The sequence below is a fragment of the Vicugna pacos genome, unplaced genomic scaffold, assembly GCF_048564905.1.
Source record: "Vicugna pacos unplaced genomic scaffold, VicPac4 scaffold_21, whole genome shotgun sequence".
In the NCBI taxonomy this organism is placed as follows: Eukaryota; Metazoa; Chordata; class Mammalia; order Artiodactyla; family Camelidae; genus Vicugna; species Vicugna pacos.
The window spans coordinates 8,714,555-8,786,643 of NW_027328742.1; the positions used below are offsets into that span (position 1 = coordinate 8,714,555).

Below are 72,089 nucleotides of genomic sequence, written 5' to 3' on the forward strand. Positions count from 1 at the left end.
TAAGCAGTGAGTCATATGGAGTTTGTACATGGAGTGAATTGCCAACCCTCCACCAACAAGTGGGCTTCCCATTAGAGACATCTCTCCTTGGTGAGCTGTGGTATTTAATTGAACCATTCTGCTTTCAGAGATAATGCCTCTAACATCCCAGTTGCGTTTCTTACTTTCATACCCTCTCCTTTTCAGTTCTTTGCAAAGGATATCTGGTTGTACTTAAAATAGTACATCAATCTTCAAATTTCTCCCTCCCTTCACTCTGTCTTTCTCTCTCTCTCTCGTTTACACACACAGACACAGACACAGACACAGACACAGACACAGACACATTAAATGACTTTTTACTGAGTTAACCAATTAGAAGTACCCTCCCTTCTGCAGTGGCACCCACAGAAGAGAACACTTCCTCTTCTAGGTGGATGGATTAGAAATGAGTGTAAGTGAGATTTCCTGTGTAAAGTTTTCTCATGGGAATGAGTGGCCAAGAATGGCTGTATACTTAAGTGTAGATAACAGTGCTTTCTAAGTCCATTTTTGGTCTTTGGAAACACCAAACATAAGGTAAAAAGTTCCTTCTTAAGTAAAATCTTTGTCAAGACCGTATGCTTACTCTTATTTTTAATGTAAAATAGAACTTGGTATTTCATTTCTCTAATATTGCTTCTCAGAATAGGTTTTTGGCCTCAAATTGCACTCTAAAAAATAAGACTCAAACCAGTGCATCCCAGCCTTTTCCCATGCCATGTCATGTTATTTGCATGTGTTTTGGGATACATGGAGGGAGCATCTGATGGTTGAAGAAGTCACCAGGGCTGCACATCTGCAGTGCACTGGTGGTAAACAATGCCTCTGTGGGCTGGGTGGTAAGCTCTGGTACAGAGATCAAGCTCCATGTAGCTGTAGAATGAAGGATGCTTGGCTTGGAATAGCTGCTGTAGACCCTGATAGAACACCAGGCAGGACATGGTATCACTAGGTAGTAAGCAAATTAGGAAATTTCTTGATTAATAGAGCAAAGAATAAGAAAGAGGAAGTTTCTCAATGACCTTCTTTTTCTGTCTTATAGTTAAACACTATTTGTGCAAACCATTTCTGTGCAAAAGTAATTTATTTTTACTACTGAAACTATTTCTTTGGTTATTTTACCTTATTTCTTATTTTACTTCTTTAAAATTCAGATAAACTCACACACATACACACACTGATTGGAATTTTATTCTTGTAACCATAAGTTACTATAGATTCTATGTATTATAATAGTAAAATAGTTCTGTTTGCATTAAAATTAAAGTTATTTTAGAATAAACTGATTAAAATTGCCTATAAACTTCCAATTTTGATGATTAATCATTAAACATAAATTTAACTTTTGTTTGAAATTTGTCTTATTAATTAGATGGGAGTGTTTTCCTAAATTGTTTAGAACTCTGAATAGTTTTATACCTTGGAGCAAGGAATCATATAAGATTTCAGATGAGTGAGAAATATTTTCATTTGTAAACTGGGAGAAGTCTGGGCTTTGAAAAGGCAAGATACAAAAGGACCAAAACCATAGGTGCTCTCAGGCAAATCATTTTCACAAAGAGACAGGCATGGGAAGCGGAGGCACTGAAAATTAATCTTCTTTTTTTTAACTTTTTTATTGATTTATAATCATTTTACAATGTTGTGTCAAATTCCAGTACAGCACAATTTTTCAGTCATACATGGACATATACACACTCATTGTCACATTTTTTTTCTCTGTGAGCTATCGTAATATTTTGGTGTATATTTCCCTGTGCTATACAGTATAACCTTGTTTATCTAGAAGGGATAGACTGGGATTTGAAATTTAATCTTCTTAAAACTGCTCTTGTCCTAATCCTTGGTGAGTCTTTTCATATGAAAAAAATAGGTATATTCTAAGTTGAATTTGACTGTCATGATGAACTCATTCAATCATAGGTTGGGCAAACAAAACTAAGAGAAACAAGTAACTTTGGAAGTATGTGTGAGTTATGCCTGCCATTCAAACTGTGGACTGAAATAAATGCACAACCTAAAAGTTGAGAGTTATGTTTTATTTGGCGGACAATTCTGAGGATGCAGCCCTGAGGGACCGCTCTGAAGAGGTAGGGGAGGGGCTAGGCTATATAGGAGCTTTACAACAAAGACCAGGGAGTTGGAACCTTAAAAGATTGGCTGTTAACTAAAGAAAACCAGGCATCTCAGGTTAAAGAATTTAGTGCTTTTCTATGTATGGGAGGAAGCAAACATTTGGGCTCACTGAATTCATTCCTTTGACAAGCACCTAGCTATCTAGGGCCAGTATCCTCTCCTTTCTTATTCTGAGTCTGCTCAGAGGGCACCATTGTGAGTGGCTACAGAGGCTGGGCTGCAGGCCTATCCCCACTGGGGGGTGGTGGCAGTCACTGATGACTCGATGGCTTCAGCATTCTCTGTTTACTGACATGGTTTGCAGTATTTTTTGTTCACACAGCTGCTGAGTTTGTTCTTTTGACTACTGATTCTCAAACATGGCTATCATTAGAACTGACCAGGTAGCTTTAAATACACTGAAACCTGAATGTTACCCAGATGTTTTGATTAAATTGGCAGAGGGGTGCCTGGATATTAGGATCTTGACAACTTTATAGGTGGTTTCAGTGTGCCATAAAATTTGAGGCAAAACTCATTTATGGAAAGATACAATGAGCAAGAAACATCATGCTCATTAAAAATACTTTGACATCAAAGGTGTCAATACTTTAAGGATGTCCCTCAAAATCGACAGAGTGTGGAAATGACTGAATAAATGGTGAGGCTTTGGGGTGGTAACTGCTCCAGAGCAATCTGCAGAAACTAACTGGAGGCTATGAAGAAACATTACTTTTAAAAATAGAGGAATTAATAAAATAATCTAAAAAGTCATCGAGTAGGTGCAAAATCATAAATGCTGCAGTCTATAAGCCTTTTAAAGGTTTTCATAGGTAACTGTTTCTATGTAACTTTTAAGTATTTTAAATTTAGAATACAAACTCCAGCTTAACATGCAACTCCATTATATATAAACTTCATTTTTGTTTGCTTCATTTGCTGCTTAAATATCCCCCTTAATAGTAAGTGCCTACCATAGCTAATGTTCTCGTTGGTGCATTTATTTTCTCACTCAGCTGATTTGACATGTATGTTGCAACCACGAAAAATCCTGAAATTACATAAATCAGAAAACAAAAGAAACTAATGCACAGGTGGCCTTTGTTATTTTAAGTAAAATATTATGATAAATATAAATCAACCTCTTCCTCTGACCCCATTTTTCAGCAAGGGTGGTCTGCTTAAATTTTCCATTGTGTGGTAGCCTTTTCATTATTCTCAACTAGCAGTCAAACCATGTCTTCACAGCTGGAATTGATATAAAAGACTTTGTGAGAACACATTGAGTATGTGCAAGCCCTGTAAGAGAACCCTTAATTCAGAGTACTCGTGAGAGAAACAGTTATTTAGCAGGAGGGACAGAATGACATAATAACTTTTTAGACGCTCAGGCTTCTGCAGTTTTACCTTGGCAAAGTACATGGAAAGCTTAGCAATCTTTAAGAAATTACAGGTGTTATGTCTTCTCTAAGCTTGAAACGTTAGGTTCATACTATAGACAAATGGATATATCTGCCAGGATGGTTGCACACTGGGCAGCATAGTTTGATGTTTAGGAATATGGGCTTTGCAGTCAGACAAATCTGATCACCCCCATACTATACCATGTGATCTCTGGGACCATAGCTTTAAGCCTGGTTTTTTCAATTGTTAATCAGGGATGATGGGATAGAATTTCATCATACTCTCAGTAAAAGACAATCGTAAGTTAATTCATGTATTGCACAAATTAGAGTATCTGATAAGGGCAGTCCTCAGCAGCAACAGATAAATACTTATAGTAGCAATAAATAAAATTAAAATATGAAGGAGTTCGACGTGATGATGTTTCAAGGCTCCTTTCTTTGTTAATATATTATGGTTCCACGTGATGGGAAAATAAAGCTGGGGCAAAAATAAATTTCAAATAGACTAACATTGGGCTTAATGGGATTAGTCCTTTTTTTTTTCTGAGTTGGCATAAATAAAAATAATTGCAATTTTTCAGAAGTGTTCATCAAGAACTCTACCCACCTGTATATGTTTCCATAGAAGTTTGATTACAACTGGCTGTTCTTTAGGATATGTTGCTAAAAATGAAATCTACTAGAACAAGTCTTTGGGTATCACAAGCCCTTGAAATATATTGACACATATTTATGGGGAAAGGGGTTTATCTACATGAAGTTTAGAATAAGTTATCTAATAAAAAACTTAACGTTAACTCTTTGGGCAACAAACTTCAAAGTGTGGTTAATTTTGAATTGGAAAGCAAAACATGTCTCCTTAATTTTTATGCAGATAAATTTGCATGTTTTCCCAGACTTCTTGTTAATTTCCTTTTAGCTTCTACATCATCCAGTCCTTACTCTGTAAGGGAAGGGATGCAAGAAAGTGAGTCAGTCACAGATCACTCTGAAAATTTTTAAAACTGTTGGAACGTGCACAAAAATGAAAAACTGGGCAATATAAATTTGCTTTTATTTATAAATTATGTATTTTTATGCTGTGCTGCCGTATTTATATGTGCATAGAAAACTTAGGGGCACCAAAACCACTGAAATATTACTGGTAGCTGTCTCAAGTGCTTTCTTTCAGATAATATTTAAGTTTAACCAACATTCTTCTGTAGTTTCTAAAATCACAAAACAAAATAATGCTTAAGAGTTGTATTCTGAGAGTGAAGATCTCTTTCCCTGGGGCAAGAATGGCATGTCGTTGGAGAGCTAAGGTGTACTTTTTGCCCACAAGGTAACAAAATTCAAGGCTAGAAGATGCTAGTGATCACCTCCCCCAACACTGGCACAGGCCATAAAAAATACCATTCTTGCTCTTCACCTTATAGCAAAATCTGAAGCCTTCATCAAACTCAATGGCTGAAGATAATGCCACCCATGTCACTGAATTCATTCTCAGTGGAATTACAGACTGGCTGGAGCTTCAGGCCCCATGCTTTGTGGGTTTTCAGTCATTTACCTGGTCACAGTGCTGGGCAACCTTGGCTTGATATCCTTGATCAGGATGGATGCTTGGCTCCAGACAACGATGTACTACTTCCTCAGTCACTTGGCCTTTGTTGACCTTTGTTACTCCTCTGCTATCACTCCCAAGATGATGGTGAATTTTATTGTGGAACACAATATGATTTCTTTCCATGCTTGTGCAATACAACTGTGCTTTTTTCTCACCTTCATGATCACGGAGTGTTTCCTTTTAGCCTCCGTGGCCTATGATCGCCATGTGGCCATCTGTAGACCTCTGCATTACTCCACACTGATGTCAGAGGGTCTGCATTCAACTAGTGGTGGTTCCATACATATACAGCTTTCTGGTCACCCTCTTCCATACCATTATCACCTTCCACCTAACTTACTATGGCCCCAATGCTATTAATCATTTCTACTGTGATGACCTCCCTCTCTTGGCTCTGTTCTGCTCAGACACACACATGAGGGAAGTTCTGATCTTTGCCTTTGCTGGCTTTGATATGATCTGCTCCTCTTCCATTGTCCTCACCTCCTACATCTTTATCACTGCTGCCATCCTGAAGATTCACTCTACCCAGGGGTGACACAAGGCCATTTCTACCTGTGGCTCCCACGTGGTGGCTGTCATTGACTTTTATGGCACGCTGATATTCATGTACCTACAGCCCAGATCCAGCCACTCCCTGGACACAGACAACATGGTATTCTACATGGTGGTGATCCCCATGTTGAACCCCTTAATCTACAGCCTAAGAAACAAAGAAGTGAGAGACACCTTTCAAGAAAGCCTTGGAGAAAGGCTGTGAAACTGTAAAGATGTTAAAATCAAGAAAATAATAGTAATAATAGCTTATTAAATACAAGAAGGTAAATGAATCAAGTTTTCTCTTTCTGACATTTCTTGTAATTCTTTCCCAATCAACTGGAAATGTGGCTTTGATATTATCTACCAGGTCCCTGGCCAATTCTGGAAAGTCAGTTTGATTCCAAGTCCTGTTCAGGCCACCATAGCCTTTAGAGAGCAGTGAAATTATGTTTGAATAGAAACACAAACATGGTCTCAAATATACATACATGTATCCCAAGCAAGGGCATCACTGTGTCTTTGTTAGAACTGAGGACTCTGGAACGAAGACTGCCTAAATTTGAATTGTGTCTTCTTCCTTTTTTGACTGTGCAGCTTTGGGCAATGAATCTGAACTCTGTGACTCTCTTTCCATTTTTGGAAAATAAATAAGACCCAACTCATTGTTTGGTTTTAAAGACTAAACAGATTAATATTTATAAAACACTTATAGCAATATCCTGTGATAATAAATGCTATGTAATTGTTTGCTATATAAGTGTTTGTTATGTATAACTAAAAAATAATTCATTGAGCTCTCAAAAATTTACTTCTTTAAGTAAGAAGGAAAAGCCTGATTAGGTTTCTATTACCTGCTGGGCACTGAATCAAGTAGTGTTACTTATTACAATAAAACAAATCTCAGAGTTGGGTAAGATTTCACCTCTGGGTTTCATAAATTCTGTAAGGTTACATAATTAGTAATATGAAAATTCTAAATGCAAATGCAAGCCTTTCTGAATTTTGTTTTCTTAACCACTATGAGTATTATAGATTATCTGGACTTAAAAATGTCATTATTGGATTTTTTAAAATATAAGTGGAAGAACATGGTTTATAAGAAACTGTGTTTTAAAATAAATAATTGATGCATTTGCATATTGTTCAAATAGAAATAACCTTTGTTTATAATATCATTTATTCAATCACCCTTATAGGATCATGATATGAAAATATTAGTGATTTGACATGCTTTAATTATTTTGACACTTCATACAAATAGTTAAATTAGTCACTTAGTATTATCTTATTATTTTACCATTTTAGAAGGAGATGCTTACAGTTACAGTCACTATATAAAATGCTGTTTGAAGTCTGCAGTACAAGGAGATTACTTCTTCTTCTGAGACTAATTTGTCAATAACTCATTTATGCTGCCATGAGGTGCTTTTCAAATCTTGTCACTTGAATGAATTCTCAACGTTTTAAAACAGTTTTGACAGAGAAACATGGTACTTCTATTTACCATACTGTGTCTTGTGAGTGTATATGTATATAGACAGCTATCCACACATATCCTATCACATATCACATACAAGGCCCACAGGCGCAGCAAAGCCAGACTCTCTTAGAGGTAAAGAAGTTCAGACCTACAGAATCTTAATGCCTCACTGAGGAACACCAGTTTTCTGGAATTTCATTTTATCTTTTTCCTTCATAATATTTATAACAGCAATGTTTAAACACTAATTGAATCGATGTTTCCACATCTTTACACAATTTTAAAAACTAAGAAAAAATGGGCGATTCACAAGATGTCATCCAAAAACTAGGTTTAAGTTAATCTTTCAATTAGAAATAAGTTGAAAGGTATGTGAGCCTGAATCTGGCACTACAAATGGGCCCTTCATGTTGTACTGGACTCTGGAGAAGAAAGTAAAGGGAAAAGGTGACCATGGATGTGGCAGAGGCTCTCCACCTGCATCATCTCTTCACTTATTTTGTGAAAACTGAGATTTAACAAAATTAAACACAAATCTTGTGTTTTTTCCCTAGTTTTTAGCTACATGTTCACTAATAAATTACATAAATTGTTTTGGATCTCTTTATTTTTAAAATATCTATCTCAGTAGGTTGTTATAAATAATTAACTGAGACTGTCCATTTAAAGCATTTCATTCAGCACCAGACACACAGAAAGACATTCAGTAGATGGTAGCTTTATTTTTACTTTGAAAAGTTTGAAACTAAATAAATGCATAATTTATTAAGGCAATTTTACTAAATGTAACAAAAGCAGCTTAATATTTTTTCAAGAAAAAAATACGCTTATTTTAATAGCAGAAATGAAGGACTCAAAAATTCAGTTTAAAATATGTTCATAAATAGATAAACAACAAGTTTATACTGTATAACACAGGGAACTACATACAATATCTTGTAGTAACTTATGGTGAAATAGAATATGAAAACAAATATGTGTATGTTCATATATGACTGAAGTGTAGTGTTGTACACCAGAAATTGACACATTGTAAGCTGACTGTACTTCAATAAAAATACATTAAAAATATGTTTATAAACACACACAAAAAGAAATTAAAAATAATTAAATTGCTTTAAAGATTACAATAAAATAACTTGTTAGCTTTTATATTTTCATTTTGTTGATTCTAAAATAAAGCATATAATATTGTCAACTGTTTCTGAAAAAAAAAAAAGACTACTACCTGAAACCAAATAAAAGAGATCATTGACACAATAACAATGCTTTAAATAATTAATATTGCTCTTTTGGTGTGAGTCAACATATGTGAAGTGCTTGCTCTTTGCTAGGAGCTGTGTGATGCCTTTTATATTTGTAGGCTTATTTAACCTTCACAATTAGTCCAAGACAAAGGGAATTATTACCTCCTTTTGCTGATGAAGAAACTAAGAAACAGAACTGTGAAATAATTTACCCAAGATAACAGCTATTACTTGGAAAAGCTAAAATTGTTAGCCAAACTGTGTGAATGAAGATAAACGTTCCTAATCACACACTTATATAGAACAGGTTATGATTTAAAATGGTGTGAAATGGCTCCAATGAACTAAACTGACACAGCATAAGTGTCACCAAGTGTTCAATGTCAGGCTACCCTTGTAGCTGAGTTGCAGGAAGTGGAATGCTAGGAAGGGTGTCTAGAATGTTAAAACCAAATATCCCTGCTCTTAAGCATCAACATGCTTTCAAGATTACCTGCACAGCACGCTTGAAACATAAGATACCAGATGTTGATTTACCATTTCAGTACAATGCAGATTTCTCAATATATGACACAGAATTCAGATAAAGCCTCTCTTTTCCAATACTGCTTCTTTAATGAGGAAGAGGATTTTGTGGTCAAACAGGATTAAGATCTCTCTCTGTCTCTCTCTTTTTTTTCTCTTCCCTTTTATAATTCAGTAACTCAAAATTTACAAAATGTGTTTCACGTGGAAATCACTAAGAATGAAGCAGTGGGTGAGACATATTCTGAGTGGATCTGAGCACTGGAAGTGACAAAGTTGGTTCATTTATCAGCATGGTGACTCTAAATAAGCCACAATTCCTTGTCTTCTGATGCCTCCCTGTCCAATGATTTTTCTGTTACTTGACAGCCAAACAACTTCTCTGTAATTCTTTTCAGTGCACTTTTTACTTCCTGATTCCTCAAGCTATAGATCAATGGGTTCAACGTGGGAACCACCACCACATAAAACACCGAAGCAAACTTATCTGTGTTCAGAGAATGGCTTGACTTGGGCAGTAGGTACATTAAAATGATTGTCCCATAAAATATGGTGATGGAGGTCAGGTGGGAAGCACAGGTGGAAAAGGCTTTCTGTCTTCCTTCAGCAGAATGGATCCTCAGGATGGCAAGGAGGATGAAGACATAGGAAATGATCATGACCAGTAGAGAGCAGAGCGTATTGAACCCAGCGATGACTAACAACATCAGCTCTTTGACCTGAGTGTCAGAACAGGCCAGAGCAACCAGGAGCACATCATCACAGTAGAAGTGATTGACCATATTGGAGCCACAAAAAGACAACTGGAATGTTGCCACTGTCTGTACAAGACCCACACTGAACCCATAAACATACGTGCTAGTGATGATTCCGTTACAGAGTTTTTTAGGCATGAGAATGACATAGAGTAAAGGGCTGCAAATGGCCACATACCTATCATATGCCACGATTGAGAGCAAATACTGCTCACAAACTACAAATGTGATGAAACAGCACACCTGAAGGGTGCATGAATAAAATGTTATGCTTTTAAAATCACATAGGAAATTCACCAAGGTGTTGGGGTTGACAGAGGATGTAAAAGAAAAATCAACAAAATCCAGATGGCTGAGAAAAAAATACATGGGTATGTGAAGCTGAGGACTGACTTGTATTAGCACAATCAAACCAAGATTACCCACAACACTAGCTAAATAGATTACTAGGAATACACCAAAGAAAATGGCTTGAAGCTCTGGATTATCTGTAAGTCCCAAGGGGATAAAGTCAGACACTGTTGAATAATTGCTTTTTGGCATGGTACAGATTTTTAAATATTTTTACAATAAAACCCCCCAGAGTACATATTCTGTTTATTCCTGTCTCCCTTGGCAATAATCAAGCAGATATTAGAAGCTGGTTCTGACCCAACATGATCTTATGATGGATGTGTTCCGAGGAGAATCTTCACATTAGCTCTGGCAATGGAAATAAAAGCAAAAATCAACAAGTGGGACCTAATTAAACTTATAAGCTTTTTCACAGAAAAAGAAACCTCAAACACAAAGAAAAGACAATATTTGCAAAGAATGTGACTGACAAGGGCTTAACTTCCAGAATGTAAAAACAGCTCATGCAACAACAATAAAAGAAACAACCCAATCAAAAAATGGGCAGAAGACCTAAACAGACATTTCTGCAATGTAGACATACAGATGGCTAATAGGCCTGTGAAAAAATGCTCAATATCTTTAATCATCAGAGAAATGCAAAAGAAAACTCTAATAAGGTATTACCTCACATCTGTCAGAATGGCCATCATTACAGTGTCCACAAATGATAAATGTTGGAGAGACTGTGGACACTGTTGGTGGGAATGTAGATTGGTGAAGCCACTATGGAAAACAGTATACAGATTTCTTAAAAAACTAAAAATAGGCTTACCATATGATCGAACAATACCACCCCTGGGCATATATGCGAAGAAAACTCAAGTTCAAAGGTATGCATGCACCCCAGTGTTCAAAGCAGCATTATTTACAAGGGCCAAGTCAAGACATGGAAGCAAACTAAACGTCCATTGACAGATGACTGGATAAAGAAAATGTGGTATACGTATATACAATGGAATACTACTCAGCCATTAAAAAGAATGAAATAATGTCATTCAAAACAACATGGATGGACCTAGAGATTATCACATTAAATGAAGCAAGTCAGAGAAAGACAAATAGCATATGATACGACTTATATGTGGAATCTTAAAAAATGAGGCAAATGAACTTATTTGCAAAACAGAGACAGACTCATAGACATAGAAAACAAACGTGGTTATGGGGATGGGAAGGAGAGTGGAGAGATAAATTAGGAGTTTGGAGTTAGAAGATACTAACTACTATGTATAAAACAGATAAAACAAGGTCCTACTGTATAGCACAGGGAAATATTCAAAATCTTGTAATAAACTATGATGGAAAAGAATCTGAAAAATAATATGTATATATATATACACACACACATATATATATATGACTGAATCACTATGCTGCACAACAGAAATTAACACAGTGTTTTAAATCAACTACACTTCAATTAAAAAAAATAACAATATATCTTCTTAGATTCTTGACCTTGGGATCAGGGACACTGCCATCATTCCACTTGCAAGTCTCACTCCCATGGCTCTATTTGAAAAAATGATTTAAATGGCAATAGATCAAACGCTAAATACCTAAAATTAATTTTTTTAATGACCATAATTTTCTGCCCTTTCTTTCACCTCATTTATAACACTTCAAATTTTTACTCACTGCACTGGTATAGTTAAATGAAAGTCAGTGGTATTATAAGTAAAATAATACAAAATAATTTTGGTAGAGGATACATATACATGTGATTATACTGTATGCTAGACCAGCACTTTAAATTAATGATGTCTCTCCCTACACTATATTAATATATATATATATATAATGAGTGTCTTTTCCCAACATACTTACTAGTTACAAAGGAGAAAATTTAATTAAACATGAAATGACTAGCCAATAATAAGGTTTCCATCAGACTGATCAAATTAAATGATAGATGATACCCACTGTTGGTAAAGGCATGGGAACGTGGCATGGGCTTACACATCCAATAGAGGCGTAATTGCTTTCATCTTTCTGGAGGGCAGTGTAAGAGTAAGCATCAAAACTGTTTAAAATAGCCCTGCCACTTGCTATAATGACTTTAACTCTAGGAACTTAGGAAAGTCATGAAAGTATGCAAGTGCCTGAATTGTTCTGTTTACTTACTCCAAAAAAGGAAATTGTCTAGATATATTCTAATAGTTGTTTAGATCTTACATGGCTCTTCAGTAAAATAGTAAATGGTAACTTTAAAAGCTGAAATAGGTCTACATTTATTGATATTGAAAAGCGTTCATGATATAATCAAGTTTTAAAAGCAGCATGCTAAACAGGTTATACAGTGATAAATAATTCCTGCATATCACATCACATGTAATGACCTAGGGATATGTATGCAAACAGAAAAATGCTCATATTGTATGTGTCAAATGTTACCTGTTGTTCTATCTGTGAGGTGATACTGTGGTCCTTCCTTCCTTCCTATTCCTCTTAATCAGTCTTCATGGTCTGTGCTGTGCTCTCTGTCCACACACTTGATGTCAGTGTCTTATGTATATTTCCATCTTGCATTCCATGTGTATGAATAGTGACAACTTAAGTTTTCATATTGTTATTGCTATAACTTGTACTTATCTAGTGCCCATATGAATGTTTGAAGTATTCTGAATTATTTACCACTAAAATGAACTTCATAATCTCATCTCTTGGGGGGAAATGTCTCATTGTGATATGTTTCTTAGGTAGATTCATAGGTTAAGAAATTTGAACTACTTGGCTAATTGAAAGCAGTCTTTCTCAAAAAGGACAAAATCAATTAACAAAATCATCATATTTCAGGGAAAAATCATGACAAATTTTTTCTTTTATATTAATAGTTTTGTAGCATATCTTCAGTGTTAACCTGAAATTCTTAAATTTTACTGTAGATAGATTTCTAAATGTTTATCATATTCAAATAAGTAGTAGGAAATCTGAAAACTATTAATTCAAAAATCTTTTACTCTTAAATGTTTTTATCCAATGTCTTTTTTGATCTTATGACAATAAAATTAGCAGTTGATATTATTTTCACCTTCTTACTGATGAAGAAACTAAGGTATACAGAACTGAAAAAAATTGCCAGAGATCTTTTTTTGACCCAGGAAATGTCAGACCCAGCAGGCTTTTAGATGCCAAGCAATCTAGGCCCTTTCCTAGAGGAGCTGTGATGCAGTGGTTGCTCCAGCCTGCCAAGACAGGAGGTCAAGGACAGTAATGGCAGGCGGCCAGTATCTAGAAGACAGATTCAAAACCTGCTGCAGGTGCTTTGTGAGAAAACTGGGAGCAAATGAAATGGTCCAATAGTAGGCAAATGTGTTTAAATAAACAATGAAAAAATTAATGTTTGAGAACTATGGATTAAGCTAGCCCTGTGTTCTATGAGCAATGAGTATATGTATTAAATTTCCCCCTCTAGCTGTTAGTAGCAGCTTTCTAGTTTTTGTCATTAAGCATTCAAATGGCATATATATATTAATACACATATGTATTAAAATGGTATGCATGAGTTGCAAACTCAAAATCTTTTTCTGTGTAACTGAAAATTATGAAATTATTACACTTATTTGAAATGCATACATGCTCATCTCTATCTCTGCCTCTCCATCTGTGTATCTACCTGTCCATATCACAGTTACCAGTTATGTAGGATAACCCCCATTTATAAATTGCTCCCTCAAGTTTATTAGTAGAGTTGGGACAAGAACTGAGGTCTTCAGACTCAGAGAAGGAAGGGAAAAGATAGGCATGCACCTGCCATTTATTATTACCTTTTGCATGTTGTTTAAGAGTTTAAAAGTCTCCAAATTCTGTAGCATTGTCCTTATTTAATTGGTAACTAACCTCGTGAGAACCCACACCTTGTACATCGCCATCCTTGGACTACAAGGTGCATGTTCTTCTCATGAGGATGCATTGCCTAATGGGTTCATTGTGTTCTAAGGAGCTATTCCTTTCCCAGCAATGACCAACTTACCCAAGGTCTGCCCAGTATAACTGCATATAATCCTTGCTGCTGGCAAGATGATCTATAATGTTTCAATTATTCTGAGTGTGTTTATTTAGAATGCATGATACCTCTGGGATTCTATCTTGAATTACATTATTATTATTATTAAATTTTAAACAGTTGGAAAAAATATAATGAGGTCTCATAGGCTTTAAAAAAAAGAGCAATTCACTTGAGAATCAGTCTTTAGAGACCAAACCAGACTTTAGGTCATGTTAAATCAGTGAAATTGAAAAGGTTAGGATATAATATTGTTCTCTTGAATAAAGAGAATTTGTTAAATATATCAAATGGAACAAATTTATAATGTTGTATTTTTTGTAGAAACTAGCACATCAGGAAAAAATATTTGTGCTATGCATCTTTGGTTTTCACATGGGGTATTGTTAATACAGCTGAAGAATTCTGAACTGGGAATGTTGGACGGGTGGAGAGGCTGAACTTTTGTCCTATACTAGTTATATAAACATATAATAGCTTTTCATGCAATTCTTCATTTGAGAAACAGGAAAATTGGCATAAATTCCTATAGACCAGATAATTAATTATTTTAAATGCATTTTCATTTGAAAAGTAAGAGAATGGGCATAACTTCTTATGGTTACTCTTATGTCTGAAATCTCATTCTAAGTAAAAAATCTATAGAAAATTTTATTGTACAGTGAATAGATTCATAGAAATCTCATATTAGGAGGAGGCATTCTAATTTTTTTAAGAGAAAAAAGTGAAGGAAATTCCCTTTTTATTTATTCAAGTCACTTTCTTAACTTCATGAACATAAAAGCCTGGTTTCTACCGATGATCACTTTTTTTCAAGGCATCCTTCACCTCCTTGTTCCTAAGGCTGTAGATTAAAGGGTTCAGCATGGGAATGATCACCATGTAGAAGACAGAGGCCATCTTGTCTGTGTCCAGGGAATGGTGAGAGCTTGGCTGTAAGTATATGAAGATGAGAGACCCGTAGAATATGGTGACTGCCAGCATGTGGGAGCTACACATGGAGAAAGCCTTGCATCTCCCCTCAGCTGAGCACATCCTCAGGATGGCAGAGATGATGTACAAGTAGGAGACAAAGACAACCAGAAGGGAGGAAATGAACTTGATACCAGCACAAACAAAGATCCACAGCTGCTTGGTGTGAGAGTCTGAGTACGTCAGCCTGAGGAGAGGCATGTCATCACAGTAGAAATGGTTATGGATGTTGGAGTGGCAATAGGAGAGGCGAAAGGTGAGGATGGTATGGAACAGGGTGATCAGGAAGCTGTAGCTGTAGGGGGCAGCCACAAGCTGGATGCAGATTCTTGGAGACATCACAACTGTTTAGAGGAGAGTGTTACAAATGGCCACGTAGAGGTCATAGGCCATGGAAGCCAGGAGCAAACACTCAGCTGTCATGCAAGCCAGGAAACAGCCTAATTGAGCAGCACATGCATTGAAGGAGATCATGTTCTGTTGGTACAAGAAGTTCCCAAGCATCTTGGGTGTGATGACAGAAGCATAACAGAAATCAACAAAAGTCAGGTTGCTAAGAAAGAAGTACATTGGTGTGTTGAGTCTTGCATCCATTCTAATGACCAGGATCAGACCCAGGTTGCCTACTACTGTGAAGAGGTAGATGGATAAGAACAGCACAAAGAGGTGCATCTTCACCTCCTGACAATCCGTGAGGCACACGAGAATGAACTCTGTCACCTGTGTGCGGTTGATCTGGGTCATGCATCTTCAGTATGTCTGGATGAAGAGAGGAGAAAATAAATCTAGCTTAATCAAATAAAATTTAAATTGTAATACCCTTTAAAGCCATTTAATTGTTAGCAGGAAAATGCTAATATTAAAATTATTAGCATCCTTGAAGCCTGGGGGTGGGACAAAGATCAAAAAGAAATCTTTAGTAGCAAAGGCACATTTCTTTCCCAAAGTCAATTGTATTTAAAGTTAAGAGCCGTGGGATATGATTCAGTCCACACTGGCTCTCTTTTCAAAGCTCTTGACTTTATATTATTTGAATTTTACCATCAATTTTTCAAAATTTTGAACTATTGTTTTTTTCAAAAAAGAATCCTAACATTGAGAACATAAAGGAAATTGAATCTTCTGCAGTGATATTACCCAGACAGACTTGCCCGTGTGATACAAACTCAACATTGCTTCAATGCTATATTCATCTGTTGTATACCATTACTTATTGCAAAGAAGTCACCATACATTACTACAGATTCTTCATAATTGTGTTAATGCAAATGCTGGAAATACATAACTTTATGAAAGATGCTATAGCATGCTTTGCAGGCTGTTTATTTACTTTGTTTCTTTTATGCCCATTCTACAGATGGAGAAAGAACTCTGAAAGATTATGCACCAGGAGTATGCTCAGACAGCCAGTCTCTAGCACAGCTGGGATTCAAACTTGTATTTTTCTGAAGCAGCAACCCACCCACTATTAAATTCTCAATACTCTGGATTTATTCTGTTGGTGCATTGCCTAGATTTCGCCAAGCGTTTGTTAATACAATGTTTCACAGACATCTTTCTATGTAAAACATCAACTGAACTATTCAAATTCAATGAAAACCTTCAAATTTTGAAAACATTTTGCTTAGTTAAAATAAAAGTGATATTTACTTTCTAATAAAATTATATCAATGTACATGGCTCCAAACTGAAAACATACAGATTTGGATTGTTTTTATATTAAGTTTCATGTTTTTACTGTACTATTTTTGTGAAAGAATTTCAATCTAAAATGAAACTGGAGGATAGAAAGTGGAAAATCTCACACATATGCCCAAGGGCAAACAGAAGGTAAGGACTGGTGGGGAGTGACAGGCTGATATCTTGTAAATGCCTGATGTACCGAACACCAAAATTTATCCAAGAATCTCTCCACATCCTTGAGCCCATAAACTTGCTGCTTGGACTTGTGAAAAACTCAGAAACAGCCAGAGCAAAGTGAGTGAATAGTAACTGGTAGAAGTTTTCCATGAACATATCAAGGATGGTCTCTGTTTTGTTTTTTTTTAATTTAAGATTTTGTAGAATGCACCCAGATATGCTTGTTTTAACTGACTCTGATTGAACGCCCCCTTGTTTATACCCACTCCATAAATACAGCTTACCCTAAACCCTCAATGGATTTGTTTGTAGCTTGCTAGAGTTTTATGTTTCCCAAATTACAGCTCAAACTATTCCCAAACCAACCCATTTTGTATGAATTATGCTTACCTCAGTTTCTCTCTCTTTTTTAAGTTGACATTTGAAATGAATTATCTTCATTAATTTTACCTATCCTTTTTGTCTGTTGTTCATAATTGAAATATAAAAATCAATATAAGCTTCAATTTAAGACAGAATAAGATAATTATAAATGAGTTTTGTTTATTGCAATACATTTTCTTGTAAGTATATCCCATAATGTCTCATATCATATTTATCTCTCTTTCTCCACAAAAAATTTAAAAACAGTTTTAAGAAAACATATATTGCTCTGCACATGTTAGAAATTAGACTTGCAGAATCATCAGCCAATGCATTCTGATTCTTTCTACTCATGCTACATTAGAAGCATTTATTTTATCATGTTGATAATGATCTTTTATATCAAACAGCAGAAGGGCATACCATTAAAAAATATGAGACTAGAGTTTGAATCATTGTGATGTTATGTACTAGTGAGTGTGTTTCTTAGTGAAATTACTCAGGCTTCTTGGTTTGTTTACTGAAAGAAACAACAGAGGCACACTCCTTCTTGGAAAATAAATGTAAAATTTCCATTTAAACTCACTTATACTGTTGTATTTATGAGAAGGAAATACTATGGAATTTCTGTAATGAACACTTGCTTTTCAAATGACAGGTAACTATTGAAAAGTATCATTTCATTGATATGTGTACCAAGTGGGATACAGTGGAAAGAACCAAGAATAAAACTGGGAGACCTATATTTAAATGGCTCCATCACCCTCTAGTCACAGTAATTTTAGCATGTCAAAAATTCCTTTGTCCCTCAGTTTCTCAATCTGTAAATGGTGCTATTTTATATCTAAAAAATACAAACATTAAGATAAAATAATGTGTCTGCACATTGCCTACATGAATAGATTTTAAAATAGAAAATATTATGTTAAAATTGTTGCCCTGATCTAGTAAAATGTAGATGTAGGGTGAAGTCAGAGTAATCACTTTTAAAATTCACTAGTAGCGAGGTAGGCAGTACTTATTGTTCAGTGTAAGATACTAGAACATGAAAATTACACAACAAGACCCAGACAGTCCTTATCTGTTGGATGCAGACATCTGTATTTAAAGATTTATATGCAATATATATGTTAAATTAAAGACATAGAAGAGTGTCTCATTTTTATTTTTAGCTCTTCAAATATAGTCTCAACAAAGAATAAATTAACAAAGGAATATATAGCCTACCTGATACATTTTCTTATGTCAGGAAACAGATGTAAGGATACATCAGGAGAAGATAGATGTTCTTCATAAAGCATGGACATCAAAATCAAAAATAATTTTTAGCTGTGTCTTTGTGCAAGTGTCTACAACTTTCTATGGGAAGAGGACAATCTCTGATGCTATTGATCATTACGTGAGATGAGTAGGTCATGGGAGTATTTAAAAGCTTAGTTAGTGGTCCCACAATATATAAATTCCATTTTGAAATAATCAAGCAACTGTTTGATTAGGAATTTGGCTTACAAGGCCCATAATACCAGCTAAGACTCCCCTGTTCAGCAGCTATAAGAACTTCAATATGACATTTTATCTTATCTTAAAGGTGGCACATGCAAATGAATGCAAATGTATTTGAAAGTATATTATATATGATCTTTTAGCATCTAACCCATGATATTTTGTCTTAAACTTCCATTTACATCTTTTCTCTTCTGCCACAGCCAACACACATTGATCTAATTAGAATAATTGTTTTGTGGTCCTCGGTTACAATAAGAAGACTGTACATGCATCCCTGCTTCATATGTTCTTTTTCCTGTGCTCATGTCTACCAGGTGAGTGGAGAATGAAGGGTTGGAGGAAAAACTCCTATTTATCCTTCAAGGTCTATCAAAATCCCATCATTCCTGTAAAGATCTCCCTAAATTCCAATTCCCATGCTCTGTTACCTATCAGTTTTCATTTTTGCATTCTGGAAACATTTTATGGATAAATTATTTGCACATCATTTGTGGTTTCCATCTGATTCCATATTTGTTTTTTGAAGAGACTGTAGACTCCATGGGTAGAAACCATGACTTTTTGATTCATTTCCTGATGTAGCCCCTTCTAGATGCTTGGCAATGGGGAATTAAAGGTTAATTTTGGTAATAAAATTTCAATTTATTTCTCCTGCTCATAATTAATGTTCTTTAGTTATTTCAAATATATTAAGGGATGTAGTGATGACAATTATAAGGTGCTCACCTCTCATTCTGGGTAAAATGACTAACTTTTGCAAAAATGAAAACAGTTTAGACATAGTTTACAATATAATCAATTAAGTGCCTGACTTGTCCAAATGATTGAATAGATTCTATTTTAGAGATCTCAAATTTTTACTCCAAACTAATAAAATGTATATCATATAATAACACCTACTTATACAGCTGAAATAAAATTAGAAGAAACACTCTTTGCCCTCATTTCTAAAATGTCACCCAAAAAGTTTTATTTTAAAATCTATTCTATTCTAGTTGATTTTAAAAATTCAGATTTTTGTCACAATTTTTAAAAACAATCTTTAAAACTACCTGGGTAGAAGGTATTCCTATTTCTTCTCCGAGTGGGTTTGTGCAGCAGTGAACTGCAGGGTTTTATCAATGACCTACCCCAAGGAATCTTACTGAGGGTCTGATGTAAGATCATCAGGAAAGTTACAGACCACACCCCAGAGGGAGCCCACAGCCTGCTGGAGATCAATTAGCATTGCTCTCCTGTTTGAGGAACCGCCCTAGCATCTCCTCATTTTTGAGCTGCTATCATTTACTGATTGCTGTCATAATTGTTCATAATGTTTTTGCTCAAAGACAGGATTTAAATCTATCCTTATAAAAGATAAGAATCTTTCCAACAGCATATCTTTCAAAGAACTAAATATCTAACTCTTCCAAGGATCTATTTCTGAACATGTTGAGACAAGACCCTCTTTGGCTTACTCTTTGAAATGCTTATGAAATATTAATTTCCTCTTTCAGGTTATCTCTATCCTTTATTCCTTAATTTCCTTGGTGACCCCATCTAAACAGCAGTCTTCCAGATTGATTTCTTAGCCAATCTGTGTCCATAGCAAGGGTGCTCAGAAAGAATATTATTTTAAAACATATTAAGAAACAATGCATCTGCTATGAACTCAACTGTATCCTCCTGAAATTCACAGGTTGAAGCCCTCCCCTCCACTGTGATGGTGTTTGCAGATGGGCCTTTGAGTACCTCCCAGAGGAGGTTAGGGTTAGATGAGGTCATGAGAATGGGACCCTCATGATGGAATTAGTGCCCTTATAAGGAAAAACACTAGTATTCCCTCTCTCTCTCTCGCTCATTCTACACTCCCCTCCTATCCCCCCACCCCCACCACATGCACTCACACAGAAGAGGTCACATGATCATACAGTCAGGTAGCAGCCATCTGCAATCCAGGAAGAGAGCGTCTACAAATAACCAGATTGTCCAGAGTTTTGATCTTTGACTTTCTGCCTCCTGAGCCATGAGAAAATAAATTTCTGTTGGTAAAAGCCTCCCAGTTTTTTAAAATAGTATTTTGTTATGGCAGTTCAAACTAACAAAAACAGCATCTTTAAAGAAATAAAATAATCCTCAGTACTGAAAAGGGTTTTATTGGGTTGGTGGGGTGAGGGGGAGGAAAGGAATTATGGAATTATTTTTCTTTTTCCAATATAGTACATTTTCTGTTGTCTTAGTAATTGAGGAGGTCCAGCATTTAATTGAAGGTACACTAGATACTTCAGATATATCTCTGAGAAATTTCAAATAGAGAGAAGGTGAAAAACACAAATTAACTTATATGTAGTGAATTAAACACATAAGTGAGAGGATCAGTAAGGCATTTGATGCAAACTCTAGGGTCCAAAGCAAGGGGAAGTTTGCATCCCTAGGGATTGTGGATTTGATGATGGATAAGCAAACGGTAGTGAATATGGTTTGTGAGGAAACAGCAGGGGACTTATCTGCTTCATATACTGACTTTGAATATACAATTTACTGTGTAGTTTTCTATGTGGCACTGGGCTTCAATATAATGGCTGTGGGAGGGTCGTTGTGTTAGTGTGTGACACTGTACATGATGCATTAACACAAGCAGTTCACTGAACAGGAAGAAGCAGCAAATCCTTACATTGCACAGCTTGGCATGATAGCAATTTGTCAGTGTAAATCAGGATATGTGTACTAGCATGAAATATGCTTAAGATAAGTAATTATTCTGTGAATACACAGTAATTAATGTTGTTTTAAATGGGCAAACATACTTAATATAGATGGAAAAAAGCCCTGGTTTTGTTTATGTCTTGTTATAAAATGGCATGGTTTGTATTTGGTATAGGGATGTTGGAAAATTAACTAAAAATCTTCTATATAAAGTCATGCATACAAATAAATTAGTTTGAATTTGAATGACAACATAGTGGAGTTATTAACCACAAATTGTTAGGATTGTGTTTTTATAATGTTATTTCAACATGCGTTTTTTTATATATCATCAAAGGCTCTTCCCAGAGAATGTTTTATTTTCTCATTTCTTAAACTTTAGGAGAAAGAGTCCAATTCAGTTGATCAAAGCTTTGGGGAGGGGACAGTTCTTGACTGGGAAATATATTCAGGGAGTTTTTAAGATGAAGTAACCGTTCTGCATGTTACCTAAGTTACCTGACTCTATGCATTTTTATCATAAAATTCATAGAACTGAATACTGCAGGGGCAAATTTAAAATGCAAATTAATAAAAAGTTAACTAGATTGTTAGCCAATACCAGTGGCTGGCAGAATGCCGGCCACACTATGGCAAATGTATTTAATTCTGTTATCGATGTATGACATAGCTACACTCAAGTTGGGGGATTTACTGACCTAAATAATTTGGAAAATTGTGTTTTTATTAGAAAGTGTAAAACTATAGGCAAAAGAAACTGAATACAAACTTTACATTCTAGTTTGTAAATTTCTTTCGTGGGAGAGTTCAAGTTAATTCTTGAATTACTGTACATATGTGTTAAGTTTGAACAAATAATTAAACATCTTTTAAGTGGACCAGGTTTCTCACTGTTGGAGAGGAACTTTACAGATAAGTATGCAGTTGAAGCTAGAGTGAATACTGTGGCCCTGGATTAGGGTAGGAGTGATATCAGAATAAATTCAGATTTATCCTTATGTATAAATATATATACTTATATACATATATATACACATATACATGTATATACACACACACACACACATGCATAATACATGAATATGGATGTGGATATGTATATGTGCATAGTGTTCTCTTCAATTCTTCCCTGGGAAACATTCCTCAACATTGTCTTTTTCACTTGTATAAAGAAAGTTTGGGAGTCTCCCTAACCCCCCACGCAGCAGATCTTCATTTGAAAGCCCAGGAAAAGCTGAAAGAAGTTTTCATTGCATCTCCAGTGAGAAAGTACCATTGGGACTCATTTATTTCACATTCCTTTTTGAGTTGTCACCAGAGAGTGATTGGTAAGAACCTGGGAATTGAGCCTCTATAAATAAACTAAATGTGTTAATATAGTTATTTAGAAACTTCTTTGTATTGGGAATAAATTATGACAAAAATTATGACAAATGGGGATCATAGAAACCTTAGATCCCCAAACATGTCTTTAAAATTAACCTCATTTCAATAACATATTTTTAATCAGAACTTCACAGCAATTTTCACAATTTCATGTTTTCCCTAGCAGCATTATTAAAGAAAATTTATCCTTAAGAGTTTGAAAAGAATAACATTTTCTAACCAGTGTTGGCTGTCCAGATCTCAAATTTTCCAAGAGACAAAATTTATTTTTTTAATCTTAGATTTTACAATTTTCAGTCCATAGTGGACTTTAGATCCTCATGAGTGATACTGCACTTAATAAAACTTACAATTGCTGATAAAAATGGACATGAATGTTATAAGGAATGGAGGAGATTTAGTCATGGTTCAGGAGTAACACCTAGTGAGAGGGATTTCCCTTGGCAAAGTAGAATTCCTAGGATGCTTATGAGAAGTTGAAAACCAGAAAATTACTGAACAGCATGGGATCATAGGTCATATTGAATCCCACCATTTTCAGACAGTGCTTTAAAAATAAGCTGGTTTTCTGGTGATGACTCAAGTGGTTTCTGAGTCATCTGAAGTCAGTTTTGTAGAAAATGTGTTAAGAACAGCAACTGGACAGAGATTTGTGTCTATCACCTCATTCTACCAGAGTAAATGTAGCTTTTATTGTTTATTGTTATTAACATTAAGAATTCATTTTTGAGCAAAATAATTCTGTAAAAAATTAAAGCCATATACCTAACACAATCCCATTATTCTACTGATGAGAAAATGCACACCTTAAAAGGGAAACAGTAAATTTCCAATAGTAATTCAGCTAGTGGTTCTATCGTTAAGTCAAGTCCATACCACCCAACATCCACATCTATTCATTTGTCTTCATTCTCCCTCAGAAAAAGGATCCAGAATTTTGTGATTAAGAACAAACTAGGTCTGATTAGATATTCTAAAGAATTCTTCAGACTTTTTTCCAAGTTTTGTGTTTTAAACTTTTAAGCCAATTTTGTGGTAGGAAGAGGTGCTGAAAGTACTCAAGTAAGATTCAGCAGGCTAAGAAATGTTGATAAATGCCAAACAATTTTAATGTTTCAAAATATGTTTATTGTCAAAATGACATGGCTTGCTGGAAAATTACACAAATAATGTAGTGTATAGAAATTATAATACCAAGTTGAGTTCACTCAAAAGGAGACACTGAGTCAATGATTTGTGTAACTGTGATTTATTAGGAATTGCACCCAAAATAGTTATTGGGATGAGAGGTGGGACCTAAAAAAAGAAGTAAGCCAAGGAATGGTGTAGTGTCAACATCCCACGATAGAAATTTTGGTCAGATTCCATGGAATATTTCTGGGAAAATTGTAAGTTAAACCTCAGAATTCCTCTGAGTGAGCAAAGGAGACTGAGTATTTATAGCTGACCCTATACAACTCCTAAACCATAAATGCATGAGTTAATCTGTGCATAACTTAGAGTCAGTCCTCCTTATCAGCAGTTCCTCTGCATTCCCCAGTTCAACCAACCACAGACCTTGTAGTACTGCTGTATTTACTATTGGAAAATATCCATGTGTAAGTGAACCCATGTAGTTTAAACCTGCATTGTTCAAGGGTCCACTGTATACTTCTGCACATGTGTCAGTCACTGACAAAGGGCTGTCTCCCATGGGATATAAATTTCCAGTAACTTCTGCCTGGCATGCAGGCATTACCACTTCAGGTAACCTGAAGCAGTTCTCCAACAAAGAGATGTAGGCATTGCCTCTTAAGAGGGGAAATGCACCAGGAGCTGCATACAAATATGTTAAAGAGGTCTTTTGAGGTAGTAGTTTTCAGAGTGCAGTACTTGACAAGCAGCATGAAGAAAACTTGGTATTGGTTTGCAAACTTGAGAGCTTCTTGGGTGAAATCTAAAACCACCTATATAAGAAGGGAAAGGAGAGACCAAAGAAAGAGGCAGGTCACCCCAGATTGGTTGGTGGCAATTTTAATAAGCAAAGGAATGTGTATATGAGACTTGACTTCAGGTGGCCAAGAAATTCATCAAGTTGTGTACATTAAAGAGGTACAGCATTTTGTAGGTCAATCACATTCATCAAACCTCAAGAAATAGGTTTGAAAAAAGATATATATCATAAATGCCTGAACTGTCAGACTTTTTGAAATATTTTCTCTCTTGAAAAAGAATACAATTTTTAAAAAAGGAAAACTGTTCTCCAGTGAGGAAAGGGAATGAAGCAACAATATAAAAGAATTGAAGCCATAAATACAACAATAACTCCTAACATTACTGAGCATTTTTTATTCATTTGCTTCTGAATCCAAACATCATTCTTCCCCTTAATTTCTTTGAATCATACCTTTATTCATTTCTTTCCTACTCATGACAAGGGATGTTCAAGATTCAGTTAAATTACTTGTCCCTCACCTCTGGATCTACAATTCCAATAATAAGAAAGAGACAAAGAGCTGTAACAAAACATAGGGACAAGATAACTGTAGACTGTAGGAAGCAGTGTCAGTAAATTATACACAAAGATGCATAAGAATAACCTGGGAGAAATATTTCAAACAGGATATTGAGAGAAGGCCTTTCTGAAAGGTGACATTTGAACTGAAACCTAAAGGACAGAAAGGAACCTACTATTGAATAAACCACAGGGCGAACATTCCAGGATTCCAGGCACGAATGTATTTCTTGAAGATGCTGCTCTAGGGTAAAAAGTAACTAAGTTTTGGAGTTTTTTCTTGCTTGTTTGCTTTTCAGGAGAAATTTAATGGATGCCAGTGTGACTGGAATAATAATGAGGAAATGCAGAATTAGTAGAATCAGATGATGTGGGTCACAATAAATATTTGAATTTTATTCTAAGTGAAATGCAAGGCATTGGTAAATTTTAAGGTAAGTGAAAAATATGATCAGCTTTCCATTTTAAAACAATAACTATTTCTATTATGAAAATAATGAATTAAATGATTGGAAAGGGATAGAAATTATGAGCAAAATTTTTAGAACAATTTAAGCAGTTGCTTTAGGAAACCTGGTGAGAAAATTTGTGATATATAGTTATATTCTCAAAAAGGAACATCATGTAAATTTTGGGCAATTGTGTACCCAGTTTTCTTTCACAGGTTATTTTTGTGAAATACACATTTTTTCATTTTAAATAATATTATAGAAATAAAACTGTGATATAAATAATAGCAAAAATCTATTGTTTCAGTAGTGATATAATTTATTTAAATACAGAAGACCTAAGGACGCCAATTCTAATTTTGAAACATAAATAGCTGGATGATATTTAATGATGTGTTGTCTCCAAAAATGTTATAAATCTTGGAAATAAGCTTTACTTTAAGTAGCATATTACTTAATCATTCATAATGCCCATTGTCTTCCAAAATGAAAGTGAATTGGCTCAGTTTAAGGTATAGTTTTGGATCTTTTAAATGTTATTTCTACAGAAATAAAATAAATATTTTCTTCCCACCTCTAATAGAAAATCTGCTTTAGCTTCTTAAAATTTCTGTGGCAGTGAAGGTTGATGGGGCCTCATAAACCACTGAGAGCCCAACTCTGAAGCACAGGAGACTCTAGCATCCACAAATTGTCTTCTGCATCCTTTGGGAAGATGTCTTTTGGGATTGGCTCCTTAACAAGATCTCCCTGTAGGAGTTCAGCCAGACACCCCTGCAGTCTTATTTTGTGGCAGGCTGACCTACATTACTGAAGGGACCTCAACTCCATATATCAGATTGAAGTGTATTTGTAGAGGTAACTCATTTGCAATCAGAGATTTGTTATTGCAAAAATTGCAGTATTGAAAAGCGAGAGACCATTGGGCTAACGGTGAAATTGTAACAAACTCCATCTATAAATTATATTTATATTACGCCACTATCTCTAGTGGGTTTTTTCCCACTTTTACTTCAAAGACACAAGATCCGTACAGTAATTATTTTAAGAAATTGGATAGAGTGGATGTTAAAAGAAAGATGTGGGGAGAGGGTAGAGCTCAGTGGTAGAGCACATGCTTAGTGTGCAAGAGGTCCAGGGTTCATTCCCCAGCACCTCCATTAAATTAAATTAAAAAACCTAATTACCACTCCCCCCACCCCCCCCAGAAAAGGAGGATGTGTCCTCCGAAAAACAATCCTCAGTGATAAAAATATTATTTTAATATTTTCTTTATGATTATATTTCAGGTGAGCAAAGGCAGAAGATGACTCCTAGAGAGGAATCAAAACAATCTTTAAAAATAAAGCCTTTGTGTCATGTCTATAAATTTCCAGTCACACAAATATATTTTTTAAAGACTAACTGTTTTAGATACATATTCTTGTGTGCTTAAAGACTTACAGAATAGTGTAGGAAGAAAACTGGCCTGAAGAAATTCTCTTCTTTGGTGCTTAAATTCTCTTTGCAACAATATTTATTTTTTTGTTATAAGATTTTCCCCTGCAGGCCTTAAATTTAAAGCTGGAAGTTGAAGTATACAGTGAAATGCCATTTATATAGGGTATACATGCATGCACATGGAACAGTGGTTTATACTTTTCAAGAACACAAGAAAACAGATTCACCTTGAATACACTGGGATGGTTACCTCATGGAGGTAGCGGGGACTGAATAAAGAAATAAAGATGGGAAATGTATTCGTTTTCTTGGACTGCCATAACCAAACACCACAGACTTGGTGGCTTAAACAACAGAAATATATTTCCTCAGTTCTGGAGTCTAGAAGTCCCGGATCAAGAGGATAGCACATTTGGGTTCTTCTGTGAGGCCTCTCTCCCTGGCTTGCAGATAAATGATCAATCATTATTGGATTAGGGCTCACGTTGACAACCCATGTGAACTAATTACTCCTTTAAAGGCCTTGACCCCAAATACACTTACATTCTGAGATACTTAGTCTTCAACATATGAATTCTGGTGGGACAAAATTTAGCCCAGAACAAATTGGAATGAAAAATAAATAATAAAAGAGAGGGGCTTTGCCTGGCCTAAAAGTGATAAGGCATCATGACCTGAGGGACGTACTTATTCTGGGCACCTTGCTCTAGGTTTCAAAACACTTGAAAACATGCACATCTCCAGTGGGCAGAAAATGGCTCCTTGAAATCTGCTCTGCAGAAGTAATACAAATTATTAGAATCTATAAAAATCTTCACAAGTATTCTTAGTATGGAGGAATGCTGGACATATGTATATGGTTTGGCAGTTTATTAAACTAGAAGCTGAACCTAGTTACCAATATGGTACTTTGTACTTGATAATCTAGTATTTTTCACTTTACCCACACTAGTTGGTGGAGAAATAGTATTTCAGTGTTATTGTAATTTCATTTCTCTGATGACTAAGGATGTTAAATCTTTTTGTTTTTTTTTAACATTATTTATTGATTTATAATCATTTTACAATGTTGTGTCAAATTCCAGTGTTCAGTACAATTTTTCAGTCATTCATGGACATATACACTCATTGTCACATTTTTTTCTCTGTGATTTATCATAACATTTTGTGTATATTTCCCTGTGCTATACAGTGTAATCTTGTTTATCTATTCTACAATTTTGAAATCCCAGTCTATCAACCTTTTTGAATGTGTTTACTTACCATTCATATCTCTTCTGTGAAGTGTTTTTTTCAGGTCTCTTCCTCCATCTTTTTAGATTGTCTTTTAGTCATTAACTTATAAAGGACATTTGTGTGTATCTTGGAGCCCATTGACTTACTTTTGTTTCTTGGCTGATAATCAATTGAATACACACATGTGCACATCTTTTGGACTCTAAACTCTGTTCCATTCCTCTCTGTATCTATTTCTATCATATATTTCTCTACTTTGATTATTATAAATTTATAGTCTTGAAATCGGCCATGTAAGTTCTTTCACTTTGTTCTTCTTTGAAATTGTTTCAGCTGTTCTGGGTCTTCTCTCTGCTAAATGGAAACAGACATAAAAGCCAGACATGACCAACCTTGACTTTATGCCTTGAGTGTAGGTCCAGATTTGCCTGCTCACTTCAAGAGTGGTCACCTTTAGTAGCAGTTATTAAATTATTTTAATATTAAAATTGATTTTGAACTTAAAATTAAGTCTCATTGAAAGGTATACTTTGGTCTAAATACTGTAGAGTTAACTTAAGGGATGAGTCACTCAGAGGGTGAGGATAAAATATTAAAAAGAGATAATTTTTCCTTTTGGAGACATCTCTTCCCAACACCTTGAAGTCAGAATGATTTCCTGTTACATGTGGGAAACTTGAAGTGTTTGAGAAAGTTCCTTCAAGAAAGAGTATACTTTGCTGTCTTAATAGAGGAATAATTAGATAGGAATTGAGGAAATCATTCCAGAGTCAGGAAACCAATCACAAGGACTTTTAGAAATAACTAGGGGTTGAGTGAATGCAATTGAGTCAGTAGGGCCTTAAATTATTGCCATTTAAAAATTAATATAAATATATTCCAATTTCCTAACTAAAAGCTTTTGCTGCATCAAGCCATTAATTACATATGTGGTGAATATAAACATAAGAACATGAGAAGTTTTACCTGAGGAAGAGGTGTGAGTGGACAGATATGAAGGGACTTTTACATACGTTGGAAGCATTATTTCTAAGCTATTCATCATTATAATTATGATGAAATATGTGCTTTGTGGTAATTAAGACTATGACCTTAGTGAAGTTTAAAAAGAAGGGAACATTTTAGAACCATTCACATTGTATCTACAATATATAATAGCTGCTGTTACTCACCTATTATCACCACTTTGCAATTTTATCATCACACAATGAAAACGATATGTTAGTAAATATTAGTATCCCTTCTTGAATTTTTTTTTAAATCATGGAAGAACAATCACAGTGCATAATACTTTTCCTTAGTGCTTTTTTTTATTCAAATTATTATGCAAATTTGTAAACCATTTACCCAGCAACACATAGAATGTGGAAGAACCCTTATGAATTTATTTTAGAAATAAAAAGCAATCATATATCATGTTATAAGCACAAAGCTATTTATTACAACATTTTTAGTAGTGGCAAAAGAAATAAAAACTTGCAAACAACCAAGTGTCCATCAGTTAAAGAATGGTCAAATATAAAGTAATTAATCTGGACTCCACTGTTGTATGCTGGTGTTAAAAATGAAAAAACAAAAATTAATCTTTATTGGCCAAGAAAAATACCAATGATGAATTCTCAAGTTAGAAAAGTAAGTTGTAGAGAATATAATGTATTAGGGTTTTTTAAAAGTTCTTTCTGTATGAATGATACTGCAGAATGCTATTAATATTAATTAACTGTATTTGTATATTGTATAAAGTAATGGAAATGCTGTAATTTGGTAAAGAAATAAATGTGACCAAAAAAGTATTTGCAGTATAATATAAAATATTACTCTAGAAAATAAAATTTATTTATAACAGTAAATACGCTTAGGGACAGGATTGAAAACTACCATGGTAAACAAAATTGATATTTTTGGAGACTGCAATTTTGTATTTCTTTTCTTTTGCTTAATTTATGTTTTATATCTTTTCTATTTAAATTTTAAAATATTTTCCAGCTTTATAGAGATTATAATTGATAAATAAAATTTGTATGTATTTCCAGTGTGCAATATGATATTCTGATATATGTATATAAAGGTAATGTGATTATTATAATTAGCTAATTAACATATCCTTTACCTCACATAGATAATTCTTTATTTCTTTTGTGGTGAAAACACTTAAGATGAACTCTCAATAAAGTAAACCACAGTATATTAAAAAAGGGACAAAATTAACAAATTGCATAGATCTGGGATAAAGAGACCCTAGTTCATATTTTGATTTACTTCCCCACAATTTTCTCTTTAAATGCTGACATAGATTGAAGCAAGAATGACTGGGGTAGTGTATATATTTTAAAAACTTTAAAAAGACCACCTCAAACAACAAAGAGAACACTAAGATGTATGGAATCCGTTTATTTGTTGAGTAAGTACACAATCGGAATAAAGTGTTGTTAGCAGAGTCCATTCAAAATATTGGCTCTGTGTATATACAAACCCATGAAGAAGACAAAATAGATGTGACAAAAGTGCAATTAACACCAGAGTGTGCCAGTCATCTCTAATCTTAGTTATCACTGCTAAAGATTTTCAAAAGATTGATGTCATTTTAGTAAATGACCAGAAAACTTAATTTTCTTGTGTTTGCGAATTTTAACTTGTTTGTTGGGAGGCTATAAACCAAAGTTAGCTATAGTGTGATGGTCTATGGGAGACCCAGAGTTAGCCAAAATTTTTCTCATGGTTCTTAATTAAAAAAAAATTCCCAAATGCTCATTCCATCCTTGACATTAAAACATTTGAATGCAATCAGATTGAAAATTCCATTCTGAAGTTCACGCTTTGTTTCTTCTTCAGCTCAGATTCTTGAAGCAGCTTGTTCATGTTGTGTTGTAATCAGAGATTTTGTTACTTTCTTGCCTCTTGTCTGACCTACGCACTTTTCATGGTCTAATTTTATTTAACTTACAGTGACTGCTATAACATACACATTACTAATTTTCTGGTTAATGGTAGTCCATGTTGACTATTTAAGGCTTTTTCCTTCACCTCTGCAAGTCAAAATTTGAGCAAGAATTTGGCATAATCTGCCTTATGTCTAAAAGAATTTAAGTTCCATTATGACCTTGAAAATTATCTGGCTACAATATTTATTCAATTGAAGTGGAAAAGAGTACAAGGAGTTTAAAGAGAAAATGTTTTATTCAGAAAAAGAGAAAAACAATCTCATAAAACATTCCCACTTTTTGATGCTATAATCAGAGTGATAGAATATTAAATAACAATTGTCGGACCTACTTTTGTAACTGAATATTAAGATATTAATGGGGAATTTTGCATTGATTGGTTAAAGTTCTCTTCAGAGCATCTTTTACTTCTTTGTTCCTCAGGCTATAGATCAATGGATTCAGCATAGGAATCACTAGGGTGTAAAACACAGAGGCCATTTTATCAATAGCAAAAGCATGGCTGGATTTGGTTTGCAGGTGAATAAACAATAATGACCCACAGAACACGACCACCACTGTCAGATGGGAGCTGGAAGTGGATAAGGCTTGGTGTCTTCCATTCCATTGAGTTCATTCTGAGAATGGTCACAAGAATAAACATGTAAGACACAAGAACAACCAAGAGGGAAGAGAGCGAATTGCACTCTGAAAAGATCAAAATGATCAATTGTAACTCATGTGTGTCAGAGCAGAGCAGTCACAGTAAAAGTAACTGATGATGTTAGAGTCACAGAAGGACAACTGAAATAACTTAATGGTGAGAAATAGTGACACAAATGTGCCATAGAGATAGGGAGTAAGTACCAGCCCCCAACACACTTTCTCTGCCAGGATGACCCTGTAGAGAAGAGGCTTGCAGATGGCGATGTAGTGATCATAGGCCATTGCTGATAGGATGAACAGTTCAGTGATGATGAAAACCTCAAAGAAGGCTAGCTGGGTGGCACACGAATAGTAGGAAATTGTATTTTTGTGCACCACAAAGTTGACCATTATTTTGGGGCCAGTGGAGTAACCAAGATCAGTAGTTGACAAATGTCTAAGGAAAAAGTACATGGGAGTATGTAGCTTGGAGTCCAAATGGGTCAATATAACCATGCCCAGATTGCCCATCACTGTGACCAAGCATATGACTAGGAAGATTCCAAAAAGAGGCACCTGCAGCCCTGGGCTGTCAGTGAGCCCCAGGAGAATAAATCCTGTCACTTTGAATACTGCAGTATGGTTATGTTTCTCCATATGGTTCATCCTGGTAACCTGTGTGTAAAATCAATATTGATTATATTTGAGATGCTATCTTCTAAGAGAATTTCATACATGATGCATGAGATTCAGTCATTTTTCTTTGTCTCAAATTGTAAATAAAGATTCCTCTTCCCATCAGGTCAAAACTGTACACATCTACATTCACACTGCAGTGAAAGAGCCTAATGATTAGCATTTTTTATTGTAATGTAAGTTCCTGACATTAAGCTTTTGATTGCTGAGTCAGTCCATTTCAAAGACATCCACCTCAAATAAATATATGTCCAGCTACACAATCAGGTAGCCAGCCTGCCCTGTCTGTTAACTTCTCTTTTAGAAAACCCTAGATGTTGTAGGTAACTGACTGCTTGATTGACCCTGCTTTTTTCCTTCCTGCATTTTAATTCCTACTTGTGTTTTAAATACACCATTAAAAAGTGAATCTAGGTGCCCGCCCTTGACCACAATCAAGCCAGAACTCATGATATTCTCTCTCTCTCTTCCTCTCTCCTCAGCCTCTCTGCCTGGCCCTGAGTATGCCATGTACCCTCCAGAATGTGGGCAATAAATCTTGTTTTTCAAAAGTTCCCTGAAAATTGTTGCTTAGGTGCATCCTGCAATTGTAATAAAATTCACAAGGGCTGGTCCAGCCACCACACACTAGCTCTGGTTGGGGAAATGTCTGTGGGGGCTCACTACAAATAGTAAGGGGCACTTGAGTGCCCACAGGCATTCCTAGTTGATAGAATCACTACCAATCTGCTGAGACCAATGTGAAACACAGATTCATTAAAGCTTTGGTAAAGCATGTTATAAGGGGGCAAGACAATTTGAAGATATTTTTTGAGACGGCTACTATGGCCTACTTCTTTTAACCCAAGTCTTTTGAACTATATCAAGTGACTTATTATATTTCAGGTTTTAAAAATTTCCATGTAATTTGTAAAAGAAAAAATCTACACCCAAACCATAAATCTTATATTATTAACAATCATCATATCTCTTTAAAGTTGCAAGACACAAAAAGACTTTCTAAACGTTTGGATTGACAAGTTAGACGGTGATCAGAAAATCCTCTGAGTACTGAGTACAGATTTCAGTACTTCTCACTGACTCTAGCCCAGCTTGTTTTCCCAACACAAGCTCCAATGTTGTAGTATTTTAGTTTCAGTGTTTTGTTATTAGTATCTTTGTCCTCATTTGCCACATCAGTTGTTTCTGACTATTGAGTCACCTTGAAGGGTCTTCCAATCACACATACCTCTTATGCATAAAGAGGGCTCTCCACTCTTATTATTTACTAATGCTGATGGATTATGGAAATTTATGTAAAGAGATCCACTGGAAAGAAGAATACAAATGAATATCAAGCACTGATATAGAACTCATTAAATGCCAGGCATTTAACTGAGCACTTCACATATATTAAATCATATGATCCACACAATCACTCTAGGAAATAAACTGTAAAGTCAGCTGTCTGTTTTCACAGGGGATTGATTCCAGGACCTGCTGTAGATACCAACATCTGCAAATGCTTAAACCTTAAAGGCCACCTTCCACATCCACAGGGGATTCTGCATCTGCAAATTCAACAAACCATCACTGATAAACATAGTAGCATACATACTGAAAACAAATTTGCATGTAAGTGGATTGTGCAGTTCAAACCCATGTTGTTTGAACGTCAACTGTATTAGCATAATCCATCTAAGTGTCAAGGAAACTGGGGCATAGGAAGTGAAATAACTAATGTTACTCAGGTAATAAATGGTATTAATAAAAGTTATTCTGTCTTCAGAATATATCCTCATAAACACAGAGACATTCTTCTGCTTTGTTAAGGTCACCCTAAGTACAGAGGAAGGGAAAGTGGGACAGGAGGGACACCAATTGAATTAGGATAGAAAAAGATTCTTGTTAAGATAGATAACTGAAGCATTAAGTTTATTTTAAAAACTGAGATGATCTAAATGCACAGAACAGAGTATCAGAGATGATATAACAGATCTGTCCTGCACATGAGTTCTACTGATGACCGGAAAGTACATTGCAAGGGGAGAAACAGTTTTGTAGAATTTAACACCCTTCAAGGTCTACGGTGATGATTGAGTTTAAGCTGTATGTCCCGAGAAATTGTTGAAGTCCAGTGTTTCTACTCACCTTACTGAAGAATCTGCTTTTACTTTCTACTGTTTTAATCCTCATTGTCTGTTGCAGAATGTTTTTAAGTGTTTTTCTATCCCCTTGAGACTCATTTTGTTAAAGTTTTGATCTGGTTCAAGGATAAAAAAAAAAGTACATAATTACCTGAGGGTGGGTGTCTTGTATACGCATTAATTATTCTCTAAATGTTCTATTAGGAAAAATAAAAAATATTTCATGCCTGGGTCTAATGAAATAAATTATACATCACTAAACACTGAATAACATAGGTATAATTTTGTCAGTATCTCAGTTACACAATTAATATGCATATTAGGTGCATCTCACACACATGCACACAAAATGCACGAGCAAATGAACAAATGACTTTGTAGAAAAAGATTATACAATATTTGATAATACAGTGTCCATTAACCAAGAATATTTTTGATGGAAATATAATCCTTATGTCAACCTATAGGTTGACAATTACAGGTTGAATTCTAAGGATTTCTCTTTATCATTGGTTTTCAGATATTTTATGTGATGTGATCCGGTATAATTTCCTTTCTGTTTATCCTGCTTAGAATTATTTTAGCTTCTTATACCTTGGGTTATAGGGTTTCTTTTTTTTAAATTCTGTCCAACGTTCTTCCAGTGGTTTTGCTGCACCATGTAATGTCTTCTTCCCTCTTGGATCTACACTTAAATGTACAATATGTAGCTTGTTATTTTTCTACAGATCACTAAGACTATTTTCATGGTATTTATTCAGTATTTTTATTTCTCTCTGGCTTTATTTTAGGTAACCTCTATTGTGATGTGTTTAAGAGAAGTTATTGTTTATTTTTCACTGTAGAATTTGCTGTTACTCTTATTCAGCAAATATTAGTTTATATCTAGTACTCTATTTTCATCTTCTGAATTCCCATTAGGTTATTTTTAAACTTTTTTTTGCCTCCTCAAAAGTTTAGTGTTTTAATTAATTTATTCAGTATGTTGAACATATTTATAATAAATTTAAAGTCCTTGCCCAATAATTCTATCATCACTGTCATTTAAGAATCTATTTTAATCATCTCCTGGGTGAGATCACATGTTCCTGCTTTCACATATGTCTAGTATTTGGGATTGAATGCTAAATATTGTGAATTTTTATGTTAATAAGCATTGTATTTTTTCTGTCTTCTTAAAAGAATGTTAAACATTTTAAACAGGGATTTGGTGGCTCTGTTTAGGACTTGTTTTCAAATTGTATGAATAGAAGCCTAAAGTAGATTTTACCTCTGAGATCCTCTATACTGGATGCCCAGGTGCTGAACAAAGATTCTGCTTTCTGGCTTTTTGTAACTCTAATCTCTTCCTGGGCTTTTTCATCTCTGGAATTATTCAGCTTATAATTCTGTGATTATTTTTTTAATAGATTTGTAGACTTTCACTGTAGACATGCCAAAATTAATGTTCAGTAAGAAACTCAAAGAAACCTTGTAATATTGTTACTTTAAGTGTAAATGGATTAAAGTCTCCAAAAGCAGAGACTAGTAGAATGAATTAAAACAAAATCATGATCCAATTATCTGCTTTCTTTAAGAGGATTACTGTTTACACTGATGTTTTGTGCAGAAAATACAATGAAAACATGATTGAAAAGATACCTGCCGTAAAGAAAAAAAAACTGACAGAAACAAACACAATTTGCTGACATAGAGTTTAATAATTGTTTCTGTTGGCAGAGATGGGGAATTCTGTGGAATCATTAAAGGAAACATTGAATCAACAGCATGGATTGTTGGGATGTTGGGGAATGAGTGACATTTAATTGAGATCTAAAATATGAAGATTCATTCGGCTGAATATAAGCAAAACAATGCATTTGTCTCTGCATTTTAATTATCCTTTGCTCTGGAGCCAAAAAGAATGCAATTATAATTGTTAGAAATATTATCAAGTAACATTTGCCTTTATCATAGTTTATTAAAACAATATTCTATATTGGATATTAGATACAAAGTTTGCATTGATTCTTAAAGATTCTATAAAAGGTGTTTTTTACTTCTTTGTTCCTTAAGCTGTAGATGAAGGGGTTAAGCATCGGGATCACTAAAGTGTAAAACATGGAAGCCATTTTATCAGTATGGAAGGAATAAGCGGAGTTAGGCTCCATGTACATAAAGAGCAGAGACCCATAGAACACAACCACCACTGTCAGATGTGAACCACATTTAGGGAAAACTTTTTTCCTGCCCTCTGCAGAATGCATTCAAAGTATGTGTATCAGAATCAGTACGTAGTATAGTAGGATGTCCACCAGCACATGACGAAGTCTCCGGAACATGATGACACTGTAGCACAGAGGGTGACAGATGGCCAAATAGCAGTCATAGGCCATGGGTGACAGGATAAAAAAATCACTGATAAAGAACATAAGAAAGAAAGCCAACTGTGTGACACATGCATAATAGGATATGGTATTTTGATCCACAATAAAACTTACCAGCATCTTGGGACAAATGACAGTAGAATTACCAAGATCAATGAAAACCAGATGTTTGATTAAAAAAACACATAGGTGTGTGTAGATGAGAGTCCACTTGGGTCAAGATAATCATGCCCAGATTGCCCAACACTGACTGTGTAGATGATGAGGAAGACCCCAAAAAGGGGGACCAGCAGTTCAGGCTGCATTGTGACTCCCATCAGAATGAATTCAGTCAATGATGATAGATTCTGCTGGCCCATTTAGTCCTGTTAGCTTTTCTGGGAAAAATTAGCGGGGTTGTTATTAGTTTCATTTAGTGTCACCTGAACAAAGACAGAATGGATGTTTTCTTAGTAATAGGACATAGAAAAATAATTTCCACATCTGATTTTGATACTAAAATAAATGACAGAATCTTTTACTTCCCAAGAAAGGGTAGTCAAATGAAACACATGCTCAGTTATGACATATGAGACTCTAAAGAGTCAGAAATATTTGGAACATGTCCATTGATTTAGAAAAATCCATACTGGTGTTAACAGAGAAATGTTAGACTTCATTTCATCTACACAATCGTATCCCGATTTTTCTTTCATACACTTCCATTTTTGTCTGAGAATTTTTGTAGTGCTCTCAGATTTTACAAAAGTCTATATAAAGAGCATAATACTGGAATTTTAAAATATTTCAGTGATAATGTCATCCACTGCATTTTATAAAATTTATGTAGGAAGTCAGTAAAACTAAGTGGAACCACTCTGGTTGAAGATAATGAACCTGCTTTATCTTAATCCACCTGGATTCCCTTCCTTTCACATTCAGTTTCTTCTCCATGAAAACCTGGAATTCTGCAAGCATGATTTTCAGTTGGAGGAGTCAGTGGAGTTCAACATGCTCAATCAGGCAAAATGCAGGACAGAATTACTACAACATAATAGAATGCTCAGCTCTAGCCTGCCCAGTCCAAATGGACCAAGGCAGGAATTCCTTCCTATCAGGTGAAAGTTCTGGGCATTGTTGAAGAAAAATTAATCAGTCAAACTAAGAAAGAAATGGAGGATTTTATTCTAATGAAATTGAGGATTATAATCCAGGAACAGCCTCTCAGAAAGCTCTGAGAACTGTCCACATATTAAAGGTCAAAACATAGTTACATAAGTTTTTGAAACAGAGGGCTGTGCATTAAGTGACGTATTATTGACAGTTTACACAATCCAGCTCTACCCATAGAAGGTGAGTAGTGGGTCATGGGTCATTGTGGTCCCTTACAAGATTAAAAAGGAAAGCTGTCTCCTAAGGAGTTACCTTATTGACAGAATGTACCTCTTTGTGGTTGAGCTGATGGGTATTTCTGCTGATGGGGGGTTTGGTGCATAATGCAGACACACAATGCATAGCAGAGGGGAGAAGAAGTTAAAGGGCAGAGGACAATTTTTATGGTTAAAGTTCTTTGGCTTACCGTAGAATATAAATTTTTATTTCATCAGAGCTGTCAGGGAGGAAGAAATTTTCCTCTACCCTTCTAAGTTCTTTTGGCTGGTCTAAGAATTAAATTGCTGTGAGACAGATTAACAGGAGAAAATCAAATAAAATTTATATAACATGCCCACGTCAGAGAGGACAGAGGCTGTAGTGAGAACTGTCATGGCAAAATACTTTCTTCCAAAGAGAAAAAAGAAGAAAACAGTCCCTCCCTCCCACATACCTGGGATGACTACAACGGGGGGTGGCGGGTAGGGAAAGGAGGAAGGATGAGGGTCTGAGCCGGGCCACGAGGGGCTGCACTCACTTTCCATAGGGCCCCAGGTCTGCCATGATGTACATCGTCTGAAGAGGGGTGTTGATGACATGATTATTCCTCACAAACTCTTCTGAGGGCTCCCAGGTGATGATTCGTGACTTAAGGATGCCACCCTCCCTGGGAGACACCACAGGAAGGGTCACTCCCCTGGCCCCCCAAGAAGAGCCTGAAGGAGGAACATAGGGGAGCACACCAGGGTGGGGGCCTCCGCAGAATGGGACACTTGAGTCAGCAGGCAGACAGAACACTGGCCTGGAAGGACCACAAAGGCCCCCCAGCCGCCATCCACACTGGTACTCACATCCCTCGCCTGTCTTGCCGGCGCCGCCTGACATTTGCCATTCGCTCGACCAGGAAGGATGGCATCTCACTGGCTGCGGTGGTCATTTTCTGACAGTGCTGGGAAAACAGGGCAGCCCTGTGTAAGCCATCTGGTCAGGGCCACATGGGACCAAGCACCTGGAGGGAAGTCCTCCTTCTGAAACCTCACCCGAGACCTGACCCTAAGAGGCACAGCCACCTCACAGTTACACATGTTAATGGAGGGGACAACCCAAAGGAGAGTCCAACCAAGCCTTGGTTTGCCCTAAGATTTCAGCAGCATCCTATCCTTCAGAAATGAATTTATTTGTGCTAATATTAAAATGAGCCTGCAGTCTCTAAGCACATACCACCAAAAAGTTGGGTGAGTCTGCCTGCTAGACGTTGACATTCACTAGGTAGCTGGAAGATGCCACATGTAATACAAGTGTTCTGTAGAGAATCTGCACATGAGTAATGAACACTTCACTGTAATTTTCTTTACCAAAACAGACAACCCAAACTTTATATCTACCAACCCACAGCTTTCCTAATAAAAGCATCAACCTTTCAAAAACGTTCACCTAACACCTGATCCTTGCAGAAATCTACAAGGTCACAGACAAAAATCAGAAAATACATGCTCTACTCTCCCTCAAGGAGTTTGAAATCTCACTGAAGAAAAGGTAAAACTGAAGTCCCCGAGGGCATGTTGTCACAGGCAAAATGAGGACATAAGCCATTCCCTGTGTTGTACTGAATTCCTCTTAAAACTCATATATATTCAGTTTTGGCTGAATCCATGTTGAATTTGATCTATATGGTTCTAGACTCCACCCACCTGTCTGATCTCACGATGCATGGAGGAAAAGCCCAGTGGCTGTTTCTCCCAATTTACAGTCTGCAAGTCTAGCATTAGAGATACTGACACATTTCTATGGACACTTTAAATGATCTCCAGGACCCTTTTGGGCAAGTGGCTTGACAGGGAAGTCCCCACTGCAAGCTCATCTCACCACGATGCCATGTACCTCCGGCAGTCAGCCATACACAAAAGGCTGAGTTTGGCAGGAGACCTGCCACCATCTCCCTGCCAAATGGTCTCTCGTGACTCAGAGCCTCAAACTTGCCTTAAACAGAGGGGAAAAGTCCCTTTCTGAGATGAGTTTCTTGGCCCAACTGTGCTTTGTACAAACACAATCTTTGTCTGTTTCGGTCTTGTGGGTTTTGAGAAGCAGCTGCTGAATTGTGGCGAAAAATTAAAAATAAAATAAAATAAAAATAGAGACACTGCTGGCTCCCCCAGTCCCTCCAGCAGGTGGAGCAGGGAGCTGCAGCCACAGCACCTGTGGACTGTGCCCACCTACTCTGGCCTGGCTGCCAGTGGCACACCGTGGCTCCTAGACAGGCTCTCCATCTCCCCTGAACAGGCTTCTGTCTTAACAGACAGTGGGGCCAGAAAGCTAGGGAAGGCAAAGGTGAAGGGAGCTATGGGACTTGGGAAAAGAACAATATCTCCTCCAAGTTGGTGAATCTGTCAGAGTCAGTGTAAGTAAAGATTCGTCGGTTCTTCCTGCCATCCGAATCCTCCAGCTTCAGAATCTCTTGACGGTACTGATGATCCAAAGGACTCTGGCAGGCTGCTTCATTTTGATACAGATCTACTTCAAACTGAGGTCACAAGGAAACAGAGATCTACTAAGAATAGGTCAAATTTTTTTCCTGTAACTGGTCAAATCAGCTCTCTAGAGATGATGCAATCCAACACGTTTTCACAACCAACTCTCATTTGTCTAAACTAATGGAGGACAGGGGATCCAAAGGAGATTAGAGCTAAAAGGAACCAGAGTGATAGTCTAATTCAACTCTACTGTTACAGAATTGACATAGCAAAACAGTAATTCTTTCTGTGGCCCAGAGGTGGAAAGTGCCTTAGCCAGGATCACAAAACTGGGTAGTGGCAGGCATGATGTTACACTGACCCCGTGAATACAGCAGTGGGAAGTATACAACTGCTACAACCTTCTGGAAATCAGTTTGGTGATATGGATCAAGAATCTTTCCCAGCTACCAGCCAGGTGGGAGGTGGACCAGGTGGAGGTAGACTGAGCAGACAAGTGGCACTGGCTCACCTGGCTAAAGAGCTTCTCTTGCCACCCAATCACAGCCTCCTCCTCTTCATCTTCATCTGGGCGGTGTCCACCTCCAAAGACAACAGAGAGTCAATTGTTTGAGCCAAACCAGCACCACTTCTTGCTCTGTAGTTGGTTATAACCAAAGTCCCTGCTCTTACATTTGCCACAAAACCTGTTGGAACTCACTGGTTTATTAAGCACTCACCCTAGACTCACTCTAGAGATGCTGTAGATATGTGTAGAAGCCAAGATTAGGACCTAAGAAGTCTTAATCACTAATCTGGATAAATGGAAGTCATGCCTTCCAGGAATTATTTATTCTAACTCAGTGTGAGGCACTGAAATTTAGAAATAGGCTGAATGGCTCTTCCTCAATCCCAACTGTCAATATTTGCTAGAAAAAAAACTGTGGTGTTTTTATCTTTACTATTCCTGAAACCATATATCTAGAATCAAACACTGTAACCTTAAGAGACTAAGTATTAGTAAAGAAAAGGAAAGTCGAATAACTTTTATTTTAAATCTTGTCTGCAGTTAGTATTTATTCTTTTCAGATTGTACATTCATATCCTTCGCCCATTTTCTTTTTTTTTTTTTTTTAATGGAGGTACTGGGAGTCAAACCCAGGATCTCATACATGCTAAGCATGGGCTCTACCCTCCCTGCAAAGAACAGATTTTTTTTAAAGAACCAAATCTAATACATATACTCCTGGCTGGGTATGCCTTTTTCAAAGATACATGCTTCACAACCCACCAGCTCACACTCTTGCTCAGAAATATTTTTGAACAGACAACAAAAGCAGAGAGAGCAGTGACCTAACACAAACACAATGTCCTCTCTTGCTCACTTTTCTGGCTTCCCAGATAAGGAAAACTGCAAGAGTAAAAATGATGTTCATATATACATTTCCCAAGCAGACCCCCATTTGTAAATTGTTTTGAAAAGGGTTTGTAAGTATATTTCAAGCCTGGAGCATTCTTTCTTAGAAAAAAAAATGCCACAAATGGTATTTAGGTTGACAGGCAAATTTATAACATATCTAAAGTATGGTATTTGCTATTTCACTACATTTGACCACAATTCAGATCAGTATCTTGATGGCAGGAATTACGCTTATTCAATTTTTATGCAACATAATGTAGTTTAAACTGCCTGGGATCAAATCCTGGCTTCAACGCTTACCAGCCATGTGACCTTGGACAAGAAACTCAACCTCTTTATGCCTTTCCCCAGACTACAGACCTGGGTCTACTTTGTCTTAAGAGGTAACCTCACCCTAGGCCCTTCCCCAGATCCCCAAGGGGCCACATCACCACCATACACCCACTGGCGGTTGGGGGAGGCTTAAAGTGGCCAAGTCTATGAGGTCCTTTCCGGCCTGGGCAGCAGGCTGGTAATGGAGGTAGTTGCTTGATGTGATTCTTTGCAGGTGGACTCTGCCAGGGAAAGCGAAGCCCCAAATACCCGTTACAAGACACACAACCAGGAGATAAACACAGAGCAAAAACGGGGGAAACAAAACACAGTAGAGGGGAGGGCTAAGGCAACAGAGAGGGAGGTGAGTGGGGCACGGGGTCCTAAGAAGAGTAAGGATGAGGAAGTACACTGGGGACACAGGGCTCCGAGGAATGTGGGAAAGGAAAGGTCCTGAAAGGGTGGGTCTGGAAGCTGTGAGTTGAAGAGGGTTCCGGGTGGTGAGGGAGACGCGGGGAGACCGGGCAGAGGTCAGGATTGCAAACGGAAGTAGGGGCCCTGAACAACCGAGAACTGTAGTTCAGGTTCCAATTATCTGAGAGCATAAAAGCACGGAGCTCTGAGGCAACGCGACTACCGGAGGCGGAGGTTGCGCACGGGGTCCCGGGAGCGATACACGGCCTCTCCGGTGTCTGTGCTCCAGGCGGCCTCCGCCATGACAGCCGCGCCGCGCCGCGCCGCGCCGGGGCCGGAAAGCGCGTCGCCCCAGTCCCCCTGGCAACGGGGGCGGGGGTTCGGGAGGCGGCGGAGGCGCTGCGCGCGCAACTCGCGGTTCCCCACGCGCCGCCGCAGCCGCCTGCCCAGCGCGGGCGCCACCCGGGCGGAGCCCCGTTGTGCGCTCAAGCCGGGGTCCTTTTGGGGTCACCGCTTAGAACGTGTGCGAACGAAGCGCGCTTATACCCAAGGCCAGGCTTGATGCACTTTCCAAACGAGGAAACTAAAGCAGAACCATCGGCCCCTTTTACAGAGATTCAGACAGAAATGGTGATGGAGACCAAACCCAAGTGTCCTGAGTTCTCAGCTACTAGTTTGTCTGCCACACGACTCAGCCTTCCACTGAATGCTGGGAAACTTTGGCCTGTAAATCAGTGGACGTGACTCACAGAATGTACCCATTCTTCCCCCCTCACCAGGGGAGGTGATGACAATTACTCAGACATGAAGATACATTCTTGGAAGAAAACGAAAATGTCAGGAGATTTAATAATCCTTGTGTTGGCATTCACTGAATCAGAGAAAGAAAAAACAAGGAAGCTAACAGTAAGGAAGGAAAATGTGTTATTATTGCACTGGTTTTTCCCCTGCGTGTGTTATTTCCGGATTTTTAAGCCACCTTAGATGGCCACCTAAGCCACCTCAGGAATAGCCAACAAAATGCCATTCCGAAGACGTGCTTCATTGGCCTGTCAAAGGCAGGACACACTGTAACCTCGAGTCTGGCTCTCTGGCACCTTGGGGATGTCAACAGTTACCAGCCTTTGACATTTACTGCTCCTCCAACAGAGTAAGCAATTGTCCCCTGAACTCAAGAATATAATGTCAGTTTGATTATATGGCGTTGGGAGCCCTAAGCAACAATGCTACTGTTGTTTAACACCAAGGACTCACCATAACAATAACCCTATTTATTTAAGATCTTCTACAGCCTGGGCACTCTGTTTCCATTGTCCCCAGTCCTCCTAGAAACCCTTTAAGTAAGTATTGTGTTCTTTTGGTTTGGTTTGGTTTGGGTTTGGTTTTTTTTTTAAGATTTTATCTTTTTTTATAGTCAGTTTACAATGTATCAATTTCTGATGTACAGCATAATATTTCAGTCATACATATACATACATGTATTCATTTTCATTATAGGTTACTGCAAGATACTGAACATAGTTTCCTATGCTATACAGAAGAAACTTGTTTATCTATTTTATATATAGTAGTTAGTATTTGTAAATCTCAAACTCCCAATTTATCTCTTCTCACCCCCTTTCCCCCTTGCTAACCATAGTTTATTTATTATGTCTGTGAGTCTGTTTCTGTTTTGTAGATAAGTTCATTTGTGTCTTCTTTTTTTCTTTTCTTTTTAGATTCCACATAGAGTGGTATCATATGGTATTTTTCTTTCTCTTTCTGGCTTACTTCACTTAGAATGACAATCTCCAGGTCCATCCATGTTGCGGCAAGTGACATTATTTTATTCTTTTTTATGGCTGAGTAGAATTCCATCGTATAAATATACCATGACTTCTTTATCCAGTCATCTGTTAATGGACATTTAGTTTATTTCCATATCTTGGCTATTGTATTCAGTGCTACTATGAACACTGGGGTGCACGTATCTTTTCAAATTAGACTTCTTTCTGGATATATGCCCAGGAGTGGGATTGCTGGGTCATATGGTAAATCTATTTTTAGTTTTTGGAGGAATCTCCATACTGTTTTCCATAATAGTTGCACCAAACTACATTCCTACCAACAGTGTAAAGGGTTCCCTTTTCTCCACAGCCTCTCCAGCATTTATTGTTTGTGGACTTTTGAATGATGGCCATTCTGACTGGTGTGAGGTGATATCTCATTGTAGTTTTGATTTGCATTTCTTTGATAATTAGTGATATTGAGCATTTTTTCATGTGTCTGTTGTCCGTTTGTATGTCTTCACTCGAGAATTGCTTGTTTAGGTCTTCTGCCCATTTTTGAACTGGGTTGTTTGTTTTTTTGTTATTGAGTTATATGAGTTGTTTGTATATTCTGGAAATTAGGCCCTTGTCAGTCATATCATTTGCACATATTTTCTCCCATTCTGTAGGTTGTCTTTTTGTTTTGCTTATGATTTCCTTTGCTGTGCAAAAGCTTATGTTTAAGTCCATTTGTTTATTTTTGCTTTTATTTCTATTGCCTGGGTAGACTGCCCTAGAAGAACATTGCTGAGATTTATGTCAGAAAATATTTTGCCTGTGTTTTCTTCTAGGAAGTTTATAGTGTCTTGTCTTATGTTTAAGTCTTTAAGCCATTTTGAGTTTATTTTTGTGTATGGTATGAGGGATCCACCAGGTTTTTTTGTGGAATTGACAAGCTGATTCTAAAGTTTACATGGAAATGCAAAAGACTTAGATAGCCAAAAAAAAAAAAAAAAGTGACAAAGAAAAACAAAGTTGAGGACTTATATTTAATTTCTAGACAATACAAAAATATAATAATCACTAAATTGTTCTATTGGCATAAAAATAGACATATAGATCAATGAGACAGAGAGTCCAAAATATATACAATCGATCTTTGACAGAATTCTAAAAATAATTCAATGGAGAAAGGATAATATTCTCAACAAATATGGTAGAACTTTATATCCATTTGTAAAATACAAAAACAAAAAAATTTAATTCTTTACCTTACACAATTTAGTAAGTTAAAGCAAAATGGATCATAGAGCTAAAAGTAAGAAATACAGTTACAAAACTACCAGACAAAAATACAAGAGAAAATATTTGCTCTGAGTTAGGTAAATATTTTTTTAGATAGGACTCAAAATATACAAAATATCAAAGAAAAAATTAATAAATTACTCTTCATCAAAATGAAAAACTTTTATTCTTAGAGAACACTTGTTAAGAAAAAGACAAGAAACAGACTGGAAAAAAACTTTACAAAACGTATATCTGATAAAGGACTTATATCCAGGAAAAAAAAAAAGTACCTTTACAACTTGGTAATCATCAAACAAACAATCTTACTTTTAAATGGTCAAAAGATTTGAACAGGCATTTCACCAAAGGTACATGATTGGCAATAAGTCTGTGAAAAGATGTTCAACATCATTAGTTATCAATGAAATGCATATTAAAACCATAATAAGATACCACTACACACCTATTATACCTCTTAGAATGCTAAAATTTAATGGTAGACAATACCAGATGCTGGTGAAGATGTGAAGCAACTTGGACTCGTGAAATTGCTGGTCAGAATACAAAATAGTACAGCTGCTTTGGAAAAATGGACATTTCTTAGAAAGTGAAACATTTACCTACCTTAAGATCTAGCACTCCCACTCTTAATTATTTACTCAAGAGCAGTAACGACACATGTCCATACAAAGACCCAGATGTAAATATGCATAGCAATTTATTCATACTAGTAAAGATGGGAAGGAGTGCAAACGTCCACCAACATGTAAATATTTAAACAAATTGTATGATATCGACAATTGTATAATATCTATTCAATGGGATACTACTCCACAATAAAAATGAGGTAAATACTGCTACAGAAAACCACTAGGATGAATCTCAAAAATCATTATGCCAAGCGGAAGAAAGCAGCTGGACACAGAAGGCTACATACCATGTGGTTTCTTTTATATGATGTTTTAGAAAAAAGGAAAACTATAAAGATGGAACACAGATCAGTGGTCACCTGGGGTTGGATCTGGGAATAGGGTTTGACTATAAAGAGGCAGAATAAGAGAATTTAGGAGGTAAGGGAGCTATCCTGTATGGAACTAGGCATTTATTAAAAATCTACAGAATTGTGGGTCACAATGAGTGGATGTCACTGTATGTAACATTTAAACTATTAACCAAGTTATGAGAAGGACTCAAATTGGAATGCAGGCTATGACAACGGAATCCAACTGTAACTGTGTTACAAAATACTTACATAACCACACTGAAGGGAGTGGGAAAGAAAGGAGCCAACCGAAATAACTCTGGAAAGCAGTGTTTTAATGGAAACTGAAGGCTAAAGACAAAAAACTGTCCACAAACGCCCTACTCAAGTTGGCAAATTTCTTTCTCAAAGGGGTATGAGTTTCAATTCTGAAACCATTTTCTATGTATACTAGGGTTGAACAAATAATAAACTACTGGACATAACAAGAGCCATGTTTCTGACTGTCTGAGAAAGAAATTACAAGCAAGGAAAGGAAGTAAAGGTAAGAATGAACCCTGTGGTGCCTAATCAGAGTTAGCAATAAAACCCCTGGGTATTTTAAAAGATATGTATAAAGACAGAGTCAGACATGAAATATGAATTTTAAGTATGTATGAGTACTACCCATCCACACGGTACCTAGCTCTGCCCACTGACAGAGTCCAGAAGCAGTTACTCTTCAGCAGAAATGAGCATTCCCAGTACCCAGACTTGGTTTCTAAATATCATTCTCCATCAGAAGGAATCAGGGCTCCTTGGAGAAATGATTGATTTCCTGGAAGAAATGGAATGGAACCTCATGGGAACTCATACTGTTGGGCTAGATAGCTTCCATCAGCCAAGGGCAGTCCGGGATGAGCTGTTATGCTCAGCATCTGGTCAAGGGAACCTGGGCAGGGCACTAACAATATCTGCTACAAGTATGCTTTGGAGAGGTTAATCCCAGAAAAGTCTGGTGTGGGAGTGTTACTTACGGGCCAGCTTATTCAGGGCACCAAGAGAGTGCGCATCCTCACCTTTCCCCAGCCCCTTCCAGGCAGTGTGTCAACAGGCAGAACAGGTGGGACTGCGCAGGTATTATTACCACATGGACATTACCCGAATCAGAGGAGAATAAAATAGGTCAGCAGGACCCAGAATCTCAGCCTCTGAAACAGTTCATTTGTAAGTCCTAGCCAGATCTCAAATGCCTTTTCTTAAGAAACATGCTCAGCTTTTGACAATTAATTGCTTTATCGTGGGCAGCCCCATTTTCTCTACAGTGCGTCCCAACAAGTTAGCGCAGGTCTTCAGTGGCATGTCAAGACGTGGAGCAACAGGAGTGTTCTAAATGGCAGAACTCTGAGAACGTTGGTTCCTATGGCCTCTCCCCCTTTAAGAAGAGGTTTCAATTTTTGGAAACACAGGGACTTAAAAATTTACCTTCCATGTTTCTCCTCTTGGTATTCTCCTGGAAATATAAAGAAATTAATCTCTTCAATACATTCTAATAAATGGCAGGACTTTCTGCCAACTCTAAGATTATTTCAAGTTTAATCTCATTAAAATCCATTGACTTTTCCCAAATTAGCGATGATCTTTTAAAAGTCTATATTCAAAGACAAACTTATGGTTATCAGAGGGGGAAAGGAGGTGGGGAGGGATAAATTGGGAATCTGGGATTTGTAGATACTACCATTTTTATATTTCAGATGATCAAAAATGTGGAACAGAGATTGACTGCACAACAATGTGAATATACTTAGTACTGAACTTAAAATTGTTAAGATGGTAAATTTTATGTTGTGTGTATTTTACCACAATTTTTTACAAAAGAAAAATAACAAAAATGACAACAAAAATATGGAAACATAGGATAATGACCACCCATTATCGTATCCCGCATCCACCTTGAACATTTCCCTAGTAGCTAAGCCAATTTGAGTTGAGTTTTTGGTGACTTGGACCCAGCAAATGCATGCTAAGTGTTGCAGCATTTGGTGCCAGTAAGTAGGAATGCTGTAATGAACAGATCTGAAACTTGATGGAATGGGCCGACCTGGAGAGATAGGGCTTGATCCTGGCTTGGAAGGTTAGCAATCCTCTTTAGGTGGTCGTGAAATAATTGGCTTGTCTGCCTCTTGAAGTTTAATATGCAAAAAATCACCTGGGGATCTTGTTCAAATGAGGATTCCGATCAGTAGGTCTAGGGAGGGAACTGAGTCTGCACTTCTGACAGGCTCCCAGGTGATGCGAACACTGCTGACCCATGGACCACACTCTGCATAGCAAGGAGTTAAACTGATGTGTCCTGAAAGAGGGTTCTTGTACAATGCATGCTGTTGCATTAGGAGGATGGGGAAATTTCAGGGTGTAGGATTGTCAGCAACTTCTTTTAGCCCATCAGCCCATGGTGATACAGCTTAATTGTATTAAGAAGAGGAACTTCTACATTAGATTTCTTGGAGAATTTTAAAAGACAAAAATAGCAAAGGAAATCCAGGGTTATGTGAACACTGAAAATATCCCACAAAGGGGAATGATCAGAGCTAAACTTGTTGGAGCCATGATCTCTTGCTCCAGATGCAGCGATGAGCCAAAAATTCGCAGATCCCTAATCTGAGACTGTAGGCTTCTATTTTATTTTTGTAGATTTTATAAGTTCCAGGAAGGCTGAATCAAAGACAGGTTACACTCTCACACTTTGCAGTCATACAATTAAAAATGTTATTTAAAAAAATTATTGTCAACTCTAAGCTCCACAGAGGCAGAAGTCAGATCTATCTTGAGTCCCAAGACATCTCAGAACATCAGTGCCTGGCACGTACATGATAGACACTTGCTCAATAAGTGAACAATTACCTTTTTCTATATTTTTCTGCCCCACTGATCAGTGAGCTTATTAAGAGGAAGAACCAGGCTCGATTTATCTTTGTGTCTTCGGGGCACCCAAACGATTGCTCAATGCAGAATTATTTGAATTGTCCTGGACTGAATTAAATTATCAGGAGTAGCAGTGCCCCAGGCACTGGGCTGGGATTCAGAGGGGAAATTCTAGGCTTTGGCCAGGGGAAGCTAAGAGTGAGGTCATTGACTCAGGGGGCCCAGGTACTTGGATTAAGGTGAGCCTCCTAGAGTTTGCAACCAGAAGGGAAAAGAGAAAACGTGAGTAACTGTCAGCACTGCAGGCTGGTTTTAGGATGTGAGGCTAGGAAACCCCGCTAGGCTATGTTCCGGGAGACAGGCATCACCCCTGGGCAGTAGCCAGGCCCATGGGGACTTCTGAGAAGTGGCAGCATCTAGCCTGAGTGGCCGAGTTCAAGAGAAGAAATCCTGTGTGGGCAGCTGCTGTCCTTAGGCTGGAGACAGTGTTTTGCACATCCACACCACCCCCAGATGGAAAAACGAGAGCTGCCTAGCTTTGCTGGGGAGATAGGGTAGAGCCTACAGTCCCTATGAACTCTTTCTTTCTCCTCATCAGAAGCAGCCCATGGTGGGAGGGACCCTCATCGTCACCAGGACCAACCGGAAGTCCAGCAGCAGAAGCCAAAAAAGAAAAGAAAAGAAAGGAAACTTTCCATTCCTCCCCACTACCCCCGAGCCTGTGAAATGCAACCCAGCAGAGAGGACGTGGGTCTTAGGTTTAGCTTCTGGCCTCCTCAGTAACTGGGGATTCAGATGAGGCAGCGAAAAGACAGCATGCCTCAAGAACAAGTTTATGCTGAAGTAGCTGCTCACTATTATTATTATTTAAATTGTCCTAGACTGAATTAAATTATCAGGAGTAGCAGTGCCCCAGGCACTGGGCTGGGATTCAGGGGGGAAATTCATGACTAAGAACTCATCTCCATATTCATCGCTTACCCATGAATCATGCTTTCCGTGTCTGCATCCATGGTGGCAGTTGGCTGTCACAGCGCCTCGTGATACAGGCTGGCACTATTGTTCCCAATGGCCAGAGGAGGAAGGCGAGGTTCAGAGACGGAGTGACTGCCTGGGGTCACACATCTACTGAGCAGAGTTGTCGGGACCCAGGGAGATAGATCTTCTGACCTCACTCCAGGCTCACTCTCCACAGCACATGCTACCTAAGCTGGCTGGATGCCTCCCCGGGATAGCCGGAGTAACTCAGAGAACCCAGAGCACAGGCTAAGCACGGCTCATGGTCCCTGGGGGTGTCCATTTTAGCTTGATGTTAAGTAAATTTAAATTTTTACATCGTAAAACAGACACAGATGAGTTCTGGAGGAGCACACAGAAGTGTGACTTTCCTAAGTTAAAATGTGAGATGTCGAATCTGAGCTGATAATAACGTAACAATATCGGTTCATTAATTGTGACGAATGTACCATGGTGATGTAGAAGGTTAACAACAGTGGAAACTGAGACTGGGTATATGGGAACTCTCTGTACTACTTTTGCAATAATACTGTAAATCTAAAACTGTTCTTAAATAAAAATTTTATTTTAAAAGGTATGAGCTATCGAAGAAGCTGCAGAGTCTGTTTCCTCCTGGAGTACCTGGTCATACTCCTCTTTTGTTAAAGGCCTAGCAGAAGCCATAGTTAAAAAGCGTTACCCATGCCCTACTGTTTGCAGAGTAGAGGGACATTCTATAGAGTCTTGAAAGCCCTGTATTTCCAAAGGGAAGAACAAGAAAGCAGGACAGTAAAGCCTCTTTCTCTCCCCTCCCCTGGCCTCTGCCCCCTTCTTAGCGCTGTGAGAAGAGTGAGAGGCAAATAACCGCTTTGCCCTCCCCGGGCTCCCAGTAGAGCAGAAGGGCTTCTGTTACAGCACCTCACCCCATCCAGCCTCCATCACAGTCTCCCAGAGCTGCACCCCCGCCCCAGATCATCTGGGTGGAGCCCCGGGAAGAAGCAGTGAGATCTGCCATTTAGCGTAAGTCCCAGAGGGTGCTCCCTGGCACCCAGTGAGCACCACCTACTCGTGCTGGGCTAGCCAGCAGTGGAGCGGGGTGTCTTCTCAGCGACGTCCATGCAGAACTCCAGCCTGCTTCTGGCAAACAGACCTAAGGATGGAACCTTACAAGACTAGGGTGCGTGGGTTCTGTTGCTTCCGAAAGCTTCTTCCGCCATCTGGGAAACAGGCGTTGAAGTTCCCCCTTCAGGCTGAAAAACAGACTTGAGCTGCTGTTTTCACCCAACTGTGAAAGGACCAAGATCCAGATGCTCCTCACCATGTCCTGGCCTGTCTGTTTTTGTACAGCTCAGGATGGACAGTGGGGCTGTACCCTGGGGAAGATGAAAGAGAGAAGAGAAAAATTCAGAAACCATACCCTCTAGCTACACTTTGAACAGCCACAGTATTTCAGTCAAGTCAGAAATGGTTTCCAGAAACAAGTTTTAGAGCTGACGGTCAAGAACTTAGGCTTGAATGATGAAGTTAAGCCAAGGTCACGTTTGCACCAAGGTCATCATCTTTATCATCAAAATAAATATTACTGATTGCCCAGTATAATTTAGAGCTCTTGAGGAGTTTAGGAGCTAATCTGGGCAACAGGAAAGAGGCATAAAGAGATAATAAATAGGAAAAGCAAAGGAGAGAGATAGAGAAGCAATATACGATGCTCCCTGGGGCTCGGCAGATAGGGGAGGCTTCATGAAGAAGATAGGGCTTGAGCTAGATATTGGGCTCGGACAAGAAGGGAGAGAGCAAGCCAGGAATGGAGGATGGCAGAGAAAAAGAGGCAGAGCAGGAATGTGCGGGGCATGTTGGGGAAAAATGTTAATGGGTTAGTTTGGGTGGAACGAAGAGCTTGGGCAGAGGAGTGATGTGTGATGGACTGGGAGAGATAGAGGGGTAGGCAAGATAGAACCATGGCTAAAGCTTGAGATTTTGTCCTGCAGGTAGCAGAGAGCCCTGGAGCAAAGGAAGGGGTGGAGAGGATTGGTGGCAGGGAGGCCACTGAGAAGGATGTGGTCTTGAAGCAAAACTGTGGTGAGTCAGAGCAGAACCAGAATGTAGGGAAGGCTAGAAGAGGACAGATGCAAAAGATTTATGAAGGACAAGTGGACAGGAATTGGTGACTGAGATGGGAGATGGGAGGATGGAAGAGGAAGAGAAAAAAGAAGAGTAGAAGCACTTGGGATAACTCGCTGGTTTCCAACCTCATCATCTGTATGTTAATTGAGAAGGAGGAAGATTGGGAATAAGGAGAGGAAAAAGACCAGAAGCACATAATATCAGGTGCTCAATGAATACCTATGAGGGAGAAATGAAAGGACAGGGAGACAGAATACCAATGGGAAATAGGAGAATGGCCTTGACCAAAAAGAGGATTTTTGATTAATGGAGAAAAGGAAGGAACAGCATTCTGCCCACTCCAGCAGAGAAGTTCTTGGGAACCCCCTCTGCCAACTCTACTAGAGTTGGGTCCAACATTCTGTGGCTAATTGGAGAAACTCATTGATACTGAGTTTGCCACTCAGAACCCTTGTGTTACAGCAATTTCAGAAGCCACCAAGCATCTAATGAATCCTCGCACTAAAAAATAGTTAGAGAAGACAGTGGGGCCTCTTTCTGTCTGCTGAGGGAGATACACAAACCATCCCAGACATTTTTCTCTTCCATAAATCCCTCTTCACTCTGAAAGGGGCTGCCTGGCAGTGTTCCCATCCTTTCCAAGGGCCTCTGGCTGCCAGGGTCACCATTCAGAGAACCTTTGCCATCTCCACGCCTCTCCTAAGGCCAGGATGTCTTACACCAGAGCACCTGGGTTCCTCCCTTTCCTGGGGTGAAAAGTGGGTGAGTCTCAGAGAGGGTAACCATTGGGGGACAAGAAGTCCATTAGTTTGGTGTTCTGAGAACCAACAAGAGGAAATGCATTTTAGCCAGGAAAGAAAAAAATAAGCTGTCCAGCTGTGATTGACAGCCAAGCCAGCAGAAGATGGGTGAAAACAGACAGCTGAGGAAGGGACCAGCTGGGTTTCCAAGGAAGGTATCATCCAAAATGGTGGAGATGGCGAGAAGGCCAGTGTAAGAACTTAAGTCACCTCATACAGAGAGATCACTTTGTCACTGACCATGGATGTCCCTTTAATCAGCATGCAGTGTATGTACAGCACGCAGAATTCTACCTCTTAAAGTAGAAGAGGAGAACCAACCATGTCCAAGGTCAGCCTCATCTATAAACCGAATTCCTGGAAAATGTGTGGTGTGTGCGCACACTACCATGTGCCCGTGATCTTCACTGGGTATTTCCTGCCACTTCTGCTGCTGTTACTAAAATCTCTTGGAATCTCTGCCCCCATACATGAGAAGCTGTTGGCCTTCTTAGCCTTCTACTGGACTTCCTGTCTTCCAATCTCCATTTCTTATGGGCCAATTTGCCATTTTCTAATGGGGAGACATCTAACTATGCTAAACAGAGTTAACTAGATTGAGTAAGTCCAGGAACACATCATTACATGTCAGCAAAGCTCTGAAAATACAGATTAGCCACAGGACAGTTACACATCCACTGTGACTGCCTCCAGGTATGCCTCATGCCCAGAACAAAGGAAGGACCACCCTCGTCTGGAGCTGACACTGCCCCACCCCTGCCCATTCCAAAAAGATCGAACCTAAGACATCATATCATCTCATAACACGATCAACACCCAGGGACAGTCAGATCTGCATTTTGCTCTTACCTTGACTCCAGTAGCTCACTATATATTGCACACAGGAAGACAGCGTTATCCTATATGCTCTTCCAGAAGGAAGTTTCATTTTGAAATCATTCAGAACCAACTAGGTCAAAATCCATCTAAAGACACACCTTCATTAAATCATAAGTCTCGAAACCCAGAGGCGAGAGCCTTGAGACACGTGCTTCAAAGTTCAGGGAAGGATCAGACAAAGAAAAACTTGGCTGAGAAGCAGAAATGTCTTTCAAAGAAAACAAGAAGAGCCTGAAGTCTCTCACTACCTTTCCTGGACAGCTGCCTTCTTTCGAGATGCCCAGCTCATTTGCCTGGATTCACCACAAGAGAAGCAGCTTCTAACTCCATTCCATCAGCCAGAGCAAAGGAATATCACTTTTTGGAAGGTAAATTCAGGGGGTTGGTTTTTGGATGATGAGTTTCTGATAGTCCTCCAGAGTATCTTCACCCCAAAGTATAATTTCATAAAAAGGCTAATGTGTTGTCAGTCTGTAAAATACACTTTTATGAAATTTCATTTTCATTGAACCTTCCTGTTTCCTTCCTGTATGGATTTAATGAACTTGATGGTATATAACATTATACTTGGGCTTTAAATTATTAAATTCCCAGATATTGGTGTTTTTTAATGATTGCCCCATAGAAGGTATGAAGTCATAGCACGTTAGTAATCATCTAAACCAGCCATCAATTTTGCAACTAAAGTGTATCAGGCACCAGAAGGTGAATGACTTGTCCACAGCCACACAGGGACAGAGGTGGGGACAAGTCCAGGGCTCTTCTCACTTCTCTGGTGGCCAAGAAAGGGCAGTATTTTAAAACTTGGGCCAGAAAAAGTCAACATTTAAAGATCATTTTAGGGGGCAGGGTAATAGCACAGCGATAGAGTGTGTGCTTGGCATGCACGAGGTCCTGGGTCCAACACTCAGTACCTCCATTTAAATAAATAAACATATAAACTTAATTACCTCGCTCAAAAAATAAAAATTAAAAAATAGAAATCATTTTAAATCTCTGTTGGCTTCCACAATGGATTGGGTGAAAGGTAAGGGAGGAATCAAAGGATAGTGAATAAATGAATGGAGAAGAGAGCCATTTATTTAATTGTTCCTAATTTTGAGAGCTATTCAGATCCCATTAAGGGCATAAAAGGGACAAGCCTGCTCAGAGATTGGAGGTTTGCCTTCCATGACTGCAGCAGGACTCCGTATTTGACCTGGAACATGGGAAGAAGAGGATTTTGCTTCACCCAGAGTCAGTGATACTGTATCAACCAGTCCCTGCCATTCTGCAGTTTCCTCATGCGTCTGCCTTAGAGTCACAGGGTGTTTCCCGCTGAACCTAAGCGTCTCCTCCAAGCCACATCAGCCCCTCAAAATCTTTCCTTCTGGGCCTCTCCCAGAAATAAATTATGATAGACGGTATAAAAACCAACTCCTTCAAGCAGAGAAACACACCTGGCTGCCACAGGAGGCCAAGGCCCTTGGCAGGTAAGAGTCATTAATTTTAATCTTTCCTGGTTTCTGTGCAGTTGATGATGAAATTTCCTAAAGACTTCTCAGAAAGCTTGGTACTGGATTTGGACTTGTCTTCATCAGGCATTTTCTGTTGCCAGCTCTGGCTGCCACCCTGGCAGGTCATCCCCATTTTGTGTAAGGGAGAATGTGATTGAATCCCTTTGTTGGATAAGGAGGCATTTCTGAGTCTGAAAACTGAGTCATAGAATCATAAACTCTTAGGGCTAGAAGGTACCATAGATCTCTCATCCATCCTGTTGGGAACTGAGGCTTCAGAGAGATCATGGGTCCAGGTCACACAGAAAGTTGGGGGAAATTAGTCACAGAATGACACATGGTGTTCTTGAGACTGGTGTGATATGATGCGACCACCGAACTATAGGGAAAAGTCTGCAGTGTTTTAAAGGGTTCCCTGACCCAGGGCTCTCGGATCTTCATCTTGTTTCCAGCAGCTCATGCTTCCTCCAGAGTTCTCACCTCTATCAAATCACTGTTACCAATCACAGCTTTAATCAGAACATTTCCAGCTCAAAAACAAACAAACAAACAAAAGCTATAGATTGGTGATGTCAGTGGTAAATTTCAGCCTTTTTTGTGAGCCTTTCAAGAGCCCCTGCGACTCAGTCTCAAATTGCATTACTGCCGTCGCTGATGGACGCCATGATTTGGACTCCATGTGGGGTGAATAAAGGACACTTGGCTGATTATCTTAGGTCATCTCCTCTTCGTACTTTTCTTCCAACCACCTTGCCCACCTGGAGGGCCTTTTCTCTTCTCATCTGTGTCTGTTACAGTTTTACCTCCCTGTCAACCTCAACACAAGCGCCAACCTCTTCTGGGGAATTTTCTGAATCCCTGTCCTTCTGAACATTTAGTGCTGATATTTGTACATATATATATATATATATATATTTTTTTTTTAATTGAAGTATAGTCGGTTACAGTGTGTCACTTTCTGGTGTCCAGCATCATGTTTCAGTCACGCATATGCACACATACATTCATTGTCATATTCGTTTTCTTTGTAGGTTACAGTAAGACGTTGAGTGTAGTCCCCTGTGCTGGTCAGAAGAAATTTGTTTGTTTTTTTACCCATTTTATATATAGTGGTTAATGTTTCCAAATCTCGAACTCCCAGTTTACCCCTTCCCACCCTCTTTCCCCCGGTAACCGTAAGTCTGTTGACTATGTCCACAAGTCTGCTTCTGTTTGGTAAACAAGTTCATCAGTGTACTTGTATTGTTTTTAAGTCTTAATTGTGTTGGAATTATTCAGGGTGCTTTTCTAGGTCTGATTCTGTAAATGAATGAGACTGAAGCATGAAGACCCCTTACATACGGGAAAACTGACAAGGTTTTGAAATCCAGACTGATGAAATGAATGAGGCAATGGCCCCCGCCGTGTTCCCTGGGACAGTTCCCTGTCCATAGGCTCAGTGAGACTTCTGTGGGGGCGTGACTCTCTCAGGAGGGTGCAGGCGTCATTCTGCATGGTTGTGCGTCGCGCATTTAGATGGACATTTATTGAGGAGTAGATTTCAATAATATTACAATGAGTCACAGCTTTTTTCTCAACATTGTCTTACAAAATGGAAGCCTTTATTTTTTGAATGTATATCAAGATAGAAAAAAAGCCTTTAAATTGTCTTTTTTTAAACCTTCTTTTAAAAAACTATGTCAGGAGTTCAAATGTTGGCTCGGAGGGCAGGCATCAGAAGAATTCGTGGTTTCCAAGTTGACACCTGCAGTTTCAGGGCCACGGTTTAAAAGCAGAGGAGCCTTGCTCTACAACGTGAGAGCACACAGCACTCGTCAAAAACATACTAAAAAGATACCAAATGTTGCATCACTGGAAATCATTTTTTTTCCATGAAAAAACAAAACAAAACAAAATAAAAGCTTAAGGGTGAATGTCTTTCTCATCTCGGAAACTAGAAATCCAGCTTCCAATGTATATTGTAGTTTCAAGCTCTACTGACCAGAGTTTTCCCATTAATTATAGATGACATTATGTTTTAAATGAATACCAATTGTTTTACCCCTACCTTTAAGCCTCCTGAAACAAATGTTTTCTTTCCAGTGAGTGTGGTTTTGCAGAGCTCAGGTCCGTGAGTTATTAGAAAAGCTGCAGTGATCAAACGACATCCAGAAATGCAGTGTGGTCTCGCTGATCCGGGACTTCTACTGTGCTGCGCTCTGCTGTCTATGGGAGGGCGCAGAGGAAGGACACGCTTCTCTGTCTAGTTACTGAGGTGACTCAGTTGGCGAGACGATGGTGGGAAAATGTAATCTCCAGGCCAAAGATGGTGACACATGTTCTGACATTTCCCCCAGTCTGGGCTCCGGGCGGATGTCACTGATGGGCGAAAGCCTTTCCATTCTGCTCACATGCAGCTTAAGAATGTGATCACGCCAGTGCTGGGACTGTCACAGTTACACTGACTATGTTGCAAAAACAGCAACAAAAAGTTTCTTAAGACTTGGTACTTAAGACACAGCACCACTGGCTGCTGACACAAGAAGCTGCGCTGCCATCTCAGACATACTTTCTCAAAGTCAGTAAGTCTTGCTCCTGGGTAACTGTGGACTGGACTGGGCTGGTCTGGTCTAGGCTGGTCTATTCCACTCTCCCTTGAAGGTTCAGGCTGTTATGAAACCTTTTCAGACCTTTCTTGCTGGACTGATGTGTGCTACGTAGACAGTGAGACTCAGGTCTACACTTTTCCACAACTTGGCATCATCTGTCTGCATGTTAATTGTCCCGTTTGCTTCTGTGATACCGAACTGAAGGCGGTTCCCCCCAGAAGGAAGGCAGTATCTCCATGAGAATGTGTTTTAGCTGCTGCTCTCAGGACAAGTCACAAAAAGCACTGCTCAGTCCGTGGATGCAGATGGGTTCAACCGAAGTGGCTTCTGGCTTCACACCTTGTCACTCGCCTTCAGGCCTTCTCCACCTGGCTCCCAAATCTCTCTCCACCATCTCTGGACTGAGAACATGGCTTAATGAGAAGAGAAACTGAGATCTGGAACCCAAAGTCCTAGATTCAAATCCAGTGAATATATTAGTCTCTTAAATAAAGGTCTAGTGAGAGCTTATGTTGTCTTAGAAGCTTAAAGCTCGCCTTCTACATTTATCATCTCATTTAACTTCCTAGCACCCCCTAAAGCAGATTCACACATGATCCATATTTAATATAATGGAATGCAGGAAAAGAGGCCATGGAGACTGCCATACAGAGAAGATACAGGAGCTGCAATCTGAGCCTGGTCCTACCCAAGTCTGGAGACAATGCTGTCCATCCGGGTACTGGATCGCCCCGTGCCACCTGCAAGACCTTGGACAAGTTAAACAACATCTCAGACCCATGCTCTTCCCATTTGAATTTCCATTTTCTCCTGTGAAAAAGTGAGTGTGGTAATAACACCCTTAGGGCATTATTGTGTTTGTCAAAGATGTGAAATTTCCTCCTGAGCCTCGATGACCCATGAGAAGGTTATTTGCTATTTTTATTAAGGAGGGAGGAGAGCACAGTTTGCACGTGGGGAATCGGTGAGAAGTAACAAGGCCATCTAGGTGGGGGGTGGGAAAGCGCATTTTGCTGCAAGATTCCTAGCAGCCAGGTCACTGGTGAGCACGTGGTTCGCAGTGTGATAAGAATGAACGTCAAAAAGCAAATGCCCAGGCTGGTGGGGCGCATCTTCTGATATTTACATGCAAGTGGAATTTCTCTTATGGGTCCTCCAAAGTGGCATGTGTGACATTATGGGGGTTTGCACAATAAATAGCTTGAATAATAAGTTTTAGGAGGGTGGTTCTGAAAATGTCCATCAATGCAGTTCTGGGAAAAGCCAAAGCCGTGTGGTCCAGGTGGAGAGCCCTCAGACGGTGTGGCTTGATTTGAGTGGGAAACCAAAGCTGCAGATTCCCCGACAGCTCAGGGAGGTGGGTCCAGGGGGGTCATCGCCTGTCCCTCTTCACCTGGTGCATGAGAAATTGGGGGCCAGAGGGGAACCCACACTGCTGAACTCAGAGCCAGTACATAAGGGTTTGGAGACGCTGACAGAGCTCCCAGCCTGTCCCACAGCTGCAAAGATGAAGCCCTGAAATAGCTGGCCGGCACTGCCGGGGGCCGGCCTGAGATGGGAGGGGAAGCTGACCATCAGCTGATTTCGGGCACAACAGGGAGCCGAGGACAAACAAAGCGGAGGCTCCCTCAGCAGATGCGGCCACTCTTCCCTGGAATCTTCAAAAATCTGTTGGCTAGCTGGGCTCTCTAACTCACTAACTACGCATTCAGCTATTACAAATATTTATTGAGTCACTTTGTCCCAGGAACCATGCTGTGTGCTCGGTTGCAGAATCATCTCTAACCTTACGGAGTTTTCACTCTTGCAAAGCAGCTCGACAGAACATGTAATCATATAAGACCGGGAGATGCAGGTTGCCAGAGGGCAGAGGGCGAAGAGGGCAGAGGGCGAAGGAGGCTCTTCCAGGGCAGAATCATTTGAGATGAGACTTCATATTGAGTAAGTGTTCGCCAAGCCGAGGTGGCGATGGAAGACGCGGGAGGGGAGCATGGCAGGCAGAGGGTGTGAAGGAGTGTGTCACGTTGATGGAGGTGAAAGAATTCCACTACGCAGGACAACGCAGGGGTGGGGAGAACGTGAATAAACAGCACGGAGACATTCGGGAAGGGAACAGAGAACAAGATAATTGACACGTTGGTGTTATTCCTTTTATAAAAATTAATGGGAGGAGTGAGGGGAATAGCTCAATGGTAGAGCATGTGCTTAGCATGCACATGGTCCTGCGTTCAATCCCCAGTACTTCCATCAGAAAATAAATAAAGTACATTAACCTAATTACCTCCCCCAAAATTAATGGGAGTGGTTTGAAATATATTATTAAAAGGTAAAATACTCTCAGATTTTATGTAGACAAAAAAGTAAACTCCAATCATGAGCCACTGGATCTAAAAACAGAGAAATGCAGAACTCCTACCTGGGAACACGCAAAGGAGGCAGGACGGCGAGGAGGGAGGAGGAAGGAGAGGGAGCGGCGTGAATATTATTCGGTTAAGGTGTTTCAAGGTACACGTGAAAAGAGAGAAATCATACATTTGAAAAAGCGAATATAACCCGGAAATAAGATGTCATAGACGTTCCAAATATCAACCAGCTCCAAGACTGCTTGAAAATCAGATGCGAGGCTTTTGGTTTTGGCTGTTGTTGCCCTGCACGTCTCTCACCATGGTCTGCAGCCGGCGGTATTTCTGTCCAGTGCCTACTCATCCTCACACAGAGAAGGAAAGTTAAGGCAGAGATGAGTGAAGATGCTTTTAAAGAGGACAAGGAGGTGAAAGTCTTCTACGCTCATTGTACCACAGGAATTAGAAATGTTTTGGGGACTCAAGTGGGGAGCCATGGAAGTTGGCCTGAGGGGTACCATGCTTTTTTCCCTGAGGGGGATTTGGGGACAATTTGGTCACTGTAGGTGTGTTCCACTGACTGGCAGCCATTGTAACAACCCTGAAGCCACATGGATGCAGGATGGAGCTTGTGTGAAAGAGAGATGCTTGAATCGAGTTGCGATGATTCACGCTGGGAGAACAGAGGTGACACTGTGGGGAGGCGAGCGTGACAGTGACTCAGCGGTGGGAGGTGAAAAGACTGGGCATGGGGTGGGTGGGATCGACCTGTCACCCACATTCCAGGTGGACACATGCCACCTCAAGGATGACTCCTGGCTTGTTGACAGGGAGCAGAGCCCAGGATGGTTGAGGTTCGTGTTGGATTTCCCTGCATGAGGAGGTTGTCTTGTGGGACAGATAGGCAGTAACCAGGCTGAGCAGCCAAATTAAGGCAACTGAGCTTCATTCCACCAGGTCGTCAACCTGGACCACACTGTGGTGGGGAGGAGAGAGCAGCCAGGAGGGGGGACGCTTGGCTTCATGTCCAGCATCTGGCACCATGACACCCTGTGACCCTGGTCTGTTTCTGTATGCGTCCACAGAGGTGTGACAGAGGGTCTGGTTGTCACCTTCGCTATCCTGCCATTATGATGTAGAATGTGATGTCCACACCGGTCTTTTTGTAAATAAGGCAAAGAGTCACCATGCTGCTATCAAGTGTTAGCTTTGTGTCATTTAATGATTCCTGGCCTGGCTCCATATCACTAATTATCAGAGAAATGCAATTTAAAACTTCAATGTGGTATCACCTCACACCAGCAGAATGGCCATCATTAAAAAGATCACTTTTGATTCATTATAACACTCAACCACTAAAAAAAAAAAAAAAAAAAAAAAAAAAAAAAAGACTACAAATGATAAATGCTGGAGGGGGTGTGGAGAAAAGGGAAGCCTCCTACAGTGTTGGTGGGAATGCAGTTTGTGCAGCCACTGTGGAAAACAGTATGGAGATTCCTTAAAAGACTAAAAGTAGACTTACCATATGATCTAGCAATCCCACCACCCTTGGCCATATATCCAGAGGGAACTCTAATTCAAAAAGACACCTGCACCCCAATGTTCATAGCAGCACTGTTTACAATAGCCAAGACATGGAAACTACCTAAATGTCCATCAACAGAAAAAGAAGCTGTGGTATGTTTATACAATAGAATACTATTCAGCCATAAAAAAGAATAAAATAATGTCTTTTGCAGCAGCCTGGATGGAACTGGAGATCATCATTCTAAGTGAAGTAAGTCAGAAAAAGAAAGAAAAATATCATATGATGTCACTCATATGTGGAATCTAAAAAAAAATACACAAATGAACTTATTTACAAAACAGAAACAGACTCACAAACATAGAAAACAAACTTACAGGGGTTATGCAGAAGTGGGTAGGGAAGGATAAAGTAGGAGTTTGAGATTTGCAGATGCTAGCTACTATATATAAAATAGATAAACCACAAGTTTCTATTGTATAACACAGGGAACTTTATTCAATATAAACCACCCAATTTGTGTCACTTTGTGGCAGTAGTCCTAAGACACTAATACATCTCCCAGTGAGTACAAGGAAAATCTGACCTGAGTCTTGTAAAGCGTTCCTCTGAATCAAAGAGAAACTGCACTGAACAGTAAAGGCAAAAGTGACATTATAAGTAATTTTCTTATAATGACTGAAAATGCTTTCAGAGACTTAGTCTGTAAAGGGTACCAAGAAGTCAGTCGTGCAAATATTTCAAGTTCCTCCAACCTGTTCCTATTGGTGAGGAGAAAAAAGACATTATGCCAGCTTCAAAATTCCCAGGAAGTTTCCATTTCTAAGTGCGATTCGCTGTTTAAGCCATGCGAAGACAGAGGACATTGAAGTGTCAATGTATGTTCTGAAATCAATCACTTATTAACAAGCGTGCCCTTGGAAAAGTTATTCAGCATCTCTGTGCTCCCATTTCATCTCGTGTAGATGGAAATAATCCACCTCTACGCACAGGTTATTACCATCAAATGACATAGTACATAGCGAGTTCTCAGGGGAGGGATAAACTGGGAGCCTGGCATTTGCAGATACAAACTACCACATGCAGATGAGGTTAACATCAAGGCCCTGCCGCACAGCACAGGGAACCGTATTCAACATCCTGTAATAAACTGTAACGGAAAAGAAGAGGAGTTCTCAGAGGAGAGTTCACACACACTATTATTTTATCATTACTGATAATGCTAAGTGCGTCACTCCAGAATCTCGCTCAAAATCTCTTTTTTTCCCCCTCCTGTTTTGCTTTGGGATGTTTTTATCCCATAACGTAATTTTCTCACTTAAAGCTAACATCCCAGCTGCATTCCTGAAGGGCCTGTTAGCATTTGTTGTAGGTCGGTACCCCTTTTGCATTTTATTTACTCAATCACTTTCAGCAGCCATTTGCGTCTCCCCAAAAAAGGCAATTTATAACTAGATAAAATTGAAAAAAATTTTTCCAGGCTCTTTTGCAAACCACGTGACAGAAGAGGGAGAATAGTTTGTAGAACTGAGGAGGCTCCTGGAGAGAGGGCGCCCGGGGCTGTTTTGACAAGAAACAGACTTGGAGGACTCTGACCCGCCCAGAAGAAGGAGCCTGAGAGGTACCAGGGGACGTCGCGGCGAGAGTCCCGCACCCAGGGATGTGCTCCCCGGGTGCACGCGAGCCTCTGGGGACCACGCGGGTTCCGTCCTGACCGCGTTCCCTGGGCGGGCTGGGACGCCCCTCACACCCGCCTGGGCTCCAGCTCTCGGGGGCCAGCAGCCCGGCCCGGCCGGCCCAGGATTCTCTGAGACGCACGTCCGGGCCGCCGCGGGGGCCGGGGCCGGGTGCCCCGCGGCCGGACGCCTTTCCCGCCAGCCCAGACTCAGGCCGAAGCACAGCAGAAGAGGAAAAGGCAAAGGAGTTTTGAGCTCCGCTGGGGCGGAAAGCGCCTGGCAATATGAAGCAACGACTTTTTTCCAGCACGGCCTGTTCAGTTCCTTCTCGAGTATAATCAGTCCCTGAATGTTCACAGGTGGCCTTTCCCAGCGCTGCGCTCGGCGCTTGTCCACACGCGGGCGCGGGCGGCTCACTGCGCCTGCGCGGGCCGCTGCCCCGCGTCCCCGAGCCCCGCCCAGGCTCCTCCTCTCGGTGCTGCTGCTCCGGAAGCTTTGGAGTTGTTGCTGTTTGTGTTGCTGTTGTGTTGTTTCTCTAGGACGCTGAGAAGACTCGCGCCCCCGGTGGGCCCTGTCTGTCAGATTCCGCTCACTGTGGCTCCCGGGGACCTGGTGGTTACAGCTTCTGCCTCTGCACTCGCCGGTGGCGGGCGGAACCATGCCCTCCTCCCCACTCCCCAGAACAGAACAGCCCAGGTCCCCAGAACCTGTGGATACGTCCCCTTACTAGGCAGGAGGGACTCGGGCCCTGTGCCTGGCCCAGGATCTTAAGATGGGGAGACGATCCTGGGTCATCTGCTTGGGCTCAGTGGGACCACGAGGGTCCTCACAAGGAAGGAGGGAGCCAGGAGATTCAGCGTCTCAGGGATGCAACGTGGAAGACAGCCGACCGCCCACCCCAGGCTGGGGAGAGGGGGGAGGCGCCAGGAGTCAGAACACAGCAGCCTCCGGAAGCCGGCAGCCCTGCCCTGGAGCCTCCTGGAGGGCCCAGCCCTGCAGATGCGGACACATTTGGGACTTCCGACCTTTACAAGGGTGAGTTTTGCTCGATGTCAACAAGACAGCATGTCCCTTGGTAGAGACGCTGGAAGGATGAGGCCGAGAACACGCAGGGCAGATTCGCCCAGGGAGAAAATGACAACACGGAAGGGTTCTCCATCCATAACCCAGTAGAACTGTGACTCCATGCAAAAGAATAATTTAAAAATTCTGTATGTTAAGAAATAAACAGAAATATATTAAATAACCCTTGTGTTAAAAAAGAAATACTTGGAACTAAGGAGCAGTCAGGGCACCACATCCCAAATTTTGTGGGCAGCTGCTAACACGCTCAGGAGGGACCACATTTATTAGAAACTAGGGGGAAAAAAAGCAAAAAACAAAGCAGAGAAATCAACATCCAAAGCAGAAATCTAGAAAAAAAAAAGAGTAAGCAAAGACAAATGGGAAGAAAAATACAAAAATGTACAAGATCAAAAAAAAAAAAAAGAACAAGTCTGACAACAGGAATAATAGCAAAATTTGCTTCTCTGAAATGTTAGTAAAAAGACAAACTTTGGCCAAAGAAAATTTTAAAATAATATTGAAAGAAAAAGGAAAGAACAGATCTTACTGATTTAAAAAATGAAAAGAATCTTAATAACAATTATAACGCATTTTAAAACTAATTGAAAGGATATATTTCTGGGAAAAATTATAAAATGTTAAAAAGGCTCAGAAGTAACAGGAAAACTGAGTACGCAGATAACCATTAAGGAAATTTAAATTATAATCAGATTTCTCCAAGCAAAGGAAAAACTCACACTCTTTCTTGTGAGTTCAAACTCTCAAGAACAGCTCTTTTCTGCAAAGGGGAGCCTCAGAAGTTCAGGGTCACCTAGTTGACTGTTTCACACTTTCCCCTCCCTCCTAAAGCCCCAACAAATGTCCCTTCCTCACTCTCAGCCTTGAAGTTAATAAATTTGCATTAACTGCTTCTACCCACGTTCCGAGAAGTCTGTGAGGAAGTACTCTGCCATCCTACCTGTTACCACAGATGAACTGCTCACTCTCTCCGAGGTCAAGCTCCCCATCTGTGCACTGGGGTCTCCAAGGTATTGCCCAGCCATTCTCTCCTCCCTCCTACATCACCAATTTTTCCCATTCCTGGACCAATTCCAACATCAACAGGTTATGAGTTCTCCTATCATAAAAAACAAACAAAAACCTGTGATCTCTCTGTCCCTATAGACTTCTCTATAAAAGCAAAATTCTTCAAAAATGTGATCTGTATTCACTCTCACTTTTACTCACACCCAACCCAAGATCGATGCTTTCTTCACCTCGCAACTCCCCTCCTTAGGTCACCGACGCCCGCCTAGCAAGTCCAGCTGTCAATCATGCTCTTGTGGGGGGTGAGCCTTCCAGGTGGATTTAACAAATGTATTCCTCCCCCTCCTTGGTAGATCTTCTGTCTTGCAGGACGGCATGCTCCATTGGTTTTCTTCTATCCCTTTGGGTGCTCCTTTGCTGTTTCTTCTCCTGTTCCCAGCCTCATCCATTTAGAACATGCACAGGCTCGGACTCAGGATTTGTGCCTTCCCCCTCTATGGCCACACACACTCCCTGGGGGATTTCATCTGACGTTACGGTTTTGAGCACCATCTGTGTGCTGATGACTCCCAAACCTCTATCTCTGGCACAGAGCTCTTCCGTGAAGTTCAAACTGGATGTCCAGTTGCCTGCTCCCTGCTTCCATGTGGGTCTCTAATTAAACACCTAAACTCCGCATACTCAAGACCGGCTCCTGACTTTTCCTTCTTACTCCCCAGTCTAGTCCTCCAGTCTTTCCCATCTTGGTTGACGTCAATACAAGGCACTCAGTTTCCGTTCCTTGGAGTCTCCTTAACTTCCCTTTTCCTTTCACATCCCACAATGACTCCATTAGGAAACTCCAGGGTCTACTTTGAAAACACATCCAGAATCTTTTTTCTCACCACTCTCACTGCTACTGCATGGTCCACATATGGTCCATCTTCCTTCAACTGGTTATGAAATAGGAAATGGGTACCCTCTGTCCTTGTTGGGAGAGGAATCAGGTTCATTCACCCTGGAGAGCATCTGTGGCTTCTATGAAAGATAAGCACTTATATACTCTGTTCAGAGAAGCTCATGCTGGTCCGCATGGAAAGATGCGTGGTGCCATTTGTGATAGGAGGGGTTGGAAGAAACCCAGGTGCCCATCCCTAGGTGACCAGATAAGTACACTTGATGAAAATGTATGTTTGCATTTGATGCCACTGTGAGAAGCAAAATTTAACAATGTGGAGAGATCTCGAAAACACAGCATTGAGTGGAAAAACAAAACGGGGTCTGCAGCACAAAATGATTTGTGTGGTTTAAGGTCACGTTTATACTGTATGTCTTTCAAGGATACATTTGCATCCAAGGACATTTAAAAAGCACATCTGAGTGGGTGCCTTGGTCCAGAAAGGATTGTGCTCATGGTGATCAATGAAGAGGAAAAGGCTGAAAGAATAAAGTCTGGGTGGAAGGTGTCCATGGATGGACCATGACTCACGGTGTGCTGTGACTCCCTCACTCTCTTCGCTGGTGGGGAAGAGAGAGAGAGAACTAAAGCAAAAAGAAGTTTTCACAATGGTCTTTGCCCAGTCTGCTTTACACACACACACACCCTATCACACCCAACACGTGCTGGATATCAGTTATTCCATAGAATCTAAGAACTAAAGGGAATCCAGTTGCCAAAACCCCTCTTTTACAGAAGAGCAGAAGTTTCCACGGAAATCTGCTGATGGGAGGAGGGGCAGATCAGGGTTTCTGAAATGTCCTCAGGCTGAGTAAGTTACACACACACACACACACACACACACACACACCCCAGTCCAGAACTCTAAGGGCTAGAAAAAATCTGAATAAAATGAAACCAGAGCTGCAGGAAGGCAAGCAATAAAAATAAAACCCACATGCCAAAGTTTGGAGCCAGATGACAGTCCTGGCAGCCTTGCTTTGGGGATTGACGTGGCCCCGGAGAGGAATGAGGGACTGATCTTTGAAGATGCTTGCAAAGTCGGCTTGTTGGAGTCAAGCCGCCCACACAAAGCTAGGACAACTGAAGGCACCACGGCTTCAGGGAAACGGGGCATGGTTGAAACCTGACGAGGGAACCCAGAAGAACGTCTCTAACTCAGTCCATTTCTGAAGGGAAAAATCGTCTCCTCTGAGAACACGGGACGTCTCCTTGGTCTCGTGTGGATCTGGAGGTCGGCTGCACTGGGCACCATGAACTCAAGGGAGCCCCAGGCTCAGGCACTACGTGACCCTTCCCAGTGGTACTTGGTGTGTTTAAGGCACATCCTCTCTGGAGAAAACAGTTTCTGGTGCCGAGGGATCTGCATACATTACATTTGACCCAATATTAGCTCATAATAGACAGCAAATCAGCGCCTCGTAAGGAAGCAAGTCTGTACGAGGGAGAACCAGCAGAAGCCACAGATACCTTCAGTCCCAAAGACGTCGCATACTGGGAGGGTCAGACACACACGGAGAACGACCAAGAAAATGGAACACGAGGGAGGGAAAGAAAGAAGAGCTGATACGGGAACTTTTCAGAACTGATTAAAAGAAATCAAACTATAGGTACACACCAGGAGAAAATGGAGGATATCTTTAAAAGGATGAGGAAGACAAACACGAGTCTAGATTTCTGTAGGTGATGAAATGATCTCTCAAGATCAAGAGTGAAATAATAAGAATTTTTAGAAAAACAAAAACTGAAGATTTTACAACCCTGGAGACTTCCTAAAGGGACTTTGACAGGATTGACTTCAGAGACAATGAGAAGCATCTCAGAGGAAAGTGAGGGGAGGAAGAACTTCGGAGCACACGCCCAGTCTGCCCAACTGTGGCTCGTGGAGTGATAACTGGAATGTGTAATTTAATGGAGCAAAATTAATGCAATGAAATCATAGGACTGACAATCATGGGTAAGCCAGATGTGGACGGTGAGAGAGTACCCTACACTCTGTTTCTTGTTCATGAGAAGAGTAAATATGCTGAATTAACTTAAGACATACTACTTAGAATGTGTGTGTGCATGTGTGTGTAAATATATATATATAAATATAAGTGACAAAGAAAAAAATTCAGAAAACAGTGTGACAAAGAGAAAGTACAAAATGAAATGGTGAAAATAAATCCAAATATGTTAGTAATCACAAGGAATAAATGTGCTAGATAGAATTTTAGAAATCAAATTTTTGCAAGAGCTATGCCTAAAGCATGAGAACATAGATGTGTTCAGGTAATTAACTGGAAACTGTATGCATGGCAAATAACAGCCAAAAGAAATCTGACATAGGAATATTAATGTCAGAAAAAAGGCTAAAAAGGCAAAAACTGTTACTACAGATGAAGAGGGTCGTTATATCCTGATTTAAATTTAAATTGTCTAGGAGGTTATAAAAATTCTAAATATTTATGGATGTAATAAAATAGCCACAAAATATAAAAACAAAAAAAATGGACAGAATTATATGGTGATACAGGCAAATTCATTAACAGACTTGAATACAGCCACATAACCTGGTTAGAGATTGACAGGTCAGGCAGGGAAATATGTAGTACAGATAGAAAGAGTTAAACATCACAATCAGCCAGCTGGGTTTAGTGGACTTATAACACAAACTCCACTGCACGGTTTGAGAACGCTGTCATTTTCATCACTACAAGGGACGTGTACACAAGCATCATACACTCCACCACGGAACAAGTCTAAATGAATTTCCAAGAATTAAAGGGGGCTACATGCTCTGGTTATAAGGCAGTCGGTGGTAAATCAAAAATGACCATGACTTTTGAAATGTGTGAATCTTGAGATATTTACAAAACTTCAAATTCGTATGTCAAATTCCAAAGAAAGAAAAATCAATGCAAATGAAAAGAATATAACTGAACAATAAGGAAAGTAACACCCATGAAAACATATGGGGAAAGTTCAGGTAAGGCTTCCAGGGAAGCTGAGAGCAACAGCCTGGGAAAGAATTTAATGAGGTATTATGTTCAGCTTTTCATCTAAGAAGCTAGAAAAATAAATCAATAGAAGCCTAGAATGCAAAAAGAAAGCTGTTATGGTAAAAGTTAAAAGCAGAGAGAAATAAAATAGCAAAGATAACACTGGGAGGGTCAGTGGTGTCAAACACTGGGTCTTGGAAAAGACAGCAAAATAGTCCTCTGGGGACACTGGTCAAGAAAGGGAGGGCACAGATTCTCAGTAATAGGGCTGCAAAGGGGAAACATAAGGACAGCTCTAAAGAGTTTTTTAAAAAAATTATAAACTTTTATACAAAATGGACAGATTCCTAGAAATACACCAAAATTGGCTTTTCAAAATCTGAGATGACCTGTGGTTGAATTAGAAAGCCTGAACCATCCTATAAGCATTAAACAAATTGAATGAATATTTAAAAATCTTTTCACAAATAAAACACCAGACTCATGCAATTTTACAGGCGGATACTTTCAACTTTTCAAGGAAACTTCAGTTTCAAATACTTACTAAGTCTTCTTGAAAGTTAAAAAAAAAGAACCCCCCCACCAGTTGTTCTTGATATCAGCACGAAACAAGTACAGAATGAAACAAAAATCAAAGAGAAATCTCACTCAGGAACGGGAGTTCCCAGACATCGCAGGAACGATTCTGGTGAATCCAGTCCACATCCTGCCTCCCTGTTGCAGAGAATCAGCTTTCACAGCTGGGCCGTCAAGCTTGCCGGCTGTTGCCTTTCTCGGACCATTTTTTGAGCGTCCTGTAAGCCGGTATGGAGGGGTGTGCAGAAGGAAGGCAGGCAGGGCAGGGTCCACAATGATCCTGGGGATGCTGAGAATCTCCTCCCTGCGGCAGGAGTCCTCCATTCCATGCCTCTTTGCTGAGAACCGGTTGGCATGGCTTTCATTTGCCTTGACCTTACTAGGGAGCAAAACAGCCTTGGTCCTTGTCCTGGGGGAGCTTCCAGCCTCCTTCCAGGCATGCATCAAATAACCACATAGATAAATACAGATGTGCCAACTGTGACAAGAAGGAAGAACTTACAGGTTCTCAAGGTTCTAGAAAAGTGCATTGTGGCTTTGCTTGGGGGTTAGTGAAGCCCATGCTGAGGAACTAAAATTTGACCTGAGATTTAAGGAGGTATGTATGACTAGTTAGCCAGTGTCATGGGAAGGAAGAGAAGGTGGAGCCAGGCAGAGGGAACAGGATGTCCACGTGCCGCATCTCGGGAGGGAACAGGGCATCCTGTGGAATAGGAGCCTGGCGCAGGGAGTGGGGCTGGGGAAGGAGCAAGGCTCAGTCAACGGGTCCAGCATCCCACGGGGAAGAGTGCACCTGAACTTACACATTCAGTGAGTTTAAAGGGGAAAGGACACAACCAAATTAGTCTTTTTCTAAAGCTCTTTCTGACTGGTGTGCAGAATAGAGTAGAGCAAGGAACACGGAGAACAAATTAAGAGACCATCGTGTGAGTCCAGGTGAGTGACTGCAGCTGAACAACGATGGAG

At 39.4% G+C, this 72,089-nt stretch overlaps 2 protein-coding genes and 3 pseudogenes across 2 annotated transcripts; 1 reads left to right on the forward strand and 4 right to left on the reverse strand.

Annotated features, from left to right (window-relative positions):
* The first annotated feature begins 4,987 nt into the window (after positions 1-4,987).
* Positions 4,988-5,939, forward strand: LOC140694321 (olfactory receptor 8U3-like; annotated as a pseudogene).
* A 3,303-nt stretch (positions 5,940-9,242) lies between these two features.
* On the reverse strand, positions 9,243-10,238 carry LOC140694341 (olfactory receptor 5AL1-like). The gene has a single exon (XM_072957619.1). It carries the CDS (start codon positions 10,236-10,238, stop codon positions 9,243-9,245), a length of 996 nt encoding a protein of 331 aa, XP_072813720.1.
* A 4,614-nt stretch (positions 10,239-14,852) lies between these two features.
* Positions 14,853-15,813, reverse strand: LOC140694558 (olfactory receptor 8U9-like; annotated as a pseudogene).
* Positions 15,814-31,764: 15,951 nt separating this feature from the next.
* Positions 31,765-32,720, reverse strand: LOC140694519 (olfactory receptor 8K1-like; annotated as a pseudogene).
* A 4,240-nt stretch (positions 32,721-36,960) lies between these two features.
* LOC140694400 (tectonic-like complex member MKS1) lies at positions 36,961-43,543 on the reverse strand. The gene is made up of 5 exons (XM_072957662.1): positions 43,412-43,543; positions 41,575-41,645; positions 39,444-39,541; positions 39,131-39,259; positions 36,961-37,273 (listed from the first exon to the last, which is right to left on the reverse strand). Exons 3-5 carry the CDS (start codon positions 39,527-39,529, stop codon positions 37,123-37,125), a joined length of 366 nt encoding a protein of 121 aa, XP_072813763.1. The 5' UTR covers positions 39,530-39,541; positions 41,575-41,645; positions 43,412-43,543; the 3' UTR covers positions 36,961-37,122.
* Positions 43,544-72,089: the final 28,546 nt, after the last annotated feature.

What these genes read in the sequence shown, in the direction of transcription:
- LOC140694400 (XM_072957662.1), bottom strand. Translation starts at nt 39,529, where the DNA reads ATGACCACCGCAGCCAGTGAGATGCCATCCTTCCTGGTCGAGCGAATG. An exon ending in CGGCAAGACAGGCGAGGGAT is followed by an intron (nt 39,260 to 39,443) that starts GTGAGTACCAGT and finishes GGTGTCTCCCAG; the next exon opens with GGAGGGTGGCATCCTTAAGT. An exon ending in GACCTGGGGCCCTATGGAAA is followed by an intron (nt 37,274 to 39,130) that starts GTGAGTGCAGCC and finishes GTTCTTTATCAG; the next exon opens with TGATTTTTTTATCCTGTCAC.
- LOC140694341 (XM_072957619.1), bottom strand. Translation starts at nt 10,238, where the DNA reads ATGCCAAAAAGCAATTATTCAACAGTGTCTGACTTTATCCCCTTGGGA.